This window comes from Ailuropoda melanoleuca, chromosome 16 (assembly GCF_002007445.2).
Source record: "Ailuropoda melanoleuca isolate Jingjing chromosome 16, ASM200744v2, whole genome shotgun sequence".
NCBI lineage: Eukaryota > Metazoa > Chordata > Mammalia > Carnivora > Ursidae > Ailuropoda > Ailuropoda melanoleuca.
In genome coordinates, this window is record NC_048233.1 from 80,518,872 (window position 1) to 80,590,496 (window position 71,625).

General features: G+C 44.3%; 3 protein-coding genes across 7 annotated transcripts in view; all 3 read left to right on the forward strand.

Annotated features, from left to right (window-relative positions):
• Nucleotides 1-3,988: 3,988 nt before the first annotated feature.
• On the forward strand, nt 3,989-38,344 carry LOC109491151 (membrane-spanning 4-domains subfamily A member 6B-like). 4 transcript variants are annotated; one of them, XM_034644761.1, is made up of 8 exons: nt 3,989-4,006; nt 7,049-7,143; nt 9,189-9,332; nt 11,340-11,396; nt 18,984-19,103; nt 23,417-23,537; nt 37,613-37,679; nt 38,180-38,344. In XM_034644761.1, the coding sequence occupies exons 2-7, from the start codon at nt 7,099-7,101 to the stop codon at nt 37,651-37,653; spliced, it is 528 nt and encodes a 175-aa protein (XP_034500652.1). In that variant the 5' UTR covers nt 3,989-4,006; nt 7,049-7,098; the 3' UTR covers nt 37,654-37,679; nt 38,180-38,344. The 4 variants fall into 4 exon arrangements, with proteins under 4 accessions (XP_034500652.1, XP_034500651.1, XP_034500653.1 ...); XM_034644760.1 differs by lacking the exon at nt 37,613-37,679; XM_034644762.1 differs by lacking the exons at nt 23,417-23,537; nt 37,613-37,679.
• Nucleotides 38,345-48,285: 9,941 nt separating this feature from the next.
• LOC105241766 (membrane-spanning 4-domains subfamily A member 8-like) lies at nt 48,286-51,965 on the forward strand. Its single transcript, XM_034644824.1, has 6 exons — nt 48,286-48,324; nt 48,919-48,978; nt 50,014-50,129; nt 50,403-50,463; nt 51,565-51,678; nt 51,861-51,965. Exons 1-6 carry the CDS (start codon nt 48,286-48,288, stop codon nt 51,963-51,965), a joined length of 495 nt encoding a protein of 164 aa, XP_034500715.1.
• Nucleotides 51,966-69,004: 17,039 nt separating this feature from the next.
• The window catches only part of MS4A15 (membrane spanning 4-domains A15), an 8,366-nt gene continuing 5,745 nt past the window's right edge, over nt 69,005-71,625 (forward strand). For both annotated transcript variants that reach the window (XM_034646603.1, XM_034646604.1), the window contains exon 1: nt 69,005-69,230. In XM_034646603.1, coding sequence (XP_034502494.1) covers nt 69,006-69,230 — 225 coding nt within the window. In that variant the 5' untranslated portion in view covers nt 69,005. The remainder of the gene's footprint in view (nt 69,231-71,625) is intronic.

The window sequence follows — 71,625 nt, forward strand, 5'->3', positions numbered from 1 at the left end:
ATGGGAATGCAACCAGCGAAGATTTCTGTAGTCCCTGTGGCTGGTGGTGACATCAAAGCTTTTCCATTTCCAAGTTTAGGTTTAATGGATCAGAATACAGGTTTAAAAAAAACTCATGAGAAACCCTCAACGGATCCTTCACCCACCAAACAAGATTTCTCCAGAAACCCACTTGCTCTTGCAGATAATCTTGACCACAACACAGTTGTATAAAACACACAGCTGGATTTTCAAGTGATAAAATAAAGATAAAAAATGTAAACATCTAAGGAACATTAATATAAATACATACAAAACTAAATTGACGTATAAGACATTGAAGAGATGAAGATTAGTCTATGGTTGAGGGCTGGCTTTTTGAATCTTAACACTTGGGAAAAGGGAAACAAAGACTTTTCACCACATTACAGAGAACACCATGAATTTGGAGGAAAATAAACATTTGGAACAAAAACTTCTAGCTTGAAGTCATTCCCCCAGTAGAGTATTGGGCGTGTTCATGTTTACATGGATGTGAATTTAATGCTTCGTAGGCATTTACCTTATTAATTCATTCTTCTCTTCTTAGACTAATATACACCAAGGGAGGAGCCAGTCCTGTCTTGCCAATATCTTCCCCAAATCCCAAGATCATATCTAACATCCCTTAAGCGAAAGGATCAATTAACAGAATTGTATTTTACAAGTTGCAAATCTGAGTTGTGGAGAATCTGTGCTTAAACCATGATACAGAAAAAGAAGTTTCAGAGCTTAAAGACACACTGATCTCCAAACAGGAAGAGAATCTTAGTAGTACTTCTCTCGTTTATGGTTATGAAAATCAGTACAGGAAACAATGGTTTTTCTCCAAACTGGGGGGCCAAAGAAACATTTTCCTTCCTGTGGGTTGTGCTGCCTATGGAAAGAGTCCAGAGTCTGTTTTACTTAGTATTCAGGAATTTATAGATCCACTGGTGATCCCAAGTGTCACACACACTCGTGACCAGAGGGACTGGGGGGAAAAAGCACTGATATAGCCAATCCCCTTGAAAAGACTTTCTTCAGGCTGCAAAGAAGGTGGCAACAATATCAATCCTTTAGTGGCTCACACGGTGGCTTCTACAAACACCAGGTCAGAATGAAAACCTAGGGCTAGCAGTACCTTATTCTGTTTTCCAGAAATAAGTTGTAAAGAAATAAAGTTCTTAAACCTCAGACAGAGGAATTATTGCAATGAGGCTTGCCTGAATATGGAGTAATAACGTGTGCTCAAATTCCACATGAAAAAAAGGGGAGAAAGGAAGGGAGGGAGGAAATGAGGGAGAGAGGGAGGGAAGGAAAGAGAGGTGGAGGGAGGGAGAGAAGGAGGGAGGGAGGGAGGGAGGGGAGGGAGGGATAGGGATAAATTCTCCAAAGTAGGCTTAATCATAACAAGATTGAGGCAGGGAGGAAGGACAATGTTGATGGGGTAATATTCTAAATCCTGACTTAAGGAAATCATTATTTCATTGTTAAGAGTAAACTTAGCATAAAGTATAAGCATCCATAGCCTGAGTAGTCTTTTTTGGGGTCCACAATAGTGCTAAACATATTGCATTCTAAATACATTATTTCTGTGTGATTTCTCCTCAACGAACACCTGAAATTTGCCCAGCTTACTACTAGGGAGAAGGCATGTTTCAATTATCCATATCTTTACTGAGATTGTATAAATTAGTGCCAACTGGATTAACACCAAACCTCTTAACAACAGTGTAGCCTTTAGTTTTCCAGAAACACCCCTTATTGGGCATTAACTCTGTGCTGGGTAAGTGCTTTACCTGCATGCATTCGTTCTGTCCTTCTTTTCTTGGAAAATTATGCATTAGGGAGTCTATTCCACCCCAAAATAATCTATACTCTTTCCCCCCTGCATCCACCCCAAGGTTTCTAAGAATGTGCAANTTGTGCCACCCAGGCGCCCCAGGATTAACACCAAACCTCTTAACAGCAGGTGTAGCCTTTAGTTTTCCAGAAACACCCCTTATTGGGCATTAACTCTGTGCTGGGTAAGTGCTTTACCTGCATGCATTCGTTCTGTCCTTCTTTTCTTGGAAAATTATGCATTAGGGAGTCTATTCCACCCCAAAATAATCTATACTCTTTCCCCCCTGCATCCACCCCAAGGTTTCTAAGAATGTGCAAAGTCTAAGGCCGTTTTCCATTAAACTCCTAGATTCCAGAAAGGGTTCTTGGATATGCCCATTCTTAGACCAGTCACAGAACTTGGGCAGAAGCACTAAGTGGATCGCATTCTGATCAGTTAATCAAGGTGTTGATAAGCAAATGAGCCTCAGGACAGTTCTACCAGGAGCCTGCCACACCCCTCTTCCTCCAGTCTTTTTGTACCAGTCTGTCTCTGCAAGCGCCTCCCATGTAGAAATTCCAGAATCTCCACTGGTTCATTCCAAAATCCTTCCTTCATTTCAAAATGTGCTGCAAGTCCCCCCAACCCATGAAGACCACCTGTATCCTTATTACTTCCCACAATGACATTTCCTCCTCTTATTAGCGGATTTTGTCATCTCTTGTATTTTCAATTCCTTAAAGGCAAAGCTTTCAATGGATTTATGGTTTTATTTCTGAAAAGTTCTTGTCAGTTGTATCGCTCCCAGAGCCCTCTTTGATTTCAGAAGACCTGTGAAGCTGTGTCTTCATTAGTTCTGCCCTGTGCCTGATGCTTATTTTTTCCAGATTTCTGAAATGCTCTAACCACTATCTCCTTCAGGTTTTTGCTCAAATATCACATCTGCAATGAGGCCTCCCCTACCAGCATCATTTAAAAATGCAACCACACAATCACACCCTCCCTATTTTTCTTATTTTATTGTCCATCATAGCACTTTTCTTTGGTCGCATACTACGTATTTCACTTGTAGATCTTGTTTATTTTCATCAGTCCACTGCCTCTAGAATGTAAGTTCAACTGAGGTCAGGGGTCTTTATATATTTTCTTACTGCTGCATTCCCAGTATCAAGGACCGTATCAACACATGTAGGTACATATAAATACCTGTTAATTAACTAATTAATATGCAAAGCACAACAAATCCTTACTCCTACCGGTGTTTTTAATAGTCCTCCCATGCAAGCCATTTAAACTTTTTAGGCAGAGCCCAAGTATAAAAGAGAATCTTTAAATAAACGGATGGTTCTATGGTTCATTCATTCATTCATTCATTCTTACTACACGCTAGACAACAGCGCTGTACTCGTAACAGCTGATTGCCAAGGGTTAGGGGAAAGGAGGGACGTAGAAGATTCTTGGTGTCCGGGAGCTTCCATGATGTCGCCTCTTCAACGGGGTGTCTCTGCAGAGTTACCCAGCCAGAGGGTGAAGTCCAGCATGGCCTCCTCCCCCTGGGTGTTCCCAAGCCCAAGGACAGAGTATGATGCTGACACAACCAGTTAAGGGTGGCATCGCTCTTAGCCTATTCACTGCCCCACCCTCATCATGGGAGCTTGCCGGCTCCACGGAACTGCGGGGGTCTCACCACGCCCCCGGGGGCCCGCGCGGGGCTCCTCGCGCGGCTCCTCGCGCAGCGCCTCCCGCAGCGCCCCCCGCCCCCGCAGCCGCACTCTTGGCCACAACCGCAGCGTTGGAACCACACTCACGAGGCAGGGGATGAGGGCCACAACCGAGGAAGCAGCGCCCACCCGGCTCCCCGGGCTGGAAGGCCCCGAATTGAGGAATTGAGAGCGCCCCCTGCAGGATCACCCTCCTCTGGCCCTGTGATCAGGGCATGACATCCATGTAGGGAGCCTTGGCGGGTTGCCTCTAGGACTCAAACCCTGTCACCCTGAAGCAGAGGTTGCCAGGCCCTGGCTCCCTGGACTGCCTCGTCCTGGGTTCCCCCATCGCTAGGAATGTTTTACCGGTAACAATACTTGAGTGGAGAAGATCCATGCTCATCCTACGCGTTTCAGCCCCATTCGGACGGCTAGGTGGCTTACCAAGCATTGCCTGGGAGAACCTTGTATAGCTGAAGTAAGTAATCGCCGAAGCGAGAGATGACCTTGTGAGTTGCAGCACCGTTATAAACCCAGGCCTGCAGTTCTCAGCATCCACCCGATCTGGGTTCCCATTTGAAACCGTTTGTTTTCTCTTTTTATCCTAATGCTTCAAATCTCCGCACGAGATATTCTTGAGTCTGGATTTCAGCTATTTTGTATGATCAGTGTTTATCACAATGCATGAATGCCCCCTTAAACTTTCAGTGTAATGGGGTTTACAGTGAATAAGCGATGGCAGACTGAGTCTGAGCAGTTAATTCTCTTCTATGGGACGTTTGGCTAATTGGTCATCTTGAAATGTAGTGTGGACCTATCTTTAAATTAGCGATCGTTCGCAAATAACATTCATTGGTAATCACTGCCCATCTTTTCTACCTGGGAAATGAAGGAAACCTGTGGTGTTAATCAACTCTTGGCTGCCCCTTATATCAGAAATAGCCACCAGTGGACCATAGAGCTTACTCGTAATATTCGAGTCTATCTTTCCTATTTATTCACGTAAATATCTATATCTATATGCATTCATTTGTGCTTTACGAATGGATATCCCCTTAAAGGAAGAAGTGAAATACGCGTGTGCATATTTACACCTTCCTACTCCTCAAATCAATGAAAAATGAAATACATCCTAACATGTTCACATTTCATAGGCATTATAATCACCTTTATTAACACCTCAAGTTCCCTTTTGTGTATCATGATGAATTCATGGCCTTTTGCAGACAGATCATTTTAAATGGTCATGATTTTTATTCTTCTTTGGTTGTTCAAATTGTCTCAACTCAGCCAGTGAAGGCCCCATTAACCTGGTTTCTTTGTCCTTTGTGCACTGTCTCTAACATTCTCGACAGCATCCTTGTTCTCTTTCAAGAAGAGAATGTCCAGACACATTATGCTTTTCTGCAGTAACTCCCCTCCTGATTCCTTGTGAAAGAAAAGACAATTAGAGAACCGAGCATGAGCGCTAGGGTTACACAGGAGATTAAACAGTGAGCAAAAGCTCTACTTCTTCTGTTGGGCAAATTTGGGGAACCAAGCTAGAAACATTTATTTTGGAGGGGTCTGAGTCACATGTATTCTTACGGTTTAGACTTTATTAACTATCAAAACTCTCTACCCTATTAATTACATCTAAATTCATGGAATCCAGCCATATTCCCTGGAAGTAAGCCCCTCTTTTGTTGTCTTTGCCAGCCATCCTTCCCCCTCATACTAATAGTATTCTCTGCAAAATTGTAGCCCCAATCTCATGTCAGCCCAGGGCCACCAGAGAGATCTTTCTCCTAAAACTTTATGCCTGCAACTGCATTGTAGAGGGATGGCTTGGTCCTGGCCTTCTTTTTTTTTTTTAAGATTTAATTTATTTATTTGACAGAGAGAGAGAGCACAAGCAGGGGTAGCGGCAGCAGAGGGAGAAGGAGAAGCAGACTCCCTGCTAAGCAGACATGGGGCTCAATCCCAGGTACCTGGGATCATGACCTAAGCCAAAGATAGACGCTTAGCCAACTGAGCCACCCAGGCACCCTCTGGTCTTCTCTTTTTAAGCAGTCACTCCCTCTGTGTAATTTCTCTCCAATTGTCTCTTCCTTTGTTTAGCCAACACAAGGGCAAGCCACTGCATCTCCTGGAAAACAGACACCAACAGAGAAGTTAAAGCTAGTCTCACAATCTTGAAAGACCCCCTATTCTGAATGTGAAGCTTTACCAACACTTCATTTCCAAAAATTCTGTCTTCTCTCCCCTCTCCTCCTCTTATCAAACCAGAGGTGTTGGTTGGTGCCAGGGTTGTAGATATAATAACCACATAATTTCAGTCTTATAAGAACAAATGTTAATTTTTCACTTTCTGGGGTTTTGTTCGATGCTGCAGGTCAGCTGTGGGCCTGCCTCCATGTGTCTTCATTCTGGGATCTACACTAAAATGCAGCAAAATCCTCAGAAATGTTAACCTCACAACAGAGGGAAATGATAGAAACTTACAATACCTCAGCAGGTTTTTGGCTCAAGCTTGGCATGTGTCATGTCCCTCACACTGGATCAGCATGGTCAAAACATGGTCCAGGGTCACATCCAATATCAGCAAAGTATAGAGATATATTCCTTCCATGGAGTGAAGGGTGGACACTGCAAGTTACAAGGCAGCATGTGAAAGTGTAGGACTCTGTAACAGAGAAAAGGGAAACAATAATTAGGGACAATAATTCAATTGACCGTGGCTACTTCTCTGAACCATCACCTACCAATAAGCCCTTGGAGAAAGCTGCTAGGCACAACCTCTGGCAGTTTAATCAACCTAAGATGCAAAATACTGCCTGTTGTCCCAAGTTTTTTTAGTACCTAGCCATTTTTCTGGAACATTATGAAAAATTCTCACTTGATGTACATCCTCTTACACTAGTTTTAACTAAAATAAAGAGGAATTTGTCTTAAAGATGCAGGCAGATGTGGCTCAAAGATAGGTCTAAAAAAGCAATCAGAATCAGGGAAGTGAGAACCATCAGAATCTTTAGGTAATACTCTCCTTCCATCTCTTTACTCTAGGGGTTCCTTCACTCTTCTTTCCAAGCCCAGGTTGGGACTATATTGTCTTAGTGCTAAATATAATTTCCTGGGAAGGGAGCTATGATTGGCTCAATTACAGTAAGGTGTCCACAACTTATCAAAGCAATTGTGGCTAGATTGAGAGATATTCTTGTGAAGACCAAACATGGCAACCAGGATCCCAAACTTGGGTGACCCTAGGGATTTATGGGAGGATGTAATTCTTAGAAAAGGTGAAAATAATGGGAGTGGGGCACTTATATCAAAAAATAAACTTCTCAGTCTCATTTAAAGACCATGATGACAACATGAAACCTGAGAAGTATCTCTTGGTTATTAGGTATGTAACAGAGACTAATATCAATGAGTTGATTCAAATCTTCTTTCAAGGAAAGTAGTAGAAAACCAGAGGCTGCAATATGAAGTGTCTTATCTAAAAAATAATAGTTTAACTTTTCTCTGTATTTGTCTACAGAAAAGGAGTCCATTCATTCTCTACAGTTTCTATACCATATCTTAATTAAAATGCCAAGAAGTTATACCCTAAGATTGGAGACCAGAGCATTGGGGGTAAGAACTAAGTGCTATTTAGGTTAATAAATGATGAGTATTGCATCTTCCTAACATAAAAGGGAAGACATTGCCTACATCTACAATGAACTCCCCAAAGGAAGAAAAGTTGGTTAAAGTATTCTGAGGCCATAGGTAATTGGACACAAATTATGGATCCACAAACCATTTCTGAATAGTTCAAAAGCATCACAGTCTACCCAGGATTTTAACAAATACACTCTGAGATTCATTATGAATCTTGTAAGCAATGAGAAGGTCCATTTTGCCTTTTTGGCTTTCTCTACCTCATCCCCCATCGCCATGGGGTTTTACAGCTGGATTGCTTGCTCCTTGTCTCTTTATCTGGCCTGGACAGCAGTCATGGCAATGTGTGTGAGAAGGGATAGGCCTGTCACTGGCCATCACTGGCCTACCAGTGAGATCCACCACCTCAAAGAGGATGAAGGGTTTAGGATCTTCTACTGAGTTCCTCCTACTAAATCCTCCTGAGTCCTCCACTGAACTCAGAGTAAGTCAGTGGATTCATGGCCCAGAAAGGGGTTGATTCTGAAGAGTGTGACAATAGTGGGCAAGTCCTTTGATCCCATCCCAATGGCCATCCCCCATGTGCCAGATCAAGGCATGAGTAACCAATAAATGCATGCTTTTGTGTTGTCTCAGTGTAAACTTCAAGGGAGAGGAATCTCATCACCCAATAGCCACTTCTTGACTTTCTGTGACAATTCATTTTATGTGTCAACTTACTTGGGCCAAGGGGTGCCCAGATCGTTGGTCACATGGGCCATAGGGTGCCCAGATCATTGGTCCAATTATTTGGGGTGTTTTTGTGAATGCATCTTTATTTTATTTATTTATTTATTTATTTATTTATTTATTTATTTATTTATTTATTTTTATTGATGTGCAGTTGACACACAATGCTACATTAGTCTCAAGTGTACAACACGGTGACTGGACAAGTCTAGACCTTATGCTATTCTCACTGCAAATGGAGCTACCACCTGTCACCCTGCAATACTATTATAATACCACTGACTATATTCCTTATGCTGTACCTTTTATTCCTGTGACTTATTCATCCATAACTGGAAGCCTGTGTCTCCCACTCCCTTTGGTCCATTTTGCCCATTTCCCCACCCCCTCCTGTGAAGGTGTTTTTAGAGGAGGTTAACATGTAAATCAGTGAACTTTGAGTAAGGCAGATTGCCTTCCATACTGTGGATGTGCCTCATCCAATCAGGTGAAGGCCTGGCTGGAACAAAAGGCTGACCTTCCCCCTGCCTGCTTCGGCGCTTGCAGGTACCCTTGTCACTGGTGTGTGACCATGGCTCTACTCCATCTGGAGAATAAGGCCCAACTCCACACAAAACCCCCGAGAAGACTTCACATAAGAATTATGGAAAGTCAGGGGTTATTGGAGAGTCTTCCTTCATGTTTTTTTTGAACAAAGCCTAGGGCTCTGGTCCAGAGTATAGTTACAAAAGTCAGCACAGAGAATGAGAGTGGGCAGAGCAAAAGGAAACCGAAGCTCAACTCTCAGACAAGAGAGGATGAAGAATGAAGGCAAGATCCAAAAGTACCCTTTTGGGTTGGTGGTAGAGAACGAGAACTCACCTGCCAGCCAGAGTTGATCTCACAGCTCCAACGGTACAAAGGAGAAGGATGTCGAGGCAGAGCCTGAGTGATCCTCAAGGCCAGTAGCCCTGTCTTTGGGTCATGTGTCCTCCTGAATCAAACAGACAAATGGGCCCTGCTTTTTATTTAACCAGAGCCAACTAGAAAATTAGATATGAAATATCTCTGAAGACGTCTATGAAACAAAAGCACATATTCCCTATTTAAATAGACATGGAGACCTCACCATCCATTTGTGGCTGCCCTTTCTTTATCCATCTTGGTCCTTCCCCGACACGTAGTTCTTTCATCACTGCTTGAGAAATACCAGGATAAGCTGGGTATTGCCATGACATTTCAGTCAACACACTGTAATCATCCGTGATAGATTTTACTTGAGTAATAATGATGACTCTCTCTTCTCACAGGCTGTGCAAATCATGAACGGCCTGCTTTACTATGCGTTGGGGTTTCTCTGTTATGCATTATTTCTCGAAGAAGAGGACAGAAAAAATACTGGTTCTATCCCTGTCATTGTTACACTAATTTACGTATTTGGGTCATCGCCATTTGTGAGTAAACCATGGTGCTACCGATTTGAATTTATATTGTTTTCTAATTTGTCCAGTAAATTACTCAAGAGATCAAGCAATGGGTAAAAGCCCAGCGTCTGACTCCATGGAGCTCATTTTACTATGGAAACAGCCTTAACAAAATGGTGGGGGTGGAGAGTATATACTTAGGAAGAGTCTCTTTATGTTTGTTGCATGTTTTGATGGGTTCCTTGAGGAGGTAAGGTGTGCATGCAGAAGAGATTTTGAGAGAGCATGCTTGAAGAGCAATAAAGAGAGCGGCTATCCGGATAACTACAAGGCTTTTCTTTGGCTTGGTTTTGTTTTTTGTTGTGTTTTTTTTTTTTTCAGAGTGAAAATGCAGAGGCCTGACTGAACTTAAAGTCTGGGGCTTTAGTAGTGATTTTTAGAGAGGTTACATAAAGAAAAAAGAAAAGACATGAGAGGGCAAACAGGAATTTGGGGAAATGAAACCAAGATTTCTAAAGTGGGTATTTCTAGTAAGGACACTGTAATAATTTCGTAGTCATCGTTGCTGAGGTGCCCAATAGGGACATGCCCAATTATAAGGCACTACACTCAGGGAAGCCCAAAGCCATGGCTTTCCACAAGTTACTATTTGCTCACAGTTACATCCAATCCAGAAGCAAATTATCCATCAGGGGTCATTATATTCATTAGCAACATGACCTAGCGACACAACTGGTACTCCAATTGTATCAAGTGTCCAACCGAACAGAGTTAGAAAGTTAACCCAAAGCCAAATTTCCCCTTGGAGGAGAAAGAGTTTTATTAGTTCTTGACCCACCCTTTTGCACTCCTCAACCAAAACAGGGCTTCAAGGGAGAGAAGATATGAATAACTTTTTGTGAAAGGGCTCTGACACATAGTAATAAGAGTTCTGGATGGGAGACATTTCCTTAGAAGCTTTCCTAAATCGTGAGTCCTCAAGTTAAGGGCATTTACCAATGCTGGAAAGAATTGTATGTCATAAAGAGAAATGCTTTAAGCTGAAAGAGTACAATGAATCACCCATTACAAGGCACCGAGAAAGGATCCTAAGTCCACGATCTAGAAAAGAAGCTAACAGCAGAAATTAGCCACAAATAATAATTATTCAATTTCATACTAGTGTGTATCGGGCACCTTCTGAAAGCGCTTCAGGTCTGTTCTATACATTGCCATAGCAACTCCGTGATCACTCTTACTGATCCCCATTTTACAAATTAGGAAACCGAGACTTGGAAAATGCATGTAACTTCTACCAAGTGACCCAGAAGTGAAGCGCCAGGCTAAGGTGCCTCTGCTTACATGACAGGAACTCATTTTCCTGGACTGCAAGATTCCCAGCCCCCTTCAGATGAGTCATCTCTGTTAGTGCCACGGGCAGACTGAAGGCCGGTATAAGGTCTACCATCGGGGAAAATAAATTCTTGTTATATCAGAAGCAACAATTCTTTCAACTGCTGCCAGGAAGGGGATGTTCGCGCTCAGGACATGACGTTTGTGGAAGACAACCTGTCACTCTTCAAAGCAAATGCTTTCTGAAACTATTTCCTATTGATGAAATCTTCCTTCTGCATTGTTAGTGGGGAAAGTTCTGGCAAGTGAGAGCCTCGCCCCACTGGCCAGTAGGGATTACTGATCTCAGCAGTAGTTTATATCATGAGCTTAATAATAAATGACAGTCCAAGGAAACGAACTGCCTACTGCTCATTCCCCCCAAAGTCATTGTGAGGTCGCTGAGTCCCATCGCCAGCACAAAAGCTCCTTAATGACTAGAGAGGTTAAAAATGTCTTCTCATCTCTGTGACACCTGTAACAGAGAAATGCTGAATCCATTTTGTAGAGTGTCTACATGTGGTCATCCCAGAGCTGAAGTAATTAAAACCTCCTTCCTCTGAGAAGTCACTGTAGATCTCAAGATGTCGTTACCATCACAAAAGTACTTGTTTAGGGGACTATCAGCAGGCGTGGGTGTTTACAAATGCCTGTTTCTATCCCCAGTTCATCTTCTCGGGATCCACCAGCGTACGAGCACAGAAGCATTCCACAAAGTACAAGGTATGTTGAAACGGTTTGGAGCAATGCCAAAGATAAAGAGATTACCTGGCATAAACTGAAGAGAAGAAAATATTACTTCTGAAGCAACTTTTTGGGGGGCTTAAAACTTTTCCAATTGTTTGGATAGGAAAGAAGTCATTTAATTTTTGCAAGGATGCACTCCAATGCACGTTTAAGTATGGGTGTTGTGGAGGGTGCAGTGTGCAAACAAGGTTTATAAGGTGTCAGATGTGAGGATTTTGATGGAATAAATCTTTTCAAGCTATCTAAAGAGGTATATATAACCAAACAAAACTAACCTGGGGTCAAACCTGAGAAGGGAGGAAAAGCAGGTGGGCAAGCTTAGGATATCAGTGTTTGGTTAGGGATAAGGGCATAAGACAAAATAATGTGTGAAAAGAGAATTGCCTTCAGCAAACCCAGACTACAGATGAGGTATTATTAAAATAGAGCCGACGAAGGAGTCACGTTTTCCTTTAGAACTTCTCCCACCGTGGTTAGGATCACAGTTCTAGAGGTCCATTGCCTGAATTCGAATTCTGACTACCCTACCACTGACTGTGTGAACTCGGGCAAGTGACTTCTTGCTCTGTGCTTTTGAAAAACAAGCGGCTCCTCCCCACCCCACCCCCACCTCGAAGGATTGTGGGGAGGATTAAATGAGCAAATAAGCAGCAGCCCCCCGACACACAGTGAGCACTCCGTAAGTGTTAGCTCCGCTAACCAAAAGGCAGGGTTCTTTCAGGGACTCAGGGACTGGGGAAAGAAGAAACTGAAGAACTGTTGTTTCATAATTCAGTGAAAGGTCTGCCTACTTTCCCCCCACCTCCCAAAAGGATGGGCTCGGCAGCAGCTTGGTGGCAATAACTATGGGCATTATGTTTTTACACCTTTTTTTTTTTAACATCTACCACTGTTAACATCAATTTATCCTANTTTTTTTTTAAAGTCTTATTTGTTGCTGTCAAAATTGCTACAAACTAAAACTTTCTGTTACTTCTACCTACTTTATACCACACTTCATTTATTTTTTAAGATTTTTTTTTTTTATAATTAATTTTATTTTATTATATTATGTTAATCACCATACAGTACATCCCCTGATTCTGATGTAAAGTTTGATGCTTCATTAGTTGCGTATAACACCCAGTGCACCATGCAATANGGTGAACAAAATTGGCCACTTGCTTGGTTTTCCCAAAAACTCACAAAAAAGGTTTTTGGGTTTGTTTTTGTTTTGTTTTGTTTTTATTTGAGGGATGGTGGGGTCAGATTATGACTCTAGTTTCTAAGTTCTAGCCAGGATCTGGCTCCCCCTGTAATTCACCCCCCAACCTCTAGCATTGCTCTGTTTTCTGCCCTCCCTTTCCCTCTCCTCACTCCAGTTCAAGAAGCAAAAATGAACTCCTCTTCGTGTCTCACGTAGAGCAATCTATTTCCTTCTCTAGAAGCACTTGACCCCTCTACCTCAGGGATACTTGTCCAGGAAATTCCCAAGCGAATGTGGCTTAACTTCACAAGGAGAAATCAAATTATTATTTATCAAGTCATGAAAAAAAAATGGTTTTTTTGGAAAAACTGTTCTAGTGGCAACACAATATTCTGTTATACTTAGGTACCAAAATGCACCCCCCACACCTCGTATCAGGTGCTCAAATTCCAATAACTCAATCCAAAATATTTTCTGACTTGCAGGCATGTTCTGGGTGTGTGGGATGTATCAGTGAACACACAGACAAAGATTGATCACCCCCCTGGAGCTTATATCCTAATAGGGGAATAAAGACAATAAACATGACAAATAAGGAAATAACACAGTGTGCTTCACAAGGTGATAACTAGCATGGGGAAAGAAGAAAAGATGAAAGGGGCTGCCACTGGGGGCTGTTGAAGTAAGACGATCCAAGTAAGAATCATTATTAAGTAGGAGGCATTGGAGCTAAGCCTGAGGGAGAAAGTTAGCCATGCAGATAGCAGATGGAACAGCATTCCCAGCACAGGGATCAGCCATTGGAAAAGCCATAGAGTGAAAGCAAGTCTGGTATGTTCTGGCGAGGAGGCCAGTGAGGCCTCAGCTGCATAGCTCAGGGTATAGGGCCCTGATCCTGTAGGGCCTCTTACACAAGCTTTCGCCCTGAGGAAAACATGGAGAGATTAGAGTATTCTGAGCGGTGACATGATAAGGTTGTGTCTCGAAAGGATCATTCCTACCGAAATTCTCTGACAGCGGCGTGCAAGAGGCGCCAGGGTAGAGGCGGGGAGGCTGGTTACAGGGCTCTTGCAATCTGCTGGGGAGAAGAGGACAGTGGTTTGGACAGAGTAGATCAGGTGGAAGGGATGATAAACGTGCCTGGCTACTGGATATATTTGAAGGTGAAGCCAACAGGATTTCCTGATTGGTGTAGGGTGTGAGAGAAAAAGAGAGGCATCAGGGACTAAGCAAAGCTTTTGTCTTGAGCAGTTGGAAGGATGGAATTGGGAATCTTAGGTATGAAATAATATTTAAGACGATGAGACTTGTCAAGGTCTCCAATGGAGGGCATAGCAAAGAAGAAACGAGAAACAGGACCGAGCCCGAGGGCATTCCAACCCGAACACTAAGAAGAGGAGAAAATATATTTTTAGTAGAAAGTTTCTTAGTTTAATGTCATTTCCTAAAGAATACAATGTTACTTATATTTTATTCATGTGTATCCTTTCAATTTAAAGCAGAAAAAGAATGTGGGGTGTATGTCTTCTGCAAGAACATTTTTTAAATTATTTTTTTAAAATGAAATGCATAATGTGGCCCCCTTACTCGGGTCCAGATATTTGAGTTTAACAACTTTTGTTTTATGAAAACATACCTATGTATTTTCATTATAACCTGGAAAAATCTGTAGCCGCTTAGGTAACTATATCTGGAACTGGACTTTTTCCTTTTCTTTTTTTTAAAGATTTTATTTATTTAGTTGAGAGAGAGAGAGCACGAGTGAGGGGAGAGGCAGAGGGAGAAGGAGAAGCAGACTCCCTGGGGGGCAGGGAGCCCGATGCGGGGCTCAATCCCAGGACCCTGAGATCATGACCTGAGCCGAAGGCAGACACTTAACTGACTGAGCCACCCAGGTACCCCTGGAACTGGGCCTTTTCTTCATGGAAGGTTTGTTGGTTTTTTTTTATTATTAATTCAAATCTTTTAATTTGTTATCGATCTATTCAGATTTTCTATTTCTTCTTGAGTCAGTTGCAGTGGTTGACCCGTTGCTAGGAATTTGTTCATTTCATGCGGGTTATCTAACTTGTTGCCATTAAGTTGTCCATAGTCAACATCGCCAGCAGACCTTCCTTTACTTGTTTAATCATTTACTTTAGTTCTCTGGCCATCTTTATAATGCTACTTTGAAATCTTTGTCTAATAAAGATTACATCCAGCCACTCTCACAGTTTGTTACCTGCTTTTTTTCCTGGTTTATAGGTCAAAGTGTATAGCTATATATACACTTTTCTTGCTTTGCCTGTCTCATAAATTTTTTGTTGTTGGAAACTAGGCATTTCAAATAATATACTGTAGCAACTTTGGGCACTCATTCTCAACCCTACGGCTTGTTATTGTTTTTTCTTTTTTAAAAGATTTTGTTTATTTGCGAGAGAGGGAGAGGGAGCACGCGCAGGGGAGAGGGGCAGAGGGGAAAGCAGGCTCCTCACTGAGCAGGGAGCCCAATGCAAGGCTTGATCCCAGGCCCCCGAGTTCATGACCTGAGCAAAAGGCAGATGCTTAACTGACTGAGCCGCCCAGGTGTCCCTAGGGCTTGTTATTGTTATTTGATTTTTTTTTAAGAGCTGGCGGAAATAATGTAGTGAAGTCTCTTTCTCCCCCTCAGTGTTAGATTGCTTCTCAGGGGTGGGTGGAGCTTTAGGTATACCCACAGTCGCCCTAGGATACCTACTTCTCCCCCAGATAACATCTCTGAGCCAAAGCTCTGGTGCTAGGACTGGGGGGGAGGGGGGCGCACAGGGACAATGGAGTGCTTCTCTCTGAGTGACATCCCTACTTTAATAGCTGAGAGTGGAGCTGCCCCAGGCTTCTGTTTGCCTCTCATGATGTGGAACCCCTACCCCATAAACAAGGGCAAGTGTGGTCAAGGCCTAGTACTCTCGCTGGCACTGCAACCAAGACCAAGCCCTCATCCCACAGGTGGGGGCCTAGGCAAAAGAAGAGAGTCCACCTCTCTTGGCTGCACTCACTGCAACTTAGCCTCACTTTCAGGTAGCTGAAAGCAGGATTAGAAATGCTCATTAGATGACCTCCTCCTCCAAGGGAAATAGCACTAGCTAGCTCTCTGAGCGGGATCTGATGGGAAAGGATCCCACTCCAACCCAAACTGGACTTGCTCACTGGGAAGGGGGCAAGTGGCGTGGATCTTGGTTCAGATACCACAGACCCCTACAGTTTTGATGGAGTTTTAGTAGATTTTCTTGAATAAATGTTTCTTCATTTGTCATAGGCCGTAAGGACTGTTTTCAGAGATTTTAAACATTGGAGGTTTTTTTAGTAATTTTCACAAGTTTGGCTGAGGAGTTGATCCATGGAGTTCCTCACACTCTCGTGACAAAAGCAGAATGCTTCAAAATAATAACGTTGTATATTTAATTCAAATGCTTGACTCATATTTGAAATGTAAGAAACAGTGCCAAGGATCATAGGGGACGGGAGGGAAAACTGAATGGGAAGTCATCAGAGAGGTGGACAAACCATGAGAGACTCTCAACCATAGGAAACAAACTCAGAGCTGCTGGAGGGGAGGTGTGTGGGAGATGGAGTAATTGGTGATGGGCATTAAGGAGGGCACATGATGTGATGAGCATTGTTATACACAACTGATGAATTGTTGAACTCTACCTCTGAAACTAACGATGTACTGTATGTCGGCCAATTGAATTTAAATTAAAAAAATGAAAAAAATGCTTGATTAGGATTTTTTTGGAACATAGATGTCTTTCTAGAGGCGATCCTGGTTCATAAGCCTCTCTGACCTCATAAATGGTCATAGGGTAAGTGTACAGAGGCATGGTAAGTGTGCGTTCGCTGGAGCATACCACAACCTGGCTTTGTTCTAAGGAAGAGGCTTTCTAGCCGACACACTCAGCAGTATAGCTTTACACTTCAAAAAGAGAGAATTGAAACCCTTAGCACAGCGTGCTAGATTCCTCATAATCCATCCTCCACCCACTTCTCCAGCCACATTTTACCAACTCCCCTTCATGCCCTGCATTCCAGCCACACCAAAAGCTTCATTTCCTGAAGACCTCCTTTCCCATGCTTCTGAAATTTCGTATACACTGTTGTCTCTTCCATAATACATTTTCTCAGTTTTGTCCACCACTGTGAACTGAATCTGGCTATATCAAGGAAAGATAGGATCTACTGGAAAGAAGCCAGGGTCATAGAATCTAGGAGGTGAAGGACGGAGCTTAGAAAATACATAGGATCTTTGGGGGTAAATACCCAGTAGTGCAATGGCTGGATTATAACGTAGATCAATTTTTAACTTTTTAAGGGACCTCCACACTGTTTTCCAAAGTGGCTGTACCAACTTGCATTCCCACCAACAATGTCGGAGGGATCCCCTTTCCACATCCTCTCCAACATTTGTTGTTTCCTGCCTTGTCAATTTTTGCCATTCTAACTGGCATAAGGTGGTGTCTCAATGGTGGTTTTGATTTGAATTTCCCTGATGGCTAATGATTTTGAGCATTTTTTCATGTGTCTGTTAGCCATTTGTATGTCCTCATTGGAAAATTGTCTGTTCATATCTTCTGCCCATTTTTTGATTTGATTATTTGTTCCTCGTGTATTGAGTTTGAGAAGTTCTCTGCTAAGTGAAATAAGTCAAGCAAAGAAAGACAATTATCATATGGTTTCACTCATTTATGGAACATAAGAAGTAGCAGAAAGATCAGTAGGAGAAGGAAGAGAAGAATGACGAGGGGGTAAACAGAAGGGGGAATGAACCATGAGAGACTGTGGATTCTGGGAAACAAACTGAGGGCTTTGGAGGGGAGGGGGATGGGGGACTGGAATAGGCCAGTGATGGGTATTAAGGAGGGCACATATTGCATGGTGCACTGGGTGTTATACCCAAATAATGAATCATGGAACACTACATTAGAAACTAAGGATATACTGTATAGTGACTAACATAACAGGATAAAAAATTATTATAAAAAAAAAAAAGAAAATACATAGGATCTGAGAAAGTTCCAGAGGCCAGAAACAGGAAGCCCAGAAGAGCAATAGCTATGTCTTTTAGCAAGGAGAATCTGGCCATTACCTTTACTAGACAGCATACCTTCTGTCTAGCACCCAGGGGTCCCAGTGCCCCCACTGGATGACATCCCAACTGCAGTTCTAGGAATGAATTCCAGTCTTTTGTTCACCTTTAAGTTACTTGCTCAAGATTCACAACGCTTAGGAGGAGAATTTCATTGGCAATGCCCTGGTTCCGCCTCCTACAGATCAAAGAAAGGGAGGTAGGTCTTTCCTCTTCTGGCTGTCATAGTAAAGTCTCTTAAACTTCTTTCATAAAGACTAAACGTTGATGTAATGTGCACTGGGTGTTAAACGCAAATAATGAATCATTGAACATACATCAAAAACTAATGATGTACTATATGTTGGCTAATAGAATTTAAATTTAAGAAGAAGACTAACCCAGTGAGGAGAGCACCTGGATTATGCCCACTTAAGTTCTTTCTTTGGTTGACCAGCATCAAATCACCTCCTTCTTCCCATTATTAAAAAAAAAAAAAATCCTCTTTAAAATGTAACTGTCCCTTATGCATACATACAAAACCTATGGAGTCCCTTCTCAAAGGGGCAGAGTTTCTCTTCACAAGTCATGCAAGGTCCACAGTGCCATTCTAAAGAGAATGGATGCTATCTTGAGGGAAGTTGGGAACTATAGAAACGTATTAAGTAGTAAGGTCACCTTACTGGGGTAGGAATGACACTGGCAAATCCTGGACCTGAGGCTAATTCATAGCATGACGTTTATGAAATTTTACTAAATGAAACTGTTTGTCATCTTGTCTCCCCATTTGATTGTGAGATGCTTGCGTAGAAGGCTGAGTTTATCCCCAACACATTTAGCATGTTGCAGGCACTGTTTAATTGTTTGTTGAATAAATAAACCCCTCATCTGAAAAAAAAATTTTTTATCCTGTTGGGTTCCAGACGAATTTGAGTAAGAGTCCTGATAGCAACCACAGTAAGATTCCAGAGAATCAGATAAAAAATTTCCAACTTGAGGGGCGCCTGGGTGGCATAGCGGTTAAGCGTCTGCCATCAGCTCAGGGCGTGATCCCGGCGTTATGGGATCGAGCCCCACATCGGGCTCTTCTGCTATGAGCCTGCTTCTTCCTCTCCCACTCCCCCTGCTTGTGTTCCCTCTCTCGCTGGCTGTCTCTATCTCTGTCGAATAAATAAATAAAATCTTTAAAAAAAAAAAATTTCCAACTTGAATGTTCTAGAACAGACAACAGACTGATTGCTTCATCAAAACCTGTTTATACTGCCCATGACCAGTTTTCTTTGTTTGTCTTTTGCAGCTTATTTCTAGCCTTGTTATGAACATCTTAGCTGTCTGCTTTTCGGTACTTGGTGCAATATTGTTAAGTATTGCGTGTTTCACGTATCATGCAGACACCAACGAATACATTTGGACACATGTAAGTACCAAGTTTAATAACAACTGGATCCAAGTTTTAAATACAAATGAAAAACTATGGTAAATGATATACGTTGCAGTGGGCAAGGTATGGAAAAGGCAACCAAATTTGACAAGCACCCTTGGCATAGAAATATAAAAACAAACTGTATCTTCTCCAAATTTTTGCCATGGGAATATTTAAAAATCATTTCCAGTCTAACTAAAGAAACACTAGACACATCAGAGAGAGATCAGAGCTATCATTATGTGAAGATAAAGTGATAGGATACCTAGAAAACTCCAAAGATTCAGCTAAAAAACTACTGAAACAAAACAGTTTAGGAAAGTATCTGGCTAAAAGAAAAATGTAGACAATGAATACATTTTTTTTTAGAAAGGGAGGGGGAGGGAGAGAATCTTAAGCAGACTCCATGCCCAGTGGAGAGCCCAAAGTGGGGCTTGATCTCATGACCCTGAGATCATGACCTGAGCTGAAATCAAGAGTCAGACACTTACCCAACTGAGCCATCCAGGCTTCCAATACATTTTATCTTTTCTTTAAGATTTTATTTATTTATTTGACAGAGAGAGAGGCAACGAGAGAGGGAACACAAGCAGGGGGAATGGGAGAGGGAGAAGCAGGCTTCCCGCCGAGAAGGGAGCCCAATGCGGGGCTCGATCCCAGAATGCTGGGATCATGACCTGAGCCGAAGGCAGACGCTTAACAACTGAGCCACCCAGGTGCCCCAAGAAACTACAGTCTTGAACGCAAATTCACAATATCATAAAATTGCAAGATTCTGCAAATTAATTCATTAATGTGATACAATTCCATTTGGAATCCCAACAAAGTTTTGGGAGGGGATGCAATAAAACTCCTGTAAAATGTGTATGGATGGAAAAAAGATTGTGAGAAAAGTGCCAAGAAAGTCTGGAAGCCACATAATCTTCTGCACCAGATATGAAAATATGTGATTAGGCTATTATAATAAAAATGGTATAGTATTTATACACTAAAAGGAAAATTGATTGAAGAACAGAGAGTTGAGAAATAAATCCTAGTATAGGCAAAAAATATTATTTTATGGGATATTACTTTACCAGTCAATATGGAAAAGGTGTGGAGGGTCCTCAAAAAGTTAAAAAAAAAAAGAGCTACCCTATGACCCAGCAATTGCACTACTGGGTATTTACCCCAAAGATACAGACATAGTGAAGAGAAGGGCCATATGCACCCCAGTGTTCATAGCAGCAATGTCCACAATAGCCAACGGTGGAAGGAGCCAAGATACCCTTCAACAGACGAATGGATAAAGATGTGGTCCATATATACAATGGAATATTACTCAGCCATCAGAAAGAATGATTACCCAACATTTGCAACGACATGGATGGGACTGGAGGAGATTATGCTAAGTGAAATAAGTCAAGCAGAGAAAGACAATTATTATGTGGTTTCACTCATTTGTGGAACATAAGGAATAGCAGGGAGATCGTTAAGAGAAGGAAGGGGAAAATGAAGGGGGGAAAACAGAGGGGGAGATGAACCACGAGAGACTATGGACTCCAGGAAACAAACTGAGGGCTTCAGAGGGGAGGGGGGTGGAGGAGGGGCTAGCCTGGTGATGGGTATGAAACACTGGGTGTTATATGCAAACAATGAGTCATGGAACACTACATCAGAAACTAATGATGTACTGTATGGTGACTAACGTATCATAATAAAAAAAAAGAAGGAAGGAAATCAAAATATATATATATGTATATACATGGAAAAGGCAAAATTTAATAAAGTAACATTAAATCAATGAGCTCTCCATTTCAAAGAAAATAGTAATGGGCTCTACCTGCCCAATGGGTAAAAAGAAATCACAGATTAAATGAATGAGCATAATAAATAAATAAATAAATAAGCATAAAACCCACTGGAAAATGACATAAAGTATAGAATCAGTACATCAGTTACAAAAGCAAAAAAAGAAAACCAAGAGGGGTGCCTGGGTGGCTCAATCTGTTAAGCGTCTGCCTTTGCTTGGCTAGGGTCATGATCCAGGGGTCCTGGGCTCCCTGCCCAGTGGGGAGTCTGCTTCTCCTTCTCCCTCTGCCCGTCCCCGCCCTTTGTGCTCTCTCACTTGCTCGTTTGCTCTCAAATAAGTAAATATATTCTTTAAAAAAAATAAAATAATAAATAAAAAAGAAAACCAAAAACTAAAAAGGAAAAAGAAGCACAATTCAAGTCGTGAATAGTTACATCTTCAATATGCTGCAGACTGTGATAAGAATAGTCTAAAGAAAGGGACCACCACGAGGGTGGGGCCACCTCCTCGGCAGGCCCTGAGGACAGAGCATGGTGCCACACAGATTACTCTCAAGCCTTAAAGTCTAAGCCATCGCCCTGTTGGGTTTGGGTCTTGCTTGTGGCCCATGACCCCTTTTTTCCTCTTTTATAGCTCCCTTTTGGAATGGGAATATCTGCCCTATACCTGTCCCACCGGTTATGTCTTAGAAGCAGATAGCTTGTTTCTGGGTTTCACAGGTCCACAGCTCGAGAAGAATTTTACCCTGAAATGAACAATACTATGAGTCTCATCCATAACTAATGAAGATAATTTAGATGAGACTTGGGGCTTTCTGATCTGATGACGTTTAGGTCATTGGAGTTGATGTCAAAGTGGGTCAAAACTTCTGGAGCTATCGGAATCAGGTGAATTATTTTGTCCATGGGAGGGACGGGAACTTAGAGGCAAGGCAGAGACAGATTGTCATGGGTTGAATTGCATCCCCCAAAAAGATATGTCCTAACCCACAGTACCTCAGAAAATGACATTATTTCAGAACAGGGTCTTTGCAGATGTAATTCGTTCAGATGACGTCATACAAGAGTAGAGTGGGCCATTGATCCAATAACTAGTGTGCTTATAAGAAGAAAGAAATGTGGACACAGACATGGAAGGAAGCTGGCCATATAAACTTGGCAGAAGGGGCTGTAGCTATGCTGCTACAAGCCAAGAACACTTGAGGCTACCAGAAGCCAAAAGAGGCAAGGAAGAGTCCTCCCCTAAAGACTTTGGAAGGAGAATTCTCTTGCCAACGCCAATGCATTCTTTCTGGACTCTTACCCCCCAGAACTGTGAGACAATATATTTCAGTCATGTTGAGCCACACAGATGTGATACTTTAATTTTTTTAATAATAATTATGTTATGTTAGTCACCATACAGTATATCCTTAGTTTTTTATGTAGTGTTCCATGATTCATGTTTGCATATAACACCCAGTGCTCCATGCAATACGTGCCTTCCTTAATACCCATCACCGGCCTATCCTGATCCTCCCTCCCCTCCCCTCTGAAGCCCTCAGTTTGTTTCCCACAATCCATAGTCTCTCGTGGATGTGATACATTATTACAGCAGCCCTGGGAAACTAGTATAGAAGCCAGTAAATAGCCACCCACTTTTCTCCTTTCATGTTCTGAACCAACTGAGATAAGATACAAGAATCAAGCAGATGTAGGAGAAACTATCGTTTTCATTGTAATTATTATAGTTGGAGAACAAGTTTTAAATCTTTGACCAAATGAGCTTGTTGATACCTGCTTCTGTGAATTAAACTTATCTACCTAGTTACAAATAAATGAGAGGGTCTCCCTGTGCTGGGACCAGGTAATTCTCAGAATTTGGGGTCATAAAGACAAATGATTCTGAAAAAAGAACCCAGGAAGGTGAAATCACCAATTAGATGAATCTCGGCTTCTCCAATGGGGAATTCTACGGAAGGAGCGCTGGGACACACCAGAAGCCACTCTTAACGCAGAAACTGCTGCTTCAGGCCAAGGCAGAAATGTGGGAAGGGAGGGAGAATGGCTCCCCCTCATACATGGAACAATGCTTACGACACAGGGCTCAAAAGAAAATAGAACATGCAAATTGTATGGGCGCTAAATGGAAAAGCATAAAACACAAATCATGCAGTCAGTCTTACCAAAAGATAAAGTATAAAGACGGGCATTCAATGCCAAACCCTGAAGAATTCCACCCAGCCCATGGTACTAGGGTAAGCTTTCTACTTTTCAGTCCTGTCGTGTGTAGAAGAGAAATAAAAGCACCCAACTTGTCGGGTTGTTGCTAAAAGTAGTACTTAACAGAATACAAGGTACATATATAAGTACTTGATAAATTTAAAACATATTTTGTTCTTATGAAAAATACACAATCATGGTTGTGTGAGACTGCCATGATGAATGGTATTTATTCCCTCTTACTAAGTATTGTTCTTGCATAATTTTTAAATGGTAAATCAATATGGGAAATGTTTCTTTTCTTTTTAACTCAGTTGGCTGGTAGTATGCTTTTACAATATTTGCTCTTCACCACCATCACGGAAATAATCTGTGCATGCATAACTATCAGATGGATTGCAGTAGCATTGAGTCATCCAGAATACAGTGAAACGAGTGAGTAATTTTGTTTCTGGTTGGCTGATCAGGATAAAAAACTTCTGTTAAGGACTGTCACTGCAGGGAAACGATCAAAATCCTAGAGGAGAACATAGGCAGTAACCTCTTTGCCATCAGTATAGCAACTTCTTACTAGATATGTCTCCTGAGGCAAGGGAAACAAAGCAAAAAATAAACTATTGGGCCTTCACCAAGATAAAAAGCTTCTGCACAGAGAAGGAAACAATCAATACAACTAAAAGGTAACCTATGGAATGGGAGCTGTCTGCAAGTGACATAGCTGATAAAGGGTTAGTATCTAAAATATATAAAGAACTTATGAAGCTCAACACCCAAAAAACAAATAATCCAGTTAAAAAATGGACAGACTCAATACACGAGAAACAAATAAATCATAAAATGGGCAGAAGATATGAACAGACACTTTTCCAGTGATGACATACAAATGGCTAACAGACACATGAAAAAATGTTCAATCATTAGCCATCAGGGAAATTCAAATCAAAACCACACTGAGATACCACCTTACGCCAGTTAGAATGGCAAAAATTGACAAGGCAAGAAACAACAATTTCTGGAGAGGATGTGGAGAAAGGGGATCCCTCCTACATTGTTGGTGGGAATGCAAGTTGGTACAGCCACTCTGGAAAACAGTGTGGAGGTCCCTTAAAAAGTTAAAAATTGAACTACCCTATGACCCAGCCATTGCACTACTGGGTGTTTACCCCAAAGATACAGACGTAGTAAAGAGAAGGGCCATATGCACCCCAATGTTCATAGCTGCATTGTCCACAATAGCCAAATCATGGAAGGAGCCGAGATGCCCTTCAACAGATGACTGGATTAAGAAGCTGTGGTCCATATATACAATGGAATATTACTCAGCTATCAGAAAGAACGAATTCTCAACATTTGCTGCAACATGGACGGCACTGGAGGAGATAATGCTAAGTGAAATAAGTCAAGCAGAGAAAGACAATTATCATATGATTTCTCTCATCTATGGAACATAAGAACTAGGAAGATCAGTAGGGGAAGAAACGGATAAAGAAAGGGGGGGGTAATCAGAAGGGGGAATGAAGCATGAGAGACTATGGACTATGAGAAACAAACAGGGCTTCAGAGGGGAGGGGGGTGGGGGAATGGGATAGACTGGGTGATGGGTAGTAAGGAGGGCGCGTATTGCATGGTGCACTGGGTGTTATACGCAACTAATGAATCATCGAACTTTACATCAAAAACCAGGGATGTACTGTATGGTGACTAACACAATATAATAAAAAACATTAAAAAAAATGGACAGAAGACATGAATAGACATTTTTCCAAAGAAGACATACGGATAGCCAACAGACACATGGAAAGATGCTCAACATCACTGATCATAGGGGAAATGCAAATCAAAACCACAAATGAGATACCACCTCACACCAGGCAGAACAGCTAAAATTAATAACACAGGAAACAACAGGTATTGGCAAGAATGCAGAGAAAGGGGAACCCTCTTACACTGTTGGTGGGAATGCAAACTTGTGCAGCCACTCTGGAAAACAGTATGGAGGTTCCTCAAGAAGTTAAAAATAGAGCTACCCTATGATCCTGCAATTGCACTACTAGGAATTTACCCAAAGGATACGAAAGTACTAATTTGAAGGGATATATGCACCCCAATGTCTTTTAGACTTGCATCAACCAGGAGACTAATAGAGGAAATACATAGACTGAGGAGGTTTCATGGGTCATACCAGTAATATGGGAACACCAAACGCTATAGACTCTGAAATTCAAATTTAGTTATAAATTTTTGTTTCCAAAGTTTGAGATCTTCATATCCCTTCAGAAAATAAAGATTTTAGGGGACACTTAAGAGAGTACTTCTGGAATAAAAAAAATAAGGCTCTCTAAAAATCTATTCCTCCATAAAATACATACGAGAACACTGGCAAAAGTTGTCAAAATTAATATTTCATAACTCTGGAAATTACTCAAAAATTTGCAACAATCCAGGGAGCATTTATGCAAGAAAAAATGGCTGACTTTTGGTAAGAACAGCGAGTTTTGTGGTTATAATTTTTCCTGTTCCCCTCCACCTTGCTCTATCTCCACAGTAGCCTTTAAATGAAATAACCTTGCAACCACAGTGCCTGTGAGAAACACCAACCTAACAACCACAAGAGGAGGAAACCTGAGATTGGAGTTCCCCAAAAAAGCCCCATTCCCAGAGCATCGTTATTGATTTGCCTGGCAGCTCCCTGGAAATGCCCACTGGCAAGGCCCTCCTTATTGACCTCCAAGCTCAGTAACTGTGAAAAGTTTTTCTGAGATGTTTGTCAGAACAATCAGTGGCATTTAACATTGCCTTTGTCTAAAGCAGTGATAACAGTTGGGGAAAACAAGAGGCTTACCAAAAAACTTAATAGAAAAAACTGAAGAGTAAACTGTCCACTGGGGACCTTGAAACTATGGCAGTACCTGGAAATAAAGAGACCATGTGCATATGCAGAGAGGTGTGTCTGCCAAGGAAAGCCCTGTCAATACTCAAATCTCCCACCTCTGGCTGACCTGAAGCTGTCTGCAAGCTGTAAGTGATAGGGTAGAGTTGCAACCGGTCTTCCAAGGCTTTCAACACACAACACACACACACACACACACACACACACACACACACACACACACAGAGCTTCTCAACAAAAACTGAGAAGTTTCTTGGTTCGAAACAATTAAGGAAATCTATGTCTAATCGTTTAATGACCACTAAGCTAACAGAGCAGAGACATCAGTGCTCACACAGGACAAACATGAACGCTCTACACAGTTAGTTCAGGAAAACCACCCAATAGAGTAACAAAAACAACAACGAAAAGCAACCTCTGGGAGGATCTGATTTCCAACATTGCAACATTATATTATATTAAATAAGCAGAATAATGAGATATGCAAAGAAACAGAAAATTGTGACCTAAACACTGGGGGAGGGGGGAAAGCAATAAAAGTTGTATCAAAGGAAGCCTAGATATTGAACTTACGGGGGGGGGCTTTTTTTTTTTTAAGATTTTATTTATTTATTCGACAGAGATCGAGACAGCCAGCGACGGGGAGTGGGAGAGGAAGAAGCAGGCTCTTAGTGGAGGAGCCTGATGTGGGGCTCGATCCCATAACGCTGGGATCACGCCCTGAGCCAAAGGCAGACACTTAACCACTGCACTACCCAGGCGCCCCGGGGCGGGGCGGGGGGGGGACTTTAAATCAACTACTGTAAGTATGCTCAAAGAACTGAAGAAACCACGCCTAAAAAATCTAAAGGAAAATATGGGAACAATGTTTCATTAGAAAGAATATCAATAAAGACATAGAAACTATTAAAAAGAATCAAGTAGAAATTCCAAAGCAGAAAAACACATAATAACTAAAATGAAAATATCACTCAAGTTCTCAACAGAATATTTGATCTGACAGAAGAAATGATCCACAAACTTAAAGATAGGTTAATTGAAATTATCTACTCTGTGGAACAAAATGATAACAAGTGAAGAAAAATGAACAGAGCTTCAGACCCTTTTGAACACCATCAGTCATACCAAAATGTGCAGAATGGAAGTCACATAAGGAGAAGAGGTAGAGAAAGAGAAAGCTACACAAAAATTTTTGGAAGTATATTGGATAAAAACTTCAAAAATTTCATAAAAAACATTCCTCTACACATCCAAAAAGGATAAACTAAAAAAGATCCAAACCTAGACACATCACTAACAAAATACCAAAAGGCAAAGACCAAGAAAAAAATCTTGAAACCAGCCAAAGGCAAGGAATTCATCCTCAAAAGGGAATCTTCAATAAAATTCCTCATTGGAAACCATAAAGGCCAGAAGACAGTAAGTGGGATGACATCTTCAGAGCACTGAAAGTAAAATACCATCAACCAAGAATTATATGTAATATAATAACAATATTAATAATAAAATAATATTGATAATTAAAAATAATTCAAAATAATAATAAATAAAAATTGAATTAAAGTGGTATAAAAGAAAAATAATTGAATAAAATGGAATGAAAGAAAGCATTCATGTAACATAAAAGAGAGCAGTAATGGACAAATAGAATAACAAAGACATACGATACAGAAAACTGCAAAATAGCAGGTGTAAACCCTATCTTATTTGTAATATACTGAATGTATATGGATTGGACACTAATCACAAGACAGAGATTGGCAAAATGGATTTTTAAGTTGTATTCCAATTAAATGCTATATACAAGAGACACACCTTAGATTCAAAGACACAAATAGGTTGAACATAAGTATGTAAAAATATATGCCATATAAACAGAAACCAAAAGAGAGGTGGAGCAGCTATAGTAATGTCAGACAAAATAGACATCAAGACAAAAGTTGTCACTAAATGAAGAAGGACATTTTTATAATGATTTTTTTTTTAAGTTCAGTCCACCAGGAGCACATAGCAATTGTAAGCATATATGCACTAACAACAGATTCCTGAAATACATGAAGCAAAAACTGGCAGATTTGACAGGAGAAACACAAAATTTAAAAAACAACAGTTGGCAACTTCAATACCCCATATTCAATAATTTACAGGAAAATTGTGCAGAAGGAAAAGGCTATAGGAAAAATCAAATGACACTATTAACTGATTAGACCTAATAGAAATCTGTACAATATTTCACCCAATGGCACAGAGTACGTGTTCTTTTCAGGTCCGCATAGATTATTCTCCAGGACAGACCCATATTTTAGTTTGTAAAATAGGTCTCAATAAATTAAAAGGATGGAAATCATACAAAATATGCTCTCTGATTATAATGGAATTAAATTAGAAATCAGTAAAAGAAGGAAGTTTTAAAATATCACCAATATGTGGAAATGAAGCAACACATTTTTAAATTACCAAAAGGTGAAAGAAGAAATCAAAAGGAAAAATAGAAAACATTTTGAGATGAATAAAACAAATATACATCATACCATGACTTATTTGATGCATCTAAAGTACTGTTTAGAGAGAAATTTATAGCTATAAATACTATATTTTTAAAAAGGATAAAAGTCTCAAATCAAAAACCTAACTTTCCACCTATAGAAACTAGAATGGTGTCAGAAAGATAGGTGAAATAGGTGAAGGGCATTAAAGAGTACAGCTATCACGACAAGCCCTGAGTGTTGTACAGAATTGTTGAATCACTGTAATGTACACTTGAAACTAATATAACACTGTATGTTAACTATACTGGAATTAACATTAAAACTTATAAATATTTAAAAAGTAAACTAGAAGAGAAGAGAAACTAAACCCAAAGTGAGAGGAAGACTGGAAATGATAATCAAGACTATGATGGGGAAAAAATGAAATAAAGAATAGAACAATGACAGAGAAAAACAACTAAACCAAAAGTTGATTCTTTCAAAAGAACCCCCACCCCGCAAAAGACAGATCTTGAGCAATGCTGACCAAGGAAAAAAGAGATTACAGAAATCATGAATGAAAGGAGGAATATGACTAACAACCTTAAGGAAATGAAACAGACTAAAAGAGGATACTGTGAATAATGATATGCCAACAATTTAGTTAACCTACACAAAATGGACAAATTCCTACAAAAATACAAACTACTGAAACTGTGTCAAGAGGTAATAAAAATCTGGCCTCATCAAATGAGTTTGGAAGATTTCCTTCCATTTCTATTTTTTGAAACAGCTTCAGTAGAATAGGTACTAATTCTTCTTTAAATGTTTGGTAGAATTCCCCTGGAAAGCCATCTGACCCTTGACTCTTGCTTTTGGGAGGTTTTTGATTACTGCTTCAATTTCCTTACTAGTTATTGCTCTGATCCCAAAACCAGACAAAGCCCCTATCAAAAAGGAGAATCACAGACCAATATCCCTAATGAACATGGATGCCAAAATACTCACCAAGACACTAGCCAATAGGATCCAACAGTACATTAAAAAGATTATTCACCACGACCAGGTGGGATTTATTCCTGGGATGCAAGTGTGGGTCAACATTCACAAAGCAATCAACGTGATAGATCACACTAATGAAAGAAAAGACAAGAGCCATATGATTCTCTCAATTGATGCAGAAAAAAACATTTGACAAAATACAGCATCCTTTCTTGGTTAAAACTCCTTAAAGTATAGGCATAGAGGGAACATACCTCAATATCATAAAAGCCATCTACAAAAAACCCACAATGATATTCTCAATGGAGAAAAACTGAGAGCTTCTCCCTTAAGCACAGGAACACAACAGGGATGCCCACTTTCACCACTATTGTTCAACATAGTACTAGAAGTCCTAACCTCAGCAATCAGACAACAAAAAGAAATAAAACATATTCGAATTGACAAAGAAGAAGTCAAACTCTCACTCTTTGCAAATGACATGATACTTTATGTGGAAAACCCAAAAGACTCCACCCCAGAATTGCTAGAACTCATACAGGAATTCAGGAAAGTTGCAGGATATAAAATCAATGCACAGAAGTCAGTTGCACTTCTATACACTAACAATGTGACTAAAGAAAGAGAAATTAAGGAATTGATCCCATTTATAGTTGCACCACAGACCATAAGATACCTAGGAATAAACCAAACCAAAGAGGTAAAGGATCTGTAGTCTGGAAACCACAGAACACTTATGCCAGAAAATGAGGAAGACACAATGAGATGGAAGAACATTCCATGCCCATGGATTGGAAGAATAAACATTGTTAAAATGTCTATGCTACCCAGAGCAATCTACACTTTAAATGCAATCCCTATCAAAATACCATCAACATTTTTCACAAAGCTGGAACAAACAATCCTAAAATTTGTATGGAAAGAGAAAAAAACCTGAATAGCCAGGGGAATGTTGAAAAAGAAAACCAAAGCTGGGGGCATCACAATGCCTGGCTTCAAGCTATATTACAAAGCTGTTATCATCAAGACAACATGGTACTGGCACGAAAACAGACACATAGATCAATGGAACAGAATAGAGAACCCACAAGTGGACCCTCAACTCTATGGTCAACTAATCTTCGACAAAGCAGGAAAGAATATCCAGTGGAAAAAAGACAGTCTCTTCAATAAATGGTGCTGGGAAAATTGGACAGCTACATGTTCAAGGATAAGACTGGACCATTGTCTTACACCATACACAAAGATAAACTCAAAATGGAAAACAGACCAAAGTGTGAGACAAGAATTCATCAAAATCGTAGAGGAGAACACAGGCAGCAACTTCTTCGACCTGGGCTGCAGCAACTTCTTGTAAGACAAGTCTCTAAAGGCAAGGGAAACAAAAACAAAAATGAACTATTGGGACTTCATCAAGATAAAAAACTTCTGCACAACAAAGGAAAGAGTCAAAAAACTAAAAGGCAACCTACTGAATGGGAGGAGATATTTGCATATGACATTACAGATAAAGGGCTGGTATCCAAGATCTATAAAGAACTTCTCAAACTCAACACCCAAAAAAACAAATAATCCAGTCAAGAAATGGGCAGAAGACATAAACAGACACTTGTCCAAAGAAGACATACAAATGGCCAACAGTCACATGATAAAATGCTCAACATCACTAGGCATCAGGGAAATACAAATCAAAACCACATTGAGATATCACCTTACACCAGTTAGAATGGCTAAAATTAACAAGGCAGGGAACAACAAATGTTGGTGAGGATGTGGAGAAAATGGAACCCTCTTATACTGTTGATGGCAATGCAAGCTGGTACATCCACTCTGGAAAATAGTATGGAGGTTCCTCAAGAAGTTAAAAATAGAACTACCCTATGACCCAGCAATTGCACTACTAGGTATTTACCCCAAAGATACAGATGTAGTGAAAAGAAGGGGCACCTGCACCCCAATGTTCATAACAGCAATGTCCACAATAGCCAAACTGTGGAAGGAGCTGAGATGTCCTTCAACAGATGAATGGATAAAGAAGATGTGGTACATATATACAATGGAATATTACTCAGCCATCGGTAAGGATGAATACCTACCATTTACATCGACATGGATGGGACTGGAGGAGATTATGCTAAGTGAAATAAGTCAATCAGATAAAGACAATTATCATATGGTTTCACTCATATGTGGAAGATAAGAAATAGAGGAGAAGATCATAGGGGAAGGGAGGAAAAACTGAATGGGAAGAAATCAGAGAGGGAGACAACCATGAGAGACTCTTGATTTCTAGAAACAAATGGAAGGTTGTGGAGGGAGGTGAGTGGGGGGATGGGGTAACTGGGTGATGGGCATTAAGGAGGGTACTTGATGTGATGAGTACCGGTGTTATACCCAACTAATGAATCATTGAATACTACACCAAAAACTAATGATGTACTATATGTAGGCTAATTGAATTTAAATTTAAATAAAGAGGTAATAAAAATCTGAATAGATTCATTACATGTTAAGAGTCTGAATTAATAAGCAAACAATTTCTCATAAAGAAAAGCCCAGTCCCAGGTGGCTACACTGTAAATTCTACTTTTTTTTGAGAGAGAGAGAGAGAGAGTGAGCGTGTGCACATGTGTGCAAGTGGGGTGCGGTGGGGGAAGGGGCAGAAGGGAGGGAGGGAGAGAATCTTAAGCAGTCTTCATCCTCAGTGCAGAGCCCAACATGGGGCTCAATCTCAAGACCCTGAGATCATGACCTGAGCCACCCAGGCACCCCTCTACTAAACATCTAAAGAATTAACACTAATCTTTTACAAATTGTTCCAGAAAAGAATAGGAGAGGATACTTCCTGACTCATTCTATGAGGCTAGTTTTACCCTGATACTAAAACCAGACAAATACATCAAACAAAAGGAGAGTATAGACGAGGATCCATTACAAGTATAAATGTGTAAACCTCAAAGAAAAAAATGCTAGCAAATGGAATCCAGCAACATAACAAAAGTATCATACATCACGACCAATTAGGATTTATCTTAGGAATTCAGAGCTGGTTTAACATGAAAATCAAATATAATACATGCTGATAAATACCATGCTGATAAAATAAGAGACCAAAAAGCACATGACTATCTCAAGAGACATAGAAAAAGCATTTAACAAAAGCCAACACCCTTTCATGATTAAAAATAAATTCAATGAACTAGGAATGGAAGGGAATTTCCTCAACTTGAAAAGCGCATTTAGTTGTGGGGGGAAAAATCCACAATTAACATCATACTTGATGTTGAGACACTGAATCCTTTTGCTCTAAGATCTGGAACAAGATAAGGGTGTCTGCATCTCCAAAGGCAAGAGAAACAAAAGATAAAATGAACTTATGGGACTTTATCAGGATAAAAACTTCTGCACAACCAAGGAAACAGTCAAAAAAACTAAGAGGCAGCCCACAGAATGGGAGAATATATTTGCAAAGGACACTACAGATAAAACTGGTATGCAAGATCTACAAAGAACTTCTCAAACTCAATACACGAGAAACAAATAAACAAATCAAAAAATGGGCAGAAGATATGAACAGACACTTTTCCAATGAAGACATACAAATGGCTAACAGACACATGAAAAAATGTTCAAAATCATTAGCCATCAGGGAAATTCAAATCAAAACCACACTGAGATACCACCTTACGCCAGTTAGAATGGCAAAAATAGACAAGGCAAGAAACAACAATTGTTGGAGAGGATGTGGAGAAAGGGGATCCCTCCTACATTGTTGGTGGGAATGCAAGTTGGTACAGCCACTCTGGAAAACAGTGTGGAGGTCCCTTAAAAAGTTAAAAATTGAACTACCCTATGACCCAGCCATTGCACTACTGGGTGTTTACCCCAAAGATACAGACGTAGTAAAGAGAAGGGCCATATGCACCCCAATGTTCATAGCTGCATTGTCCACAATAGCCAAATCATGGAAGGAGCCGAGATGCCCTTCAACAGATGACTGGATTAAGAAGCTGTGGTCCATATATACAATGGAATATTACTCAGCTATCAGAAAGAACGAATTCTCAACATTTGCTGCAACATGGACGGCACTGGAGGAGATAATGCTAAGTGAAATAAGTCAAGCAGAGAAAGACAATTATCATATGATTTCTCTCATCTATGGAACATAAGAACTAGGATGATCGGTAGGGGAAGAAAGGGATAAAGAAAAGGGGGGTAATCAGAAGGGGGAATGAAACATGAGAGACTGTGGACTATGAGAAACAAACTGAAGACTTCAGAGGGAAGGGGGGTGGGGGAATGGGGTAGACTGGTGATGGGTAGTAAGGAGGGCACATATTGCATGGGTGTTATGCGCAACTAATGAAGCATCGAACTTTGCATCGGAATCCGGGGATGTACTGTATGGTGACTAACATAATATAATAAAAAAAATCATTAAAAAAAAAAAAGATAAGGGTGTCTGCTTTTGCCACTCATATTCAACATTGTACTAGAGGTTATAGCCAGGTAAATTAGGCAGTAAAAAAAAATGAAAGTATCCAGGTTGATTGGTAAGGAAAAAGTAAAAGTAACTCTCTTTGTAGCTAATATGATCTTGTGTATATAAAATGCTAAGAAATCCACACCAAAAAAATCTAGTAGAACTAATAAACAAGTTCAACAAGTTGGTAGGATATAAGATCTCTATATAAGAAAATTAGTTGTTACTTCTATGCATGAAAGCACAATTACAATAACATCAAAAAATAAAATGCTTATATAATGTATATTCAGGAATAAATTAAACAAGAGGAGTGTAAGACCTGTCCACCACAAACTAGAACACATTATTGAAAGAAGAAGATTTAAACAAATGGAAAGATCCTGTGTTTGTGGATCAGAAGATTTAATATTAAGATGGTAATACTCCCTAAATTAAATCTGTAATTCAACACAGTCCCTACCAAATTCTTGGCTGATTTTTTATAAGCTTATCCTAATATTCACATGAAAATGGAAATGACACAAAATAGCCAAACCAATCTTTAAAAAAGAAAACAAACCACTACACACATATTAAAAAGACCAAAATCTGGAACACTGACAACACCAAATACTGGTGGGAATATGGAGCAACAGGAACTCTCGCACATTGCATTGCTAGGAATGCAAAATGGTAAACCACTTTGGAAGGCAGTGGTTTTGATGGTTTCTTACAAAACTAAACATACTACCATGCAATCTAGCAATCATGTCCCTTGGTGTTTACCCAAAAGAGTTGAAAATTATGTCCACACAAAAACCTGCACACAGATGTTTACAGAAACTTTATTCATAATTGCCAAAACTTGGAAGCAACCAAGATGTCCATCAGTAGGTGAATGGACAAATAAACTGTGGTCAATCCAGACAATGAAATACTATTCAGTGCTAACAATAAATCAGTTATCAAGCCATGAAAGACATGCATATTGCTAAGTGGAAGAAGCCAATTTGAAAAGTATACATACTGTATCATTCCAACCATACAACATCTGGAAAAGGCAAAACTATGGATATGTTTACTTTTTATGGAGTAAAAAGATCACTGGTTGCCAAGGGGCAGGGGACATAAACAGACAGAGCACAGAGATTTTTAATGCAGTGAAAATACTCTCTATATTATAATGATGGATATATATCATTATACATTTGTCCAAACCCATAGAATATACAACACCAAGAGTTAACCCTAAGGTGAACTATGAACTTTGGGTGATTATGATATGTCAATGCTGATTAATCCTTGGTAAAAAAAAAAAATGTACCTTTCTGGTGATTCACATCAACAATGTGTGGGGACAAGGGATATATGGGAATTCTCTGTACCTTCTTCTCAATTTTGTTGCAAACCTAAAACTGTTCTACAAAAAAAAAAAGAGAGAGAGAGAGAAAGAAAAAGAAAACAAAGTTGGAATACTCATGCTTCCCAATTTTAAAAGTTACTACAAAGTTATAATAATCAAGACATTGTAGTACTGGCATAAGGATAGATACAAAATCAGCGCAGTAGAATCAAGAGTCCAGAAATATATCCTGAATAAATCTTTAGAGGAAATTACAAAAGCAATTCCATTTACAATAGCATCAAAAATAATAAAATACTTGGGAATTAACTTAACCAAGTAGGTGAAAGACTTATACAATGAAAACTAAAAAACACTACTGAGAAAAGTTTAAAAAGACATAAGTAAATGGAAACGTATCCCACATTTATGATGGGAAGAATTAATGTTGTTAAGATGTCAATACTACTCAAAGCAATCTACAGATTCAATGCAATCCCTATCAAAATCTCAATGCCTTTTATGCAGAAATAGAAAAACCTATCCTAAAATTCATATGGAATCTCAAGTGATCTCAAATAGCCAAAACAACCTTGAAAAAGAGGAACAAAGCTGGAAGACTAACATTTTCAGATTCCAAATGTTAGTCTTGCTCTACAAAGCTACAATAATCAAAACAGTATAAGCACAGACTTTTCAACAGATAGTACTGGGAAAACTGGATCTCCACATGCAAGAGAATGAATTTGGATCCCTACCTCATACCATATTCAAAAATTAACAAAAACTTGATCAAAGGCTCAAATGTAAGACCTAAAATAATAAATCTCTTAGAAGAACATGGGTCAAAACTCCATGACATTGGATTTGGCAATGATTTTTTGGATGTGATACCAAAAGCACAGGCAACGAAAGTAAAAACAGACAGATTGGACTTCAGGAAAATTAAAAATTTTGTGCTTCAAAAGACAATACCCACAGAGTAAAAAGGCAACACATGGAATCAGATAAATATTTGTAAAACATGTATCTGATAAGGGGTTAATACCCAGCATATAGAGAGAACAACGGAAATTAACAATTCAAAAATGGGCAAAGGACTTTATGAATAGACACTTCTCCAAATAAAGTATACAAATAACCAGTAAGCAAAAATGTTCAACACCACTGATTATCAGGGAAATGCAACTCAGAACCACAATGAGATACCATCTTATACTCATTAAGATGGCTACTATCAAAAAATAAAAAACTAGAAAATAGCAAGTATTGGCTAGAATGTGGAAAAATTAGAACACTTGTGCACTCTTGGTGAGAATGTAAAATGGTACAGCTGCTATGGAAAACAATATGGTTGTTCCTCAAAAGGACTGAAGAATTGAAAGCAGGGTCTCAAAGAGGTATTTGTACACCCATGTTTATAGTGGCTTTATTCACAATAGCTAAAATGTGGCAACCCAAGTGTCCATCAATAGATGAATGGCTAAGCAAAATGTGCTATAGCCATACAATAGAATATTAGACTTAAAAGGAAGAAAAATCTGACATATGCAACAGTATAGATAAACCTTGAGGACATCATGCTAAATGAAATAAAGCCATCACAAAAAGGCAAACACTGTGTGATTCCATTCCATATGAGAAAGTTAGAGGGGTCAAAATCCTAGAGACAGAAAAGAGAATGAGGGTTCCCAGGGGCTGGAGATGTGGGAGTAGGGAGTCACTGTTTAACGGGTCTAGAGTTTCAGTTTTACAAGATGTAAAGAACTGTGAAGATGGATGTGGTGGTGATGGTCACACAACATCATATGTGTATTTAATACCACTGAACTGGGCATTTAAAAATTGTTAAAATGATCAATACTATGTGTATTTTAACGCCGCTTTTTAATTGGAGAAAATCCATCAATATAACACACTACATGAATAGAATAAAGGATAGAAACAATCACTAGTGATGGAAGGAGATTGATTGTGATGACAATCTTATCTCCTTACCTATATGGTTTGTCTACGTTCTTCCAAAATAGCCCATTAAATCCCCCCACAAAACCTGCATATGGGTAAGTCAGCCTAAAACTCTGCCTGGAGCCAGCAGGACAGGTTTGCAGAATTCCTGTAGGATAGTATTTAGAGGAAAGTGAAGGAAAATGAAGCTGGAGAGGCAAACTGAGGCCAGATCCTAATAGAGCTCAACCACCCTACTAAAGAATTTGGAAGTTAGCCTGTAGGTACCAGGGTGCTACTAAAGGGTTTCTAGCAACAGGGTTTCTTGGTCAAACTTTATGGCTATATACAGTAGTTCCCCCCTTATTTTATTTTTTTGTTTTGTTTTCCAAGGTTTCAATTACCCTCAGTCAACCATGTCTGAAAGCAGATGACCCTCCTTCTGACGGATGGTCAGAAGGTCAGTAGTAACCTAACGGTACCTAGCGATGCCTACTCCGTTCACCTCTCTTCATCTCCTCACATAGGCTGTTCCCATTAGAATGCCTTCTGCAGGGACTCCCCCAATTCCGGCAGTCTAAGCCAGACAGTTGTCCCCTCCGTGGGTTGTTCGGCTAGTTCTCCTTCTGACCTAGAATATGACGTAGAGGGACCCAAGAAGAAACTTAGCACTCACCACAGGCCAGCTGAAGGTCAAAGTCATTTCCTGAAGACGAATATTTTAGTTTGATGCGGTGGTTGTAATTCATCGAAACGCCCAATGGGCCAGAGGTCTCTTGCACCTCTCTCTACCTCTGCCCCAGGACAGGGTGGGTGGTTTCACCTGGTCACATTCCAGGTTTACATGTTTGTTTGTTTGTGGTCGCTGTTGTTTTGTCTTGTTTTGACTCAGTGGCTCAGGGCGAGGCTCTTATTTTCTGATACGATGGTGACCAGTCTGCTCTCACCCATTCACCACAGGTCCTTCACTGTCGGAATCCAGAGTCTCCAGTCAAAGAACCAGAGCGGCTCCAGTCATGAACAAAACGTAAACTGAATTAGTGAAGAACTGTAATTTTTTTCAAGAGGCCTCATGGAAAAGGCCCGCTAGTGAAGTCTTTTCTGGTATACCTTCTCCCTACTTCAATAAAGGATGCGATTTGAAAGTTGATTTTACCCTTTTTAAAAACAATCTGAGTTAACATAGACGAATACAGCCCATCCAGGGGACATGGGAAAGTAAAGTTGAATGCCCACTTTATCTCCGGTTGGAGGAGATCAGCCTGAGTGAAAGGACTTCTTCATCCGAGAGAAGGAAACACTCTGACTTCGGAGGCAGGCATGATGTCAATGCAGCAACTGCAAGACTCGTGATTTCACTGTGCTTTGATTTCCTCACCTGTAAAGCAGAAATAATAGTTCCTAGCCCACAGAGTAGATGCAAATACTAAATGATAATACATCATTAAAGGACTTAGAGAGCTCCTAGTTCATGCTACTCCCTCAATACATTATTATTATTTGTCATTTATTAGCTCTTATTATTATATCTGTAGCACAACGATACAGGAGGCTGGATGGAATTTTTATTTCCCAAGAATTAGTGACAAGAGTCCTCCTGTGAAAGCAGAAGATGTGCTCAACATTCTAAGTCCAAAAAACCACTGGAGAGCTTGCTGGGGCGTGCTGTTGTGGGCCACGTTGTGCCCCCCAAAAAGATAGGTTGGAGTCCCAGTCCCCAGTACTTCGGAATATGACCTTATTCAGAAATGGGGTCTTTGTAGAGGTAATCAAGTTAAAATGAGACCATCAGGGTGGGCCCTATTCTAATGACTGGTGTCCTTAGGGAAGGGGGAAATTTGGACACAGAGGCACGCATACACACCGGGAGGACAATGTGAAGACTCGGGGAAACATCATGAGAAGATAAGAGGATTGGAGTGATGCTGCATCTACAAACCCAGAAACGCCAGATGGATGGAAATCACCAGAAGGGAGGAAGAGGCAAGGACGGATCCTTTCCTAAAGGTTTCAGAGGGAGCACGACCCTGTCAACGCCCTGTTTTTGGTTGTCTGGCCTCCAGAAGAGGGAGACAATAAATTTCTGTTGTTCTAAGCCACGGGCTTTGTGGTACTTTGTTACACTAGCCTAGAAAACCAGCACAGGTGCCTTTCCACCGTAGCGAGCACTATATTGCCCCCACTCCCTAAAGGGTGTTAGGGTTAGGAAAACCCTCACCTAGGCATCCCACAGTAGGAGTGTGGCATTTGCAGGGCTCTACTCTCTGAAGCTGAGGGAGCAGAGAGGCAGCTGTAAGGTTTGTGGGTGTCCACAGGAAGAATCCCATTCCCTGCTGAGAGTCTTTGAGACCTGGATGGGATTGGCTGAGCTGTTCCAGAACGCCTGGAGCCAGAGTCAGCCATGTTAAGGAAAGGCGTACCTACATAAGCAAGCGGAGGGCCATGGACCAGCCCCGGAGTTCAAAGGCAAAGGCAGAAAGAAGGACTCCACCGCGTGCTGGCAGGCCCCCCAGCATGGAGACCCTGGAGAGAGAGGAGACCAGAAGCCCCAGATCTCCCGACAGTTGCTGAGGCATGGAGAACAATACCTATCAAAGCCCTTCCATAAAATGCTGCCGCTGACGTCATCAGGAAGGTGAAGACAAGCTGCAAGAGAGGCCACCTCCCCCTAAAAGAGCTGCTCAGAACTGAATGCCTTGTTATTGTAGACAGTAGAAGCCTTCATGTATCCACCTAGATTGAAGATAGAACCTCCAGAAAGAGGACCATATCCTGACGTGGGATTATATGCATAGGAAGTAATGCATGTTAACAAATAGGAAAGACGGTCACCTCTCCATGAGCAGTCATGGTTCAGTATATCCTGGGTGCCCACTACAAAAAGAAAAATGAGATGGGGAAAAGGGTGGTCCTCAGCCTTCCCACCAACCATCCTACGAGCCATCGGAGCCAAAAGACTGGCCCATCTTCCTTAGGGCAGAGGGCAAACTTGGACTCAGATGTGAAATTGAAGGTTTAAAATCATCAATTCAGAGACTTAAGAGTATAAATGAGGATGTCTTAATAACCAGAACTGAAACACTAAAATGGGAGTCCCATCCAGTGGCCTCCGCTCACTATAAGAAATCCTCATGGATTCTAATGTATGAATCTGAGTGCCCTTTCCGGGCCCCACTGCCTGGCCTTCCTATAGCAGCTTCACACCACCTTGCATGGTCACGATTCTCTGCCCTTTGGTGAGTTCTCCCCTCACATAAATAGGTATTCCTAAAAAATTTGGAATACGTTGGTGACCTCCGAATCAGCAGCCACCAGGCCTGCTCATTAACACTTCATGTGGAAGAATTTAAGTGTAGTGTTTGCCACCTATCTCAAGTTAGTAAGGGTGAGGGCAGAGCCTCATTTTAGCTCACGTTCTGCTCACACTCTGACTGGTTATTTTTTTTAAACTCCATTTGCATGCTTTACTGCCAGCACTGATCCTAGATGGTGTGCACTGTTGAAAGCATTCGTGAGTTTCTGCAGTTTTATAAACTTCCTTTAGCATCTTCCTATAAAGTGTGTGCCTCGATTACTATTAACAGTAAAGGGTAGTCCAAACCTAGGATAGACTTTCAGAAGTGTTTTGCTGCATGTCATAATGTTAGTTCCTGCCCGTGGGCGTGCTTCCCTCATCCTGAAAAAGGCATACCGTAGCCATCTTTGGCAAAGGAAGTACCATCCCATAGTGGGATTTCTGCAAAATTTTGAGCATGTCATTTTTTGTCACATGAGTGAAGGAGGTGACAAGTCAATAAAAGCATTTAGAAAAGATATCCAAGAATGCCAGATTTTCTGTCATGTTCAGGACAGTCCCAGACAATGATGAATTGTCTCTCATGGCTTTTGAATGTCCCACCAGACATTCATGAAGAAGATAAACTTATTTATAATTACCTAACCCCAGAACTTAATAACTTTCAGGCTTTATCCTATGTCAAAGTTCCCAGGAATGGAGCTGCCATATACTTTGTTTTACTTGGGACTTCACAAAGAGTGACTAACCACGTGAAATTATAGAAGAAAAGGCCAGGCCACCTGTGGCGTTTAAGTCACCAGTAGGACACACCTGTATCAGCCTACATTTCTAACTGTCTCATGCAAACATGTCACAGAAGAGATCTAAGACATTTGTAACATAAAATGAATCATCGAATTGGAAAAAACACATGAAGTACAGGGAGCTAATTTAATTTTAATTATTTTTAAAAAATAACAAAGGTTGTTCTCAAATTGGTTCATATTACTGCCATCTGTGGTGATGAATTTTATGTGTTCACTTGAGTGGGCCACGGGAGGCCAAATGATGTTTACCTGGTTAAGCATCCTTGCTGGGTGTTTTGCAGGGGTGTTTCTGAATGAGAAGGGCATTCAAGTTGGTGAACTGCGGGAAGCAGACGACCCTCCCCAGTATGGGTGGGCATCATCCAAGCCACTGAGGGCTTGAATAGCAGGAGAAGGCACCGGAAGGCTGAATCTGCTCTCTTCCTGACTGACTGAGCTGGGACATCGGACTTCTGCCCCTGGCACTCCTAGTCCTCAGGCCTTCAGTCTCAGACTGATGTCTACACCCTTAGCCTCTGACTCTGAGGCCTTCAAACTACACCTCCAGCTTCCCTGGGGCTCCAATTTGCAGAGAGCAGATGAGGGACTTCTTGGCCTCCATGGTCACGTGAACCAATACCTTATAATCAATCTCTTCATACATATGTCTGAAATATAAAGAAATATAGACATATACTCTGCTTTTCTGGAGAAACCTGACTAATATGTCATCCTACATGCATATTTTAATATTTTATGACACATGATAAAAAGTCTCTCTGGTAAACATCCCACATTGAAGTTATGTACTTGGTTTTCCCTGTTGGTTTTCAATTGCACTCTGATGCTATCTACAGAAATTCTCCACTGAAACTTCTACAAAACCCCTTTTATAACCATTTCTTCTTCCAATCTGTCCTTGATACCCCATTGCTTTTGAAAGCAATGGCACCCGAGATCATGTGAACATTTGTCTCAGCGTGTGGTGGGATCTCTCATAGTGCATACATTTCCCCATCCCATGTCATAACACAGGGAATCAACACCGTGTTTGCCCTGCCTGCTGATGAAACTATTCCTCATTCACTCTACGTCAGCACCATGATATCGACCTTGACCTGATCTACCTGGGTAGATTAACAGTTTATCCTTCTTTCTCCTATCTTATTTTTTTTTAAAGATTTTATTTATTCATTTGACAGAGATAGAGACAGCCAGCGAGAGAGGGAACACAAGCAGGGGGAGTGGGAGAGGAAGAAGCAGGCTCATAGCAGAGAAGCCTGATGTGGGGCTCGATCCCATAACGCCAGGATCACGCCCTGAACCAAAGGCAGACACCCAACCACTGTGCCACCCAGGAGCCCCNAGAGGAGCCTGATGTGGGGCTCGATCCCATAACGCCAGGATCACGCCCTGAGCCAAAGGCAGACACCCAACCACTGTGCCACCCAGGAGCCCTTAACTAATGTTCTTAATACACAGTACTGGTGAGCAGTCCTTGACTTTCAAAGAAGTGTTGTTCACCACCTTGGTGATGCGGTAATTTCCCTCCCCATAATATAAACATTGTGTTTCCCGGCTGTGAGTGAATCATTCCAGTAATGTTTGCTTATGAAGAATTCAACATAGACGAAAGTATTAGAAGCCACAGGAACATCTGGAGTCCCCAGAAACCACTGAGTATTTAATAGTTGACACTTCTTATACACATGTACAAAGAAGGAGCTGATCTACAGGAAGGAGACCACTGTAAGCGCATCGTTGGGAATTAACAGGGCGAGACAATGCCCATCCTTGTGTTCTAGGACATGAACAACTGACTTAGCTCTATGTCCCAATGTTTGAGATTGAATTTCATGCAATAAAACTATACTCGATAACTAAAAAAAAAAAAAATAAAGAATATACTACAGTCACTTGTATGTGTTTGTCTTCTTTTTTTAAAATTATTTTTATGAGTACAAAGTATTAGTGTGTTGTCAATTTGCAAATGTTTGTTTTTTATAACTAGGAGAGAACCTGAAGCCATCACATATTGAATTGTCTCTTTCTCTCATTAAAAAAAAAAAAGTTAGGCAAAGAAGCGTTTATGCTTTTAAAAATAGAATCCTATTCAAACTTCTATTCCATACAGTATTTACACATTTTAAAAAATATTTATTTGGGTGGCTCAGTCCGTTAAACATCTGCCTTCAGTTCAGGTCGTGATCCCGGGGTCCTGGGATCAAGTACCGCATCGGGCTCCTGCTCAGCGGGGAGCCTGCTTCTCCCTCTGTCTGCCCCTCCCCCTGCTTGTGTATTCTCTCTCTCTCTCTCTCTCTGACAAATAAATAAATAAAATCTTCTTTTAAATTAAAAACTATTTATTTATTTGAGAGAGAGAGAGCACTCACGCATGGGGTGGGTAGGGGTAGAGGGTGAGGGTTAAAGAGTCTTAAGCAGACTTAAGCAGACTCGTGAAGCATGGAGCCCAACACAGAGCTGGATCCCGGCACCCTGAGATCACAACCTAGAGTAAAACCAAGAGTCAGACCCTTCGCCAACTGAGCCACCCAGGCGCCCCTAGCTATTATTTTATTTTATAATTTCCAAGTGTAATCTTTACTTTCAAACCACAGCTTTACTATTCAGTTTTTCACTTGGGAAGTTTCTTTTCTAACTGGAAAATCATTATGATTCAGTTATTTGACAACAATTTTTCTAACCTATTTAGCATATGTGTACAAATTATGGAGTGTAGTTCGCTATTTGGCTCTCTTTGTAAACAGTGACTACAAAGTCTGTATTTTAATTTTATCCCAGCATGGAGAGATTTTCTTAAATATTTTTTTTCCATTTTGGTCTTAGGGGTTTTTGAAATCCTCTACCCTCTTTTGCATAGAAGGGCTAAATAGTTTCTTGAAACCAATAGAAATGGAGCTCCAGCGTCTTGAGAAACTTTACAAACTGAACTCTGCAATGGCCTGCAAGGAGGGTCCATCAATCCCTTCAAAGGAAACCTTCTAAAGGAGATGTTTCCTTCTTCACCCTTCATAAATCTAGCATAATCTTGAAGAACAGGCACCTTTTACAGCGGCATTGCTTCAGCATTTGAAACTCTTACATTTCTTTAGGGGCAAAGAATGGAATCCTTTCTTTAAACTTGAGAATTCTAGAAATCTATAAACCTAACTGATTAACTTCTGCACACTTTTGGCTCTCTTCAATGGTCTTTTCTTGGAAAATACACAGGTCCTGCAGATATGATGCTTTTGAATCAAAAGACTGAAGTCCCTACTGGCATCCTAGCATCCTCCTGGATTCCCCACTCCCAGCTCTCAATCCATAAGGTTTTCTCTGGAGGTAAAAGAATGTGCTCAAACTATGGAAAAACATATTTTTTTTATTTTTATCCAAAGAGAAAATGGAAAAAAAACATATCCATTAAATTTTGTAAAAAATTCATATTCACATAATTGCTCTGAGCTTTCCATGAGCCAGGCCTTCTCCAAGAGAGGACAGGTCATCCTGTATTTACTGGGATCCTTGTGTTAATTTGCATGAGTAGAACTCCAAGTTCAAAAGTAAAGTCATAGGTATCATGCTTGCCTCCATTTTGGGGTTGGGGGAGACCAAAGAGGGAGACAAGCCTCCACTTGCCCATCCACATCCATTTTCTGCCCTTAGAGCAATTAGGTCAATGGTAAGATGAGCTAGAACATTCAAGTGGAATAATTTGAGGATATTTAATACAGGGACTTTCTACAAATGTGGGTAGGGTATTAGAGAAACCACAAGTGATAGGATAATATCCCAAAGTTGTTAAGATCAGGAGCAAATCCTAATCCTGGAAACCTGAATACACAAGTGAAAAGAGTGATTCCCCAGACCAAAGAGAAGAGAGTCATGTGGAGAGGGCCACTTGGACAGTTGTGACCCACGGTCAAGGGGCCCACCAGCCCTTGGCTAAAGCACAGGGAGGAAACTGAGAGAATAAATCATTTGCCTTTTCTCCCCTCCAATTTCCTAACAGGACGTCCTATGATTTAAGACCAATCAGAAGCCAGAGAGCAAGGGTACCTGTTGATGAAATCCATAGGAAGACTAGTCACCAGGGACACAACAGAATAGAGAAGGATGAAGAGGAGATCTGGAGAGGCAGGTGAGAGATAGCCAGCACAGCCCTCTCCCTGGCTCTGCACCCTGGGAGACTGACCTGTGTGGACTGCATCGTCTTTACACCCTTGTTCTTGTCTTCTGGTGATGTTCAGCCAATGAAATTGGAAGTCCAGAGGAAGTGGAAATCAGAGTTCACCCTCCCCTTTTCTGCTCTGTTTTGGCAGTAGCTGTGACAAATTAGGCAGCTCACACCCTTGGCTATAGCTCTTGCTGCTACAGTTACACAGACCCCGCCTCTGGCCCCTTAAGGCTTTAGGGGACGTAACAGCTTCCCAATTGTGTCAACATCCTCTTTGGCTCCCATAACTCTGCCCGCACTTCTGTAAATAGTCCCTTCATTAATATACAATTAAACGCTTTAAGACTGCCTTTTGTTTTCTTTTGAGACCCCATATGGTACAACAAGGCACAAAAGTACGAACAAAGACACACATAAGCCATCAGCATACCCAGAACGGGTAGGATCAGTGTAAGGAGACTGAATCTTTCATCTTTTTATTTTTTAATTCCAGTATACTTAATATAAATATACTTAATATAATTCTATACTAGTTTCAGGTATACAATATAGTGATTCAACAATTCTATACATTACTTAGTGCTCATGATAATGAGTATACTCTTAATCCCCTTCACCTGTTTCACCCCCCCCCACCCCGGAGCTGCTTCCCTTCTGGCAACCACTAGTTCTCTGTATTTATATTTGTTCCTTTGTTTTGTTTCTTAAATTGCACATGTGAGTGAAATCATATGGTATTTGTCTTTCTCCGACTGACTTATTTCACTTAGTATTATACCCCTAGATCCTATCCACGTTGTTGCAAATGGCAAGATTTCATTCCTTTTTATGAGTAATATTCTGTTGCATATATATACCACATCTTCATCCATCCATCTGTGGATGGACAACTGGGCTGCATCCATAGTTGGGCTATTGTAAAATAATGCTACAGTAAACATTAAAGTGCACATATCTTTTCGCATTAGTGTTTTCACTAATATCCCTAATATATAAAGGACTCATGAAAATTGAAAGACAAAGGTCCAGAAATCTGATAGAAAAATGGGTAAAGACATGCAGATTGGCTATTCATCCTTATAACTTTCAAAGCCCTTCTCCCACAAAATGCTCTGCCACTCTCAGCCATACCCAAAATATGTCCTCCACCTCTCTCCTCCATCCTTTGCCCTCCAAACCCTCTGCCTGCAATAATGTCCTTTCTGTTGACTATTTTACAGAGTTCTAGCCATCTCACGGACTTCATTTGTTCATTCAAAAAGCCTCGTTGAATGCCTATTATATGCCAGTAGGAATACAAAGGTGAATGTGATGGGCTAGTCCATCAAGATACTCATTGCCTTGCGCAGCAGTTCTTTTTCATTTTGCCTGTGCAATTCACATGATATACACCTGGATACATCGCAGGTGCTTTCTGATTTTCTATAGGCTCTGGCATAGATAAAAATAGACAAGTTAATTGCAACACTCATTTCACATGCTCTGACTCTCTTTTTCTCCTGCAGTTTTTTGATTTCAAAATTCCACCTTCTGTTCAAAGTCTTCCCTGTTTTCTTCAAACTCAGTAAATCAGTTTCTCTTCTTCTTTGGGGCCCCTTGTTTCTCTAACTGTAGCATTTATATCATCCTGTCTTGTGTTACAGCCATCTACATCACCCCGGAGTGCCTGGTTCATTCCGTGTCTCCCAGAGCATCAGGCACAACCCTTTCTTCTCCACATAGATACCATTAAACACTTGCCCAGTTGAGTTGCATTTAATTGGCTCCTTGGCCAAAACGGGAAGCAAATATAGGTGGGGAAACTGAGCTCTAAGCATTTGGTGACCTGGCCTGCACCTAGGAGAAAAGTGAAAAGGACTTTGGATCTTTCTGAACATATCAGCCAACCGAGCCTAGTTTGTTCATTCTTTCAGGAAATCAGGTTACCTACAGCAAAGAATTGGGAACAGGAGCAAGAGAGCCTTAGTCGCTGGCAGAGCAAAGTGAGTATGTATAGTCTAATGTTTTCTATGAATGATAGAAGGAGGGTGATTAGATATTTCTGCCAAATGAGACATGATGAATCTGGGTATGGGGTGGAGCACGTGGCAGGGTTTATTGTAAAACNGTCGCTGGCAGAGCAAAGTGAGTATGTATAGTCTAATGTTTTCTATGAATGATAGAAGGAGGGTGATTAGATTTTTCTGCCAAATGAGACATGATGAATCTGGGTATGGGGTGGAGCACGTGCCAGGGTTTATTGTACAAACTTTTTATGTGTCTGCTCCAAAAAAGAAAAATTTTAAAAACTGGATCAGAATTCGNGGGGGAGTGGGAGAGGAAGAAGCAGGCTCACAGCGGAGGAGCCTGATGTGGGGCTCAATCCCACAACGCCAGGATCACGCCCTGAGCCGAAGGCAGACGCCCAACCACTGCGCCACCCAGGTGCCCCTTATTGTACAAACTTTTTATGTGTCTGCTCCAAAAAAGAAAAATTTTAAAAACTGGATCAGAATTCGTCAGTAGCCTAGAAGATTGGACACCCAGTGAATATACTGGGTTCTTGGTTGCCTTTTTGACTCCAGGACTATGTATTTCCTAAAGATCATTAATGTCCTCTTCCAAAACAAAGGCCCATCTCCTTTGGCACCTTAAAAGGACCCAAAGGGACCTCATAAGGCCAGCCCATTTTTCCCTTCCCTCCCCATCTCTATAAACTGAAGGGTGTAAGAATGAGATTTATTTTTCCATATATAGGAAAAAATACCATTCCCTTTAAAGGCATGAGAAGCTAGAGTAACTTTTCACTATAAACCATTTCCTCCCCATGGCACATGCATCTACCCTGAGTGGGAGGGTGTGTGGGGTAAGGATTAAGAACATAGAGTCTGGGGGTGCCTGGGTGGCTCAGTCGGTTAAGCGTCTGCCTTCAGCTCAGGTCATGATCTCAGCATCCTGGGATCGAGCCCCACACTGGGCTCCCTGCTCAGCGGGCAGTCTGCTTCTACCTCCCCTTTCCTTCCTCTTTTCTTTCCCTCCCTTCCACCCTCCCTCCACCCTCCCTCCCTTCCTCCCTTCCTCCCTTCCTTCCTCCCTTCCTTCCTTCCTTCCTTCCTTCCTCCCTCCCTTCCAACCTCCCTTCCTTCCTCCCTTCCTCCCTTCCTTCCTCCCTTCCTCCCTTCCTTCCTTCCTTCTTTCCTTCCTTCCTTCCTTCCTCCCTCCCTTCCAACCTCCCTTCCTTCCTCCCTCCCTTCCTTCCTCCCTTCCTTCCTTCCTCCCTTCCACCCCCCTTCCTTCCTTCCTCCCTCCCTTCCTTCCTTCCTTTCTCCCATGTTGACTTGGAGGCCCCAGCACAGGAACCTAGTGTGTATGAGAGAATGTGTGTGACCAGAATCTTGGAAGCTGGAAGATGGGACCCTAACCGGGGGCCTCTTTCTAAATCCCCTCTCTTCTGTGCCAGTTCATCGTTTCAGGATCCCTCTCAGTGTCAGCAGAAAATCAGCCAAAATCTTCTTGCCTGGTGAGTCACCTCCTGACACAGGTTCTCCCAGCAGAGACCTATAAGAGACACACTCTGGGGAAAAGAAGGTTAACACACAATCCCTCCCTCATCCTTGCACTTACATCTAACCAGACACAAGGCACTGACACACATGCTCACTCTTACTCACATGCAGGACCACATGAACCTGGCCAGAGTCATGGTAGGAAGGAGTCCAGAGAATTCTGGGGAGGGAAGGGCAATGCAGCCACCTGAATTAAGGCAGAGACAGAACAGTGTCCCTAAGAGGTGCCTACAGGAGGAGACACAAAGCTCCTGGGGGCCTAGGCTCCACTGCAGCAGAGCAGTTATTGATAGTGCCTGTGGCACACAGAGCAGGCCTCCAGCCAGTTCTGCAGGGAAGCCACCTGCTTCCCTAAGGAATCCCACCAGGTGAGCTCTGCCAATCACATGAACAAGATCCCGTAGCAATAGACGAAGAAAGTACCCTTGTTTCTCTCACAAGCATGTTGTCTAAGGTGAAGAGCCTCAGGATGGCCAGGTCCCTATACCACATGAGATCTGTTGGAAAATCTCCAAAGGGAAGCTCAAAATTCTGCACATGTCTTTCTGCACATGGCCCAGAATCATGGAGGATCAGAGCTTGTCATATCCCAAGACACAGGGGCAGCACTTCCTACTTATCTCATATGGGATAAGCAGGTTGATTGTTTCCCGAAGATTTGTCCTAGGGACACTTGTCCCATAAGATACTCTGTGAAGATGAGCAGGTAAACTTGGGAAAACCTCTGTTTAGTAGTCTTCTCTCTGGAAGATCCATAATCCTCGTGAAAGGCTCTGACAAGTCCTATAGCAAAGACCTATTTAACTTTGTTCAGCCCAGCTTTTTCTCAAAGTTGATTTACCCGCACACTTTTTTGCACAGAACATCTCTTTCCTTGCTACAGAACAAAGGTTCTAGGGAATACACATTAAGAAGCACTTGTTGAATCTCTGTTCATCTCAGCTACAGTAATTTCCCTCTCCCACCCTGACCCTCTGTGTCTTCTTCAGCTGAATGGCAGCTTGGGCTTGAACATCGTCAGTGCAATCTGTTCTGTGGTTGGAATCATACTCTTCATCATGGATATGAGTCTTGCCCCCACTCATGCCAATTCTTATCTATTGGGGTGTGGTGAGTACCCCTCTGAACCAATGCTCCTCTGAGTTCTGATTTAGCTAGGTTTGCAAAATTGTTAGAGGGCCCAAAACCAAGCTTCTTCACCCAGCACTGTAGGAAAGAATCAGAACAGTGTGTAAAGTCCCTGACCTACAGCTTTACTGCTGTGTTACTTTAAGCATGTGACTTTTCTTAGTCTTAGTTTCTACCTTGATAAAACAATACCTACCTTCTGACGTTATTGGCAGAATTAAATGCAATTATAACACACCTGTGCCTCCAGCTGCACCCCTGCTCACATTCTCGCCTTCCTGCCCATGACTATGGATAAGGGGTCAGCAAAGGTTTTCTGTAAATGGCCAGAAAATAAATATTTAAGGCTTTGCAGTCCCTCTGGTTTCTGTTGCAACTACTCAGCCTATCTTGTAGTGGGAAAGCAGCCATCGAAAATACATAAGCTATGAGCATGGCTGTGTTCTGATAAAGCGTTATTTACAAAAATAGGCAGCAGCCAGGATTTGGCCCATGGACCATAATGTACCGACCTGTGCTGACCAATAGAAATATAATGTGAGTTGCATGTCTGATTTTAAATTTTCTAGTCACCACCTTAAAAAAAAGAAGAAAAAGAAACAAGTGAAATTGATTTTAATAATGTATTTTATTTAACCCAATATATCCAAAATCTCATTTCAACATGTAATCCATGTAAAAAAAATTATCAATTTGATAATTTGGGCTACTCGGTCTTTGAAATCTGGTGTGCGTCATGCACATCTCACTTTGGGACTAGCCACCTCCCAAATGCCCAACAGCCACACGAGACTTGCAACTCTGGGACTGACAAGTGAGTGGAGCTACAGACAAGTCCTTGTAGACTCGGTCCCTCCATCTGCCCGGCAGCCCATCCTCTCATTCCCAGTCACATGATCAAGATGTTTTCCTAAAGGATGACTACCCTTCCCCTTGGAGGCGTACCCGTAGCAAGTGTTAAAGTAACAATTCGCTGTATGGTGACTAACATGACATAATAAAAAAATATTATTTTTTTTAAAAAGTCATTAAAAAGGGGCGCCTGGGTGGCACAGCAGTTAAGCGTCTGCCTTCGGCTCAGGGCGTGATCCCGGCGTTATGGGATCGAGCCCCACATCAGGCTCTTCTGCTATGAGCCTGCTTCTTCCTCTCCCACTCCCCCTGCTTGTGTTCCCTCTCTCGCTGGCTGTCTCTATCTCTGTCGAATAAATAAAATAAAATCTTTTTTAAAAAAGTCATTAAAAAAGTAACAATTCTTTTACAAACATACCTGACCCTCACAAAAACCTGGTGAGACAAGGTTAGAGGACTTCCTCAAAGTCATAGGGACAGTCCACTGCAGAGCCCCACTTGGAGCCAGACCTCGGATGCCTGGACCAGCACTCCTGACGTCCCGCTCACTCTGGTCGCAGACCCCTGGCATGGCTACTTGTGGCGTGCTGCTCGACTTCTGCCTCCTGGAGTTCTGTATGGCATGTGCCTCTTCCCACTTTGGATGTCAACTGGCCTGCTGTCCACACAACTACGTGAGTCCAGGGGCTCCTCCGTGGGTGGGAAGATGCCCCAAAGAGGGTGGAGACTAGAGGGGTCTCCATGCTTCCCCTTCCTTCTCAGGAGCAGAAGTCTCGCAGGGTGTAAAGGCCTCCATGCCTGGCTGGTCCTGCTTGTACCCTTACTAGTGCGCCTCCTGTGCACCCGTGTTGTCCAGGTGGGCGTGGTCCTCCCCAGTGTCTGTGTGGCAAACCCAGGGGTCATCCCAGAACCAGTGAACTTGCCACCGACTTATTCCAGCGAGGTCCAGGGCTCCAGATAAGCAAAGCCAAAGCTTCTAGAAGCATCTTTCAAAGAGACCAAAAGAAGACCTCCCCTTTCTGGGCTTGTGAAACCCAGGATCCCCCTTCCTTGACAGTCTAAGGGAAATGTTTCTCTGACTGCATGCATCCTGACTTCATTCAATTCAGCATGGTAAATTGTGCGGTTCCTCTATTAAAAAGGAGAGACTATGGACTGTGAGAGGCAAAAAAAAAAAGGAGACAAATTTAAAGTGGTTTTTAACAAAGAGATCCTCCCTAGGACATTCGCGCCTGGGGCCTTGTGTGCTTACCTGTGTGAGCTCATGGGTTGGAAGAGCCAATGTCTAGACAACCCAACCTTCGTTCTGTCTTTTTTTTTTTTTGGCTGGTTTTTTTGTTTTGTTTTGCTTTGCTTTGCTTTCATTAAGCTCATTTAACCAACGTATAGTACATCTTTAGTTTTTGATGTAGTGTTCAATGATTCGTTAGATGCGTATAACACCCAGTGCTCATTCTTTCAACCATTCATTCATTGATTAAATATGTACTGAACATTTGATATGTTCAAGAAAGGTTAACATTGGGGAACACAAACAAAGTTCCTGACCTCAAGGAGCTTCTGGTCTCACTGAGAGAACAATCACGCAAGCAATTTTCTCTAACACAGGGCAGAATGTGGGGAGAGAGAACAAAGAGGGCTGTGATTTATTCTGGCAGTGATGGGGAAAGCAGAGAACAAGCCTGGTTGAGGAAGCAACATTTGAGTGGGGCATTAAAGAGGGTTTCTTAGTGCAATAAGGAACCACACTGTTGGAGAGATCTTGGGAGAGAGTGAGTCATCCACTACCATGATTAGTCCTTTTATATGCTGTCACCACTGACGCAGCAGTACTTGTGAATAAACATTGTCTTAAGATAAGGTATCTCCCAAAGTTATGAGGCTAATATATCTTTATTCATAAAAGAATAGAGACTAATTCAAAGAGAAATGACAATATCTGTAACTTCTAGATCTACCCACAGTAATTTAAATATTGTTATACATAATGGCAGTTGGCTTTGAAAAGGTTATATCCCTGCAGATAATAGCAATGATCTCTGACATCCAGTTGCCATCAAATTTCCCTTTGCTACAAAAGTCCTGCAAGGATTGTTGTTGTTGTTGTTGTCACTAAATACAGAACGTGATTTTACTCTTGTATATATTTTTAGCCTCTGACTTTATCCAGGAAGTTTCTTCTAAATGGCTTGCTGTTAGAGTCCCATCTCCTGCGCCTGCATCTTCTCTGACCAGGGACTCTATGGAGGCGCACCAACTAGTCAGGAATGGCTGAGGCTCCCAGACAGCAGGTGGGTTTTCATTTGCTAGAACTGAACAGGTCTTAGGAAAGAAATCATGGAAAATAAAAATGTAATATGAGGCATGTAATATCCTGGCTTCAGACCAGCCCTTCACCCATCTGTTCTGTAAGCTGAGATGTTCATACATTGGGCTCCGCAAAAGGGACTGGCCCGGTTGGACCACTCTCGAAGGTCTGGATGAGCAGAGCAAGTCTGACCTTCCTTCCACCCTCTTCCTTACTGCTGCGTCTCACTGCTCCATCTGATTCCACACCTTCTCACTCCACAGAACTCAAACCCTCGACTATGATCTCCCACTTGGTTCTCACAGTCTCCTTCCTCACTTCTCCAACCTGTGAGTTAACTCAGACACTCCTGATGGGTCTCACCTCCCACAGTGCGGGTCATCTTGGAGAGCGTATCTTCTTGCACACCTGGTGCTTCACTGGATAGGTGGCACCTGCCACTGCCTTGCCACCTGAAATCACTCTGGGGCTTGTTGGAACAGAGTACCTTTCCTATCCCACCCCCTGCCCTATCAGTCCTGGGTGCTAGACCGCTCATTCCAGATGGCCCCTTCACCAGCCTGAAGTGACAGCTCACGGCCTCCTGTGGGCAGCAAAGTTTCCTTGCTCTGCACCGTTCCACAAGCTGTTCATCTGCACAACTCCGTTCACTCCAAGCCTCCCCAAAACAGTGGAGCATAGACACTGGGAAAGACTTTGGAGGTTTAGCACCATCACAGCCAGGAGCACAAGCAGGACTGGAACCAGAACCCACATGGCCCATCCAAGGCTCTTTGCGGAAGCAGGGACACATCAGAGGAAATAGGGGGATTACAGTCAGAGACACTGTATCTGCCCCCTGAGCTGCCACCATGCTCCTGGCTTTCTCCCCCAACTCCCCTATCCAATGATGATTTTGCTGTCCCCAAAATCACCGATACCCTCCTGTTTCCATCCTTATCTTACTTGACCTCTGTAGGATTTAACCCAACAAATGCTGTAAACTGTGGGCAGTTCTCCTTAAAACAATAGGCTAGTTCTGCACCAGCTTCTCCAGATGCCCTCCTCATTCTCCTGGATGAGTTCCTCTCTCTCCTCTTCGGCCTTGAGCATTGCTCTCCAATATGGCACTGCCCTCGGCCCCTTTTCTCAGCCCAGGTATTCAAGCTCATCTCCTGGGAACCTGAGATTCAAATCTCAAGGGAGATGGAGATTCAAATATGCTGATCAGTGCATGAAAGTGGTATAAAGTGTTTATACTGCTTTCCAGTCAGGCCTTGAGTCCCAGAGTTCATCATCCCCCAGCTGGGGATTTCTTATGAAAAAGGCCATTCTATTTCCTGGTTGATATGCCTGCCCCCATCTCCTCCATGGGCAAGTTCGATTGCCACTTCCACAGGGAAGCTGTCTTAGGTTCCCATGGCCAGAAGCATCCAAGGAAAAGCAGGCCTGTGGCGGGAGCAAGAGGGAAGTGTACGATGTGACCTGGCAGTGATGATGTTCAGGGTTTAACCTTGAGGGTTGGTTTTTTTTTTATCTTGACTGAAAAAAATCTGATTTTTGTGTTATACTTGAAAAAAAAATAGAAGTGTGGCTATGTGTGCCAGTAGCGACTTCACACTTGCAACATTTACACCTCCTCCGACCTCCCTAAGAACTTTGGGACATTCCATTCAGGAGGGATGCTCAGCCTTTGGAAGGCGCATTACAATGTCAGTAGGTGTGTCGTGTCAAGGAAAGACCTGTTTCCTAGGACCCCGGCCCCAGTGTCATGCTATAGCCCATACTTCCCTGACTTTTCCTTCCCAGGACTCCTACTGCCCACAGTTTACAGCATTCATACGGAGTCGGTCTTCCTGGGTACAGACCCATCTTCAACATCTTCAGCAGCTCCTAGCTCTCTTGCCAGGCTCAGGATAAGACTTAGCACATAGCAGCTGTCACTGAACACTTCCTAGAATGAAAAGTATCCTCTTGCTTCCAGAAAAGAATCCCTTACATACCCGCTCACTCAATCATCCAGTGATAGGAAGTACCCATTGTATGCCAGGTTCTGGGTGCACAGTGGTGATCGGAGCAGATGTGGTTCCTGCCCTCCTGGAGAGCTCAAGCCTGAGTGCATGACAGGCATCACACGATCAGTTAAGTGATGAAAGTGATAGGGAAACAAACATGCTGTTCATCTAGACATTACTGGGGAAGGGAAAGAGGGCAGTTTCTGAATGGAAGACCCCTCTAAAAAGAAGATGTGAAGAATAACTAGTCACACAGAAAATGCAGTAAAAACCAAGCCAGGCAGAGTGAAGAAGCCGTGCAAAGCCATCCATGTGGGAAAGAGCTTGGAGTGTCCAGGGAACTGGAAAGAAAGCCAGTGCAGCTGGAATCTAGTGAAGGAGATGGAGACTGTCTCAAGAAGGGGCTGGAAAAGCAGGCAGGGGCCGCAGAGGGCGTTGGATTTTATTCTAGGGCTAAAAGTCATTTAGTGGCTTTATGCAGGAGAGTGATGTAATGCAGTTTACAGTGTGAAAGATCATTCCGTCTGCTTTGTAGGGAAGGGATAGGAGAAGGGTGAAGGCAGGAAGCAGGGGGCCCCAGAGGAGATTTAGTGATACTCCAGGACAGGGGCTGGCCAACTAAGGCTGGTGGGCCGGCCATATCTTGCCCACCACTTGTTTTTGTAAATAAAGTTTTATTGAAACACAGCCAGGCCCATTTGTTTCCTGGTTGCTTCTGTGCTACAACAGCAGGGTTCAGTAGCAGGACAGAGACCATACAGCCTGAAAAGCCTAAGATATTTACCATCTGGTCCTTGGCAGAAAAGTGTGCTGACCCTAGAGATAGATGATGATGATGGTGGTGGTGGTGGTGACGATAACAGTTATTGTCCTTTGTGTACCGGAATCATGATGTTCCAAGCTATTCACTCACGGTGGGAAAGATTTGGCTACGACCCACTTACCTTCTCTTGCCCTTAGTGATTAGACTCTTCCAGTGAAATCAATTAAGATGGGAGCTGTAAGCACATGACCACAGTTAGGGGAAGTGCACGGGGAGATAGGTTCCCATTAACAATCCACTGAATGCCCAGACTAGGTAGTGACAGTGGAGACACAGAAGCAGGTTTGAGACATGGCTTGGCAGGGAGATCTCTAGGGTTCATGGACTGTGTGGAGTGGGGGAGGAAGACGGGGAAATTGAGGGCAATGCCAAGGTTTCTTCCTTAAGTAACAGGGTGAACAGCCATTTACTGGAATGGGGAAGGCTGGCGTCAGAAAAAGCTTCAGGAGAAAACCCAAATTTCAGTAATATTGTCCTCAAAAGCTTATAGGAGCATACCAATCCGGAGGTGGCCAAGGACTTAAAGATAACCTCCATTTGATGCTTGAATACCCTCCATCATTGCCCCTATATGTGTAATATTGGCATCCCCTGGGAGCCTATTGGCCCTACCCCAGACCCGCTTAATTAGGCCCTCTGAGGGCAGGGTCAAGCATTCTGTGTTTTAGCAAGGTTGCCAGGTGATTCTGATACTCAGTCAAGTTTGAGAATGCTCAACAGAATCTTCTCAAATGATTTTTCCTTCTCATTTTGAGGACTTTATATGGTGGTGTCTGTTATGCTGGTGTCTCTGAAGGCCGCCCATGCCATCCTCAGACACCTCTGTTGAGAAGCTCTGCCCGAAAATGAACTATGAGTAAGTAGAAATTACAATAAGACACTCCCTCAAGTTATCACCTAGAAGGTAAAAGGGTGACCCTCCCCTTTGGAGTTGAGTACAGAGTGCTGGATAAGACCCAGTCCCAGCCCGTCTATTTCCTGCCAAAGCCTCCCGTAGGCCCGAGTCCCTCACATTCCCTTTGGCCTCCTCTTCCCCCCCACTTCCCACCCAGGTGAGGCTACAGTCAAGCATACTTTTTTTTAAAGATTTTATGTATGTATTTGTCAGAGAGAGAGAACATGCAGAGGGACCAGCAGAGGGAGAGGGAGAAGCAGGCTCCCTGCAGAGCAGACAGCCCACTGTGGGGCTCCATCCCAGGACCCTGGGATCATGACCTGAGCCGAAGGCAGACATTAAACCGACTGAGCCACCCAGGTGCCCTCAAGTATACGTTTTATGTCTCATAAATTTATTTTTTTTCAAAGATTTTTTATTTATTTGACAGAGATAGAGACAGCCAGCTAGAGAGGGAACACAAGCAGGAGGAGTGGGAGAGGAAGAAGCAGGCTCATAGCAGAAGAGCCTGATGTGGGGCTCGATTCCAGAACGCTGAGATCACGCCCTGAGCCGAAGGCAGACGCTTAACCGCTGTGCCACCCAGGCGCCCCCTATGTCTCATAAATTTAAATTGACAACCAGGAGTCAATAGATGCCAGGGCAATGAAGGCAGAAGCAACAAGATTAGACTTTGTGCAGATAAGAGGCCAATAAAACTCTGTAAAGGACACCCCCCAGGGCCAGTCCAAAGGCTGCCAGAAGTCATTTACCATCAAAGAGCAGCCCCACCCTCCGCTACTGAACACAGTGCTGGGATGCAGGCCCAGGTGCAGAATGTCGGGGCCGAGCTCCTGGAAATGCCACGCCTCACTGGCGGGAATGTAAAGGGCACTGACCCTCCAGAAAACAGTCTGTTCCATTATCACAAAGTTACACGGACACTTACTCTGTGTCTCGGCCATCTCTCTCCTGGGCATTTATCCTAGAGAACGTGAGATTTACTTTCACACCTGTACACACATGTTCATAGCAGCTCTATTTGGAAGAACCAAAACCTGGAAACAATGCAAATGTGCCTCCTCGGAGGAACCCTGGAGGTTCTGTGGCATGTCCGTCCCACGGAATACCTCCCAGCAAGGAAAGGGGGCAAGCCACGGACACGCACAACTTGGGTCTCAAATGCATATCATGAATGGGAAAAGCCCATCCGAAGGGGTGCATCCTAGAGGAGTCCCTTTATATGACGCTCTGGAAGTGACGAGATTGAAGATGGAGAAGAGATGAGTGGTTGTCAGGGGTTAGGGTGAGAAAGAGGCTGTGGGGGTAAAGGGCAACATGCGGGAGCTTCTTCCTGTCAGTGGGAGAGTTCTGTGTCCTGACCGTGGTGACGGGGACAGGAATGCACACGTGTGATCCCATTACATACAACTATACACCCTCAAAATGGGGTTCAACACTGGGAAAGCATAAATACTCAAAAGGAGCCTGTCTTCTAATATTAAACAAATTTTGAATTAGAAATACAAAAGCATATTTTATTTTTCTCCTTCTAAAATGAAAAAACAGCTCTTTCCACTCAAAATGCACTAGAAACAGTAAGCACTCGTTTTGGTGAATATGCCTGATGCCCAGGTTGTGGTCGCTAAGTATTTCCTGCTAGAAAGAAGCAGGGCCCCTCGGAGAACAGACCTAGTGTAGGAGCACAGCGTGCCGGAAAGAGGAAACCTCCAGCGGCCACGGGGCCCAGCTCAGAAGGACGCTGGAGCCGGTTTGAAGGGGCTCCCACCGGCCAAGAGAGGCACAGTTTGCTCATCAAGGATAAGGACAAAGCAATCAGATTCACAAAACAATTTCAGCTCAGCGGAAACTCGTGGCCTCATCGAGATATTTTAAAAACCGGTCACCTGTTAGAGGTTGCCAAAAGCCGCACCCACGGTTCTAAAAACTGGCAACTAACAAAATCGAGCATTCGAGAAAAGAAAGGCAAGGACAGGAATCGCTGTGGTCTGTCCACAGCGGCCCAGTCAGGAAGGGAAACAGGTCCGCAGCAGGGGTGACAGCAGGGAGCCACGGGAAAGGACTGGCTGCTGCTTCGGGCCGGCTCAGCCTGGACTTGCCATTTTCCCTGCTGTTCCTAGTTCTCAGGGGGACAGCTTGCTCGGTCCCTGGCCTCTGGTTGCTGATGTGAGACAGGAACAGGCATGGATGGCTTCAGTCCGCTGCCCTCACAACAGGACTGCCTGATAAACAGCACTGAAACGTCAGGGATGGGTCACAAGGAGCACGGACTTTGCTCCGGGACACAGGATCAGCTGGGCAGTTCTCATCGGACCTGGGCTTGGCCAGACTCCCGCATGCGTTTGCGTTCAGCGGAGGGTCAGCGAGATGGCCCTGCCCGCCTCGGCGACGCCGTGTCTCTCGCGCACAGGCCCTCGGTGGGGACAGCGTGTCTGGTCCTCCGGCAGGCTAGCCTGGACACGTTCTGTGTCCGCTGAGGATTTCCAGGACAGAACAGAAGCAGCCAAGGCCTCCTGCGGCCTCAGGTCAGACCCGGCACCAGGGTGCTTCTGTCTTATTCTGCTGGCAAACCATGTCCCCAGGCAGCCCAGACTCAAGGGCCTGGGGACACAGACTCCAGATCTAGAATCACCGTGGGTGCATGAAGGCGGAGAGAACTGGGGCCATTTTTCACTGGTCTGTCGCTGGTTTAGACAAGAGCTGGGGCCGCCTGGACCCCTCCGACCACCTCCCGCGCCCGCCTGAGCCCGCGAGTCCCGTGTCGTCCTCCTGCCCTGGCAGAGGCCTCCGGGCTGGTAGTGGTGCGAACCTGAATCCGACACAGAGGCACGGGTGGTCTGTGTGGGTGCTACTTGAATACCACTGTTCGTGCACATACACACTCTAACACACTCACACGTGCTCACTACATCCATGGACACTCACACACACTCACGCGCCCATCCATTCCCGCACTCACACCCACATTCGAATGCAGTCACTTCTGCCCGTTCACACGCACACATCACATGCGCTCACACTCGCACACATACGCTCATGCATGCCACGCGTGCTCACACTCACGTTCACACACGCTTCTGACATACACATACGTACCCTCACACACATCCACTGTTCTCTCACCAGCACGCACGCACATGGCCTCACACTTCCAAGCCCACACCTGCACACACACTCACTCCTACACTCACACACGCGCTGCCCACCATCGGAAAGCTGTGCACCGGGCCCCTCTCCTCTAACGTGGGGCAAGATCAGTGGGAGGAAGTCAGGCGGCCTCCTGGTCACCGTCAGAGCGTCCCTCTGCCGCAGGGAGGCAAAGGCCAATGTGGACTCCGCTCGCAGCTCTGGTGCTTAATGGTAGGACCCCAGCAGGCCACTTCTCTGGGCCTCGGTTTCCCCTTCTGTATGCTGAAGGAAGGAGCTCAGTGTTCTCCTGGGCAATTCCACCAGCGGCTGCCTCAGCCCCTCGGCTGGGCCAGGTGGGTGGAGGCCTCAGAGCCAGGAGGGGCTTGCGAACTTCCCAGAGGCAGCCGCTCCTGCAGAGCGGATTTCCAAGCCCCACACGAATAGGAAGGCTTTCACATGAATATGTGTGAACTCAGGGGAGGCAGCTGTGGGCGAGTAGAGGCAGCGGGGAGCGAGCGGCGTGGGCACAGCGGCGGAGGCAGCCCGGTGAGTACTGCCCTTCCAGTCCCTGGGGCGTGCTGGGACAGGGGGCAGGGGCATCGGATCCGGCAGGGATGGAGGACGAGGCCACTGGGCCAAGAATGCTGGGGCTTGGGGGTCTCGCCCCACCTGGCACTAAAAGCGGGGAGGACAGCTCCCAGGGCCTCCCACTGAGAGGCACCTGCCGGCTCAGGACCCACCAGTGGTGGGGGAAAGAGGGGCGTCTGTCTTCTCTCCGCAAAGCTAGTCTGGGATGACTTGGTATCCTCTAGAGATCCTGGGACCCTAATCATCCTCCCAGGGAAACGGAGTCTTCCTTTCCGCCCAGACCCCGACCCCAAGTAGGGGCAGAAAGGTGATTCCAGCCCAGATGTAGGCACCTTGCCCTTTTGCTTCTCCAAGGGAAAGAGACGGGCATGCAGGGATACTGAGCCGGAAAGGGGTTGAGGGGAAAATATTGTCTGGACCCCCATTCATAGATGGGGAAAGGGAGGCCCAGCAAGGGGAAGGGGCTGCCCCAGCCTGCAGGCCCTCAGGGAGGTGTGGGCAGCAGAGCAGAGTGGAACCCTGCTGAGGGACCAAGCAGTGGGCATAGGCCGGGCTGGAGGATATGAAGAGCGGGGAGGGAGGCCTGCCCCCCTCCGTCGTGTGTTGTGTGTCTGTTGGCATCCTTTGCAGACCAGTAGGGCAGGTCTCAGCCACCCTGGAGGGCTGGGATTGGAGGATCCGGACGGCTACCTGGCAGTGCAGTGTCACAGGGTGAGACTTAGAAGGAGCACATTCCTGCCTGGTCCATAGTGTCGGGTTCAGGAAGCATGGCTGGTAGACAGAGCAAGTGGATGGGGCATCCCTGAAAGCCTACAGCACCTCACGTGCCACCAACATCAGAGCCACCCATTTGACAGATGGGGAAACTGAGACCCAGAAAGGTTAAGCAAATTGCCCAAGGTCATGCAGCTGATTAAGCTCATAGAGTGGTCAGGTGCATTCTTCCCAGGCTAACCCTGGGACCCATGATCTTAACCACAAAGCAAAGCTGCCTCCTCCTGGTTGTGCAGCCCCCACCCCCACCCCCGATGTGATCCTGCACACTTTATCCGAGACCTCCTCCTTAGAGCCTCTCTCCTCCAGCTGCTAACACCTCCCCACACTGTTCCAACTGTGAATGAGCAAACCTGCTTCTGGCTCCTTGTGAATAAAGATGATGCCCTGAGATGCTCACAAGACAAGTCCTGGCTGCTGGGGGCTCAGCCCAGCATAAGGTCCGTGAGTTAGTGCAGTCAAAGACCAGGGGACCTCAGTCAGCCCAGGGAAGCCGGTGCAGTCAGTGCCCTGGGGCTCCCTGAAGCCATCCGGGGCAGCCCCTTTGTCCCAACAGTGTGACCCCTAGATCAGAGGGGCTGTGGGAAGTTAAGGGAAGAGCAAAAGGTGGAGTCAGAGGACCTGGTTTTGTGTCCCAGCTCTGTGACTCATCCTGACTGTGCGACCCTGGGCAAGTCCCCTACTGACAGGGAGTGTGCTGAGCCACTGTGCCCCTGCGTGTCTGGGAAGGTCCTGGAAAACAGCCCCCAGAAGGGCACACAGTTCACCTCACCTCAAGCCCCAGAGCAGCAGAGTCCAAGAGCTGGCAGGGGATTTAGGGACCCACTGGGACCACCCCTCTGCCCCATTTTACAGGCAGGGAAGCTGAGACCCTTGAAGAATAAGCGACTTGCCCCAAGTGACTTGACCTCACTTAATGTCTCTGAGCTCAGTTTCCCGATCAGCAAGACGGGAAGAATAATAGTACCCACCTCGAAAGGTTGTTAACAGCAGAGGAAGCTGGACGGCATGGACTGTGTGCCCGGCACCGTGCCAGGCGCTAGGTGGGCACTCTCTCTTTTAAACTCACAGCGACTCTGGCGGGGTGGGGTGGGGGGATCATGGCTTTCCCAGCGGCTCTTAGGCGAGACGAGCAGCCCCAGTTCACTCACCCGAGCGGTCAATCCTGTGTCAAGTCACAGCGAGATTTAGGGGACACTGGTGCTCAGCCCAGCACAGGGCAGGGAACAAGGGACTTGGTGGGCCTCCCCTGGTTGGCCCACCAGTTTCCCCTCCTCCAGCCTCCCCCCAGCTGGGTAACTGCGGTATCTGGTTAATGGGAAGGAGGTGTGGGGGCAGGGAGACTGGCACCTGACCGCTGCTCCAGGAAGCTGCTTTCACCCTCCTTGAGGCCTCCAGTGCTCAGACCCACTCTCTGCAGAGGGCTCGTACGGGATCTATGGAGACACCCCCATCTCCTGGGAAACCCCACAGCTCCACCCTTGGGTCCAAAATGCAGGGGATGCCTATCAATTTCTCCAAGCCTCCCTAAAGCCAGCTCTCTGTCTTGTCTCACAAATAGCGATGTGTCCCCTCCCTTACACACACAGTGCCCAGATCCCTCTAAATGTTCTCTCCCAAACCCTCTCTCAATCTCCACGCCCCACCTTGCAGATGAGGGTGTCAAATTATGTAGTAGGTCCTCAGCCCCCTGCTTTGCAAGTCCCCCCTCACCCCAGCCCATCGGTGGCATAGCTCACCCTAGCATCATCTCAGCGGAGACCTCTGTTTTGTTGGGTTTTTTTAAGATTTATTTGTTTTGGGGGGGGAGGGTCAGAGGGAGAGAATCCGCAAGCAGACTCCCTGCTGAGCAAGGAGCCTGATGCAGGATGTGTATACACAAACACACACACACACACAGCCCACATCTTCATCATCAGTCAATGGACATTTGGACTCTCTCCATAGTACCCCTTTGAATCTGTATTTGTGTACCCTTTGGGTAAATACCTAGTGCTGCAATTGCTGGATCTTAGGGTAGCTCTATTTTTAACTTTTTGAGGAAATTCCAAACTGTTCTCCAGAGGGGCTGCACCAGTTTGCATTCCCACCAACAGCGTAAGAGGGTTCCCCTTTCTCCACATCCTCGCCAACAACTGTTGTTTCTTGTGTTGTTAATTTGAGCCTTTCTGACAGGTGTGAGGTGATAGCTTATCACAGTTTTGATTTGTGTTTCCCTGATGCCTGTGATGTTGTGCATCTCTCCATGTGTCTGTCGGCCATCTCTATGTCTTCTTTGGAGAAGTATCTATTCATGGCTTCTGCCCATTTCTTAACTGGATTATTTCTTTTTTAGGTGTTGAGTTTGGTAAGTTCTTTATAGATTTTGGATACTAACCCTTTATCAGATATGTTGTTTGCAAACATCTTCTCCATTCCATAGGCCGCCTTTCAGTTTTGTTGATTGTTTCCTTTACTGTCAGAAGATTTTTATCTTGATGAAGTCCCAATAGTTCATTTTTGCTTTTGCGTCCATTGCTTCCAGCAACATATCTAATAAGAAGTTGCTGCTGCCAAGGTCAAAGAGGTTTCTGTGTTCTCTCCTAGGATTTTGATGGTTTTCTATCTCACATTTAGGTCGTTCATCCGTTTTGCATTTATTTTTGTGTATGGTGTAAGAAAGTGGTTCAGTTTCATTCTTCTGCATGTCACTGTCTGGTTGTCCCAGCATCATGTGTCCAAGACACTGTCTTTTTTCCATTGGATGTTCTTTCCTGCTTTGTCGATTAGTTGACCATATAATTGAGGGTCCATTTCTGGGTCTTCTATTCTGTTCCATTGATCTAGGTGTCTGTTTTTGTGCCAGTACCATACTGTCTTAATGATTACAGCTTTGTAATACAGCTTGAAATCCAGAATCATGATGCCTCTGGCTTTGTTTTACTTTTTCTGAATTGCTTTGGCTATTGGGGGTCTTTTGTGGTTCCATACAAGTTTTAGGATCCACACTGCTATTTCTAACCCTCACTTTACCGGTCTGCAAAATGGGCTGAATAACACCTGCTTCACAGGGCTGTTGTAAGGTCCATGGTTCCCATACAGATGACAGTTCTTTACAAACTGTAAAGTGCTGTGCATATGAGGAACCAGCACCACCCTTGCTCATTCAGTCATGCCTATCTTGGTGTCTGGGTGCCTTCTGCGTCTGTCACAGACAGCTAATCTGCCGGTGGGTGCCCTATAAACTCCTGGAGGCAGGGGACCATGACTGCCCCCCTTTTCCACCTGCCTGACTCTGGCTCACATGCCTTAGTGTTTAGCTGATTGGTTGGTAAGGAAAAAAAGAGTTTGCTTTCCAAGTGTCACAGAGCCGGCGGCATGGGCCAAATGGCCCCCAGAATGCGACAGAGGGGTGGTCCCGCCCCGAGGGTGCCGAGGTGCTGTCTTGGCTGCAGGGGTGGGTGGAGAGGGGAGATTGTGGGTCTCAGGAGCTATGTCACACTGTCGTGCTCAGGGCTGCCGCCCAGCCCGCCTTAGCAGCAGAGAGCCTATTTTTATAGGTGTTTTCTCGGGAGGAGGGCAAGGTCTTGGTTACAGCGCGTTCTCACCTCCTGCCCAGGAGAGATGTTGCAAATTCCAACTGCGTCCCCTCCAGGACGGACCCCAGGGAATGCTCAGCAATTCGCCACAACCTGCCCTGGGTGTCGGGCAGTTTCCACCCGTCCCCCGCGAAGTGACAGCTCTACAGGCAAGGCAGTGAGGTTTTCACCAAGTTACACTTGTTCCATTGAAATCCTTTGTCCTTTTACTCTAAAATTCTGTCCTTCTTCCCTCTCGGGTGTTACATACCCTTTCTGGATGCCGGTGAGGGCACCAGTGATCTCTTTAAATGAACTTCCTGGCGGAGGCGGAAAGTCAGCAGACACGTTGAGTGCTGTTCTGCAGACTCCGAGCATTTTAGAACCCTTACTCCCAGGAGTGGGGCACAAGCGCTAGCCCACTCCCTCTGACAAAGGCAGGGTTCAAACCCAAGAGTGAGTGAGGTCCTTAAAGTCAGCACTCCCCCTCCTCCTCCCGGGAGGGAGGAGTCCAGGACGCAGCCCAGTTCTTCCACTGAGGTGCTGTGGGACCGTGGGAGACACCCTCACCCTTTCTGAAACTCTGTTTCCTCATCTGTAAGTACAGCTAATAGCCCTGTCCTGTCTCTCCCTTAGAGCAAGAAGAGGGCTTCAGTATCCGGGGTTCACAGCCCACTCAGCAAGGACCTGTGGGGCAGGGGGTCCTCCTCTGCCCAAACTCCCCGTCTTCCTGCTGTCTCACTCCCTCTCCCATCGCCTTGGGCTGTCAGGCCACAACGTCATTGGCAGTGTCCTCAGCAACTCTGTCTGCTTCCCAAACATGCCTGGCAGGGCGGGGGAGGCCAAGGCGTGGGGACGAGAAGGAGACTGAAGCAGAGAAAGAGAACAGTAATTGGCGTGGGGTGAGGGAGGTGACAGTAGAGAAGGAGCGCCTCCGAGGACCCCTGTCTTAGGTCCATGTCCTCCTTGGGGACATCCCTGAGATCCCCAGTCGGGGTCAGATCCCTCCTGCTCGCTCTGCAGACCTCTCCCAGCACTGGCCCTGCTCCCCCTGGCGAGGTGCGGGGAGGGCGGGACGTGGGTCTTAATTCGCCTCTGTATTCTCAGGCCCTACGCTTGGTGCTCCTCAGAGATGCTCGATAGTCGACTGTCGGACTGAATGGCAAACTTCTCTTGCTCCTCCTGTTAGCCTCTAGGCTCCTCGAGGACATGGACTCTTGTGTCCGACCCCTATTTACATTCGTTTTTGGGCAGTGTCACAGTCAGGAGCAGCTAGGTTATGCTGCTGTCACAAACAGCTCCGTGACTTAACACAGTGAAGGTTAATCTCCTCCTCGTGTTCATGTGCCCTGGGACCTCTTCTCCCCATCGTCCTCACTCAGGGACCCAGGCGGACGGAGCAGCCTCCGTCCGGGACATTGCGAGTCACTGGGACAGAGAGAAAAAGATCCCTGTGTTGTCTGGGTTCTCTGACAACTAACTACCCCCACCCAGAAGCTGTGTATTTCCTTCCAATCACATTTATTTAGCAAAAACAAGTCACGTGTCCATGGCAAATGTTAAGGCACCCAGAATGGAAGAGCTGGAAAAATGGGCAAATAGCAACCCCTGGGGTGGCAACAGGGGGACACAGGCAGGCTTTGGAGATGGGCTAACCTGGACTTGAACCCTGGCTCCACCAACTAGCAGCCATGTCACCCCGAGCAATCCCTCTGCTGCTCAGAGCCTCGTTTGTCTCATCCATAAAATAAACCTTCAGCAATTATTAAAGCATCTTTGTGAGGATAAGAAATAACATATTTGAAGTGCCTGGAAAAGAGAAAGTCCTCAAAAAAAAGAAAAGAAAAAAAGAAAAGAAAAAAGTCTATTATAAGCCCTTGTTAACCTGGTACCTGGCAGCATGAAGCAGGGTGGGGCTCAGTCACTGTGAACTTGTTTAGAAAGTTCCAGAGAAGTTCATGATGAGATGGGATCATACCAACATTGCTTTGAAACTGGAACCCTAAAGGGACCCCTGACACGCCCACAGCACTTGGCCAGCTTCCAAGACTTTCTCATCCATGTTCCCATTTCAACCTCGCCCTAAAACTGAGGCAGGTGCACAGCCATCATCATCCTCGTTTTATGGGAACGTAGACTGCCTCAGTGCCGTTTCACATCCTGCCTGAAACTGCAGCCAATAATCAATATAAACAATATTTGAGGCTGTAAGGCAAGATTTACTGAGCATTTCCTATGCCGAGCTCCATGCCAGGCAGTGTTCTAAGAACAGGGTCAGCAAACGACAGCCCGAGGATCCAATCCAGCCCGCGTGTTGTCTCTGTAACCGCAGCCGGACAGGCACAGCGGTACCACCTGGGGGTGTTACCTGCGTCTGCCTCGAGCTGCTATCGGGGGCTCGTAGTTGCCACAGAAGAACCCAATATCGACTACCTGACTCTTCACAGACGAGCTTTGCCAGTCCTGTTCCAAGCTGTTTTCATGTCTAGGAATAATCATTTTGTGTGAGTTTCTAGAAATGAGAGCCCCAACAGAGTGGGCGCCTTATGGGGAAGTCCTAGCATAATCCGTGTGCAGATCCGTCCTCCGCCCTGCACGTTGTCACTCCTCCCAGGCTGTGGGGAGCCATGTTAGGAAGCCCTTCAAAATGACAGATGCTTTCTATCACCCCCTAAATACCATCCCATTTTTACCCTGTGTTCCCGCAGCTGAGTCCTGGGCGTAGAAAACTTGCGTAACAGCCTGTGGGCGCTCTTGGCTCTGTTTCTTTGCAGCAAGTCCAACACTCTATCCTCCGATGTAGGTCAGACACAACACAAATAAATGGCTCAGGGGCTCCCCGGAAGACATGCATGTTGTGAGCATCGTCTCCCCAGAACAGGGGGGCTCGAGCCCTGGTCGGCTGAGAGGCTCTGCAGACCCATAGAGAATTTGCTGCGTGGTCTGCGAGCTGACTCTCCCCCGAGAAGCGGGTATGACAGCTGTCAGAGCACAGGGGGAAATGCACTGTTAAACAGTTAAAAAATGAACTGCTCATCGTGACTGGTTTATACACATTACTTTTAAGAAAACATTTTAGGCAAGTAGCATTAGAACAAATCACGCTCTAAAGACTGGCTTTTATCAAGTTTTTGTGCATTATCTTGATCTGATTCACGCCAGGCCCTATGAGATTGGTTGCAGTGTCATTATCCCCAGTTCATAAGTAAGGAAAGTGAGGCAAGGGGAGGTGGGCGTCTTGTCCCGTGTCTCACAGTAGCAAGAGGGGCCAGGATTCGAATGCTGACTTCCATCTCCACAGCCTGCACTGAACCCACTAACGCCAATGGGATTGTCTGATCTGGCAGATTCATTCGTCCTTCTTCTCTGTCCTAGTCAGCTCATCTTCTGCTAACTGGGTGCCTTTCCCCAAGGTGTTTGCTAGGGCCAGCCACACATGGTGCTCCCATAATCCAAGCATTTCTCAGCTACAGTAATAGTATTGCTTGAGTGGCCAAAGAGAAAGCCTCCACAGCCAGAAATGACCCCGGGGCATTACTGACACCAGCATCTCAGAAGGGCTGAGGGACAGGAAATGGCAGGTGAGTTCCAACAGAGGCCCTTGATCTAGGACATCCTTCACTGCTCCGCGTGAAGCTGCCCCACGACAATCAGGGATTTTGGCGCCGTCCTCCGGGGCTGCAGCGAGCAGGGCTACCCAGGCATGTTGTTGAGAAACTAAAAGGCCCTATGCGAATGTGTAAGCAGTCGCGGCATCGTCTGAGCCTTTGTCTCCCAGGCCCTCTNCAATCAGGGATTTTGGCGCCGTCCTCCGGGGCTGCAGCGAGCAGGGCTACCCAGGCATGTTGTTGAGAAACTTTAAAAGGCCCTATGCGAATGTGTAAGCAGTCGCGGCATCGTCTGAGCCTTTGTCTCCCAGGCCCTCCGAGCACCATGTCCGCAGCTCCCGCCAGCAATGGGGTGTTTGTCGTCATGCCGCCCAGCAACGCCAGCGGCCTCCGCCCGCCTCCAGCCATCCTGCCCACCTCCGTGTGCCAGCCTCCCGGGGTGCTGCAGTTCGAGGAGCCGCCGCTGGGGGCGCAGACGCCGAGGGCCGCCCAGCCGCCCGACCTGCGGCCGGTGGAGACATTCCTGACCGGAGAGCCCAAAGCTTTAGGGGTAAGAAGAGCCTCCCCAGGCCACCTGAGGCATGTGTGTGTGCAGGGGTGCTGGGCGGGGAGGGAGCGCCCCAGCACGGGAGCACTCACGCACACCTTGGAGAGGGGGCAGGCGGTCCCTAAATGCTTAGTGAAGACTTGAGCATCCCGCTGTGTACCAGTCACACAGACCCATCCCCCGCGGGGCCCGCAGAGACTAAGATGACCCCATACAGGGTAGTGAGGTCGAACACAATGGATGTGGGAAGGGCAACGCGAGCAAAGGTGGACAGGCAGGTCTCCGTGGGGAGGTGACATTTAGGCTAAAACCTGGATGCGGAAGCCAAGGGTGGATGGGGAGCTGGGGGGAAGGGCTCAGCAGGTGGAGGAACAGCGAGTGCAAAGGCCTTGAGGTGGGAATGAGTGTGGCTTGTTCAAGGACGAAATGGAAGGTTAACACGGCTGGAATGTGATGAGCAAAAGAAGGAGGGAGGTGAGATGAAGTTGGAGTGGTGGGCAGGGGCCAGCTCCTGCGGGTCCGTGAAAGATGTCACATGAGGTCTCTGCCAATCTCAGATGGCTGAGATATGGGTTTCTGGGCGGAAAGAAAATACCAGATAGACAGGTGGGTAGACACATATTCATCCTCATACATACATATATGGTGTNTGCCAATCTCAGATGGCTGAGATATGGGTTTCTGGGCGGAAAGAAAATACCAGATAGACAGGTGGGTAGACAGACACATATTCATCCTCATACATACATATATGGTGTCTTCAGTTTGTCCCTTGGCCTGTTTCTCTAAATGGAAGACGTAAACATAGCTTAGGCTGTGGTGATGGTGATGATGACGGTGGTGACACAGCTGTCATCTGTTGGGCACCCCCGAGAGGGGCATTCATGGTGCCATGGAATGTGCATGCACTGGCTCCTTACAGCTCATCACCACCTTGCGAGACAGGGACCACAGTTCCCACTGGACAGATTAGGGAACAGGTGGCATCCTGCACCCCAGGATGGCCTGACTGTGCAGTTCCAATTTCAATCCCACTGCTCTGCAGCATCCAGGAGCTCTGGCTTGAACACGCTGGAATTCAAGATTCCACACTAAAGGCAGCACCATGTCCCTGGTGCATGAAGGGACTAGAGACAGCAAACAGAGATGGGGTCATCGGTCCCCGTCAGAGCAGACCACGGAACCCATGATCTCCAAAGGGCTTTGACAAGACACATATAAACTGCTGGAAAACACAGAAAGTGGGAACTATAAATAGGTGTTTGGGGGTGTCACCCAGTAAAGGAACAGCATCTCTGGAGTTGGCTGGCCTGCCACTCCATCGCTGGGAGACCATGGGCAAGTTACTGAACATCTCTGAGTCTGGGTTTCCTTGTCTCCAAATCAGAATGATAATACCTACTTCATCATGTTAGGATTAAAGGAAGTACACATTGCTCGGTGTAGACAGGCGTGCAGGCGGAGGCAGCCATGAGCCGTGCTGGCTGCAGTGGGGCTGTCCAGGAGCAGGAGACGAGCCTGCAGAAGGGAGCAGTGCTGGCGGCTGGGACGCCTTGCCACATGAGCAAGCTGGAAAGATGAAAGACGAGCAGGTCAAGAGAGAATGGGAGAGAAGATTCAGGGTGGTCATGGCCATAAATATCAGGACTCATGCTAGAAAGACATGCATCTTCCACGTGACCCCAAGAAAACCATTCCAGCCATTTACCATCACAACTGCCCGGAGACGGGCCACGATGGCTTGAGTGGTGGTGAGCACCTCCCCACCTAGGGGGCCTGCTAAGGAGTCAGGAGCTGGAAAGGGCTCTTGGGGTAGGCAGAGGATGAATGTGGGGGCCTCCAATGTGCCACTCAGTTCTAGAATTCAACTGTTACCAAAAACACATGAGAAACACGTGGCAGAACTTACCAGAAGCACACATGTCCCCTTCCTTGGGAAAACCCTCCTACTTCTAGAATGGATCGGTGGGGTGCTGGTAAACCATGTCTAAAAGGAAATGCAGCCCAGATGTCAGCTTGGTAGGAGACAGCTCCAGCGCACGGCTGGCTGGCATGCATCAGCGATAGACAGACGCTCAAGTAAGCAACCTGCTCAAGAGGACATTCGCTGCAGGCTGCAGGGGGCTGCGGGGGAAGGTGAGGCATTCAGTGCAGGGACTGCTATGTCACTGAAATGAGAGCTAAGAAAACCCGGTAGCAACTCAGAGCGAGGCTGGGGATCCTTGAGTCAGAGCACAAAGTACATGCAGACTCTTAGAGACGTGGAAATAGGCGGGGGGNAGGGGGGGGGGGGGGGGGGTCTCGCGGATGTGGGAGCCGGCTTTCCTTCTTAAAACAGTCTTTCACGGTTGCTGTGAGGATGTCTCCTCAAAAGAGCAGAATCCAGTTTATTTCCGAG

Coding starts and splice junctions, on each gene's coding strand:
- LOC109491151 (XM_034644760.1), top strand. CDS start 7,099: ATGCCAAGAAGTTATACCCTAAGATTGGAGACCAGAGCATTGGGG. Junction 7,144..9,188: donor TGGAGACCAGAGCATTGGGG/GTAAGAACTAAG, acceptor CTCTTCTCACAG/GCTGTGCAAATCATGAACGG. Junction 23,538..38,179: donor TCCAGAATACAGTGAAACGA/GTGAGTAATTTT, acceptor CATTCACCACAG/GTCCTTCACTGTCGGAATCC.
- LOC105241766 (XM_034644824.1), top strand. CDS start 48,286: ATGGCACATGCATCTACCCTGAGTGGGAGGGTGTGTGGG. Junction 48,325..48,918: donor TGAGTGGGAGGGTGTGTGGG/GTAAGGATTAAG, acceptor CTTCTGTGCCAG/TTCATCGTTTCAGGATCCCT. Junction 51,679..51,860: donor CCTGCTGTCCACACAACTAC/GTGAGTCCAGGG, acceptor CGTGTTGTCCAG/GTGGGCGTGGTCCTCCCCAG.